The following is a 72089-nucleotide window of genomic DNA, read 5'->3' as shown; positions in this document are numbered from 1 at the left end:
TAATTTGCCCTCCCTCCATTTATTACCTTCCTGCAAGGTCCTAACTTATCCTTGTTCATAGCTATCTTAAAACTTAAGGAGTTGTGATCACCGTTTCCAAAATGCTGTCTCTTTGAAAGGTCAGTCACCTGACCAGGCTCATTAGCTAATACAAGGTCCAGTATGACCCCCTCCTCTGGTTGGGCTATCCACATACTGTTTCAAGAAACCGTCTTGGATGCACTTGACAAATTCTGCAAATCTAAGCCTCTTGCTCTAAGGGAGTCCCAGTTAATATTGGGGAAGTTAAAGTCACCCACTATGACAACTCTGTTTTTATTGCATCTTTCCATAATCTGCCTACATGTCTTGGTGACTGCTGGGGTGCCTTTAATATAATCCCATCAGAATGATTGCATCCATCAGTGGATGAGCCCAACAAGATGTCCTCCGAGTACAGAATTGATAATTTCCCTGATTAGTAAAGCAACTCCTCCACCTCTTTTACCTTCCTCTCAATCTTTTCTAAAACAATAAAATCCTGGAACTTTGGGCAGCCAGTCCTGTCCATCCCTCAATAAAGTCTCTGTAGTGGCCACAGCATCATCATCCCATGAACTTAGAGCCTGGATCAGTACATCTGCCTTACCTATAATACTCCTAGAATTGAAATAAACACACCAGCCCATGAGGACCAACATGTTCATTTGCCAGTCTCTGCCTGTCTTTCTTCTCTGACTGATTGGTCGACCAATCTACCCACCCCTCAATCCCTCCACTGGCTGACCCACTGTCTGGTTCCCAGCCCCTATCACTCCAGTTTTAACTCTCTGTAGCACTAGCGCAGCTCCCTGTACTAGGATGGACTGATTTGAAGAATTGTTCCCTGCATTCTAAGCTACTGTGTGGGGAGTTTGGACCTGTAGTTTACAGCCAGTTCATATTGACACGGTTTTTCACTCAAATTCCACGAGCTAGCATTTCATCACTTTGTTGCACGTTCCTATTTTGGAGTCTGGCCCTGAGATCCAAGTCAAACTATTGGCTTTAACATTCCCATTTTTGAAGTAAGAGGCTGGAAGGAAATAAAGCTTAGTCACATGGAATTTCAATGCTCAATGCTAAATAACGCTGCGTATCTGTTCATCTGGAGCTGGTGCTGAAAGATAACAGTTGCAGATTAAGTTATTAGAATATTGTCGCAGCAATCCATGCACTGTCATAGAATCCCTACAGTGTGTGGGAACAGGCCCTTTGACCCAACAAGTCCATACTGACCGTCTGAACATTCCCTGAACCTACTACTCTACATTTACTCCTAACCAGCACACCTAATCTACACATCCCTGAACACTAGCATGGCCAAACCACCTAGCCTGTACATCTTTGGACTATGGGAGGAAACTGGAGCACCTGGAGGAAACCCGCACAGATACGGGGAGAACGTGCAAACTCCACACAGGCAGTCACCCGAGGCTGGAATCAAATCTGGGTCCCTAGCGCTCTGAAGCAACAGTGCTAGTCACTGAGCTACCGTGCCACCCGCAAATGGAATGGGACTGCAGAATGGGACAAATACCTAATTGCTGATACCTTTCTAGAGACTTAGCTTTTAAGTTATAATTAATAGGAACAGCTGCACGTTAGTAAACACTTGTTGAATAACTTAACTAACTCCATAAGGAAACTGCTATCTTATTGAATTTCTCTCACTGTCTTTTTCTAAGTACACAGTACTCAAAACTCATTTAAAATGCTCTTGACATTTAAACTCTTTGTCAAGCGCTTAGCATGTGCTCTGAGTAACAACATGAACCAGCATTCTATTCCTAAGCATTACTGCAGCCTTGTATGGTCAGATATCTTAACCCACAACATTTCAGCCCCTTCATTTGAAGATTTCTTGGACTAGAACTGGCAGCATGACCAGACACTGGCACTGAGAATCTGCTGCTCTTAGAGCATGATGGATATTTGAAACATCCAAAAGTGGACTGAGGTGAAAGAAAAGGGAAAACCATTAAAATTTATTTTCCTTCCAATTTTCTATTCCCCTCTCTTTCCTATCCTGATTTGGACTACACCACATTTTCCTATACTTCATCCAGGTAATGGTTTCATTTTCAAACCAGAATAAAAGAATTCCAAACTACTGAAAACCAAAAGTTTTGAAATTGACAGTTCAGCCACCAACTTCAAAGCTATCAGTGTCATCAAGTGTAATAGCCATTATATTTTACTACCTACGCTTTGTGAACTCAGATTGTCCTACATATCCTGTTTAATTTTCTTTTCAGCTCACTTCTTATCCGCGTATATCTGTGTTGGGTTATCAATTCCAGGTTAGTTCTTCTGTGGAAAGGATGTTGTTACACTTGAGAGGGTGCAGAAAATATTTAAGCATGTTGCCAGAACTGGAGGGTTTGACTTATGGGGGGGTTGAATAAATTGTATTTCTTTTTTCCTGGAGCTTTGGAAGCTGAGGAATGACCTTACAGAGGTTTATAAAAACATAAGGGGGTATGGATAGGGTAAATAGCCAAGGTCTTTTTCCAAGGGTGGGAGATTCCAAAACTAGAGAGGGAATAGATTAGGCGAGAGAGGAAAGATTTATAAAAGGACTTGAGGGGTAAGTTTTCACACAAAGGGTGGTGTGTGTATGGAGTGAGCTGCCAGGGGAAGTATTGGAGGCTGGTACGGTTACAACATTTAAAAAGGCATCTAAGTGGGTAAATTGATAGGGAGGGTTTAGAAGGATATGGGCCAAATGCGACAAAATGTATTTAGGATATCTGGTCAGCATGGACGAGTTGGACAGGAGGGTCTGTTTCTATGCTGTACATCTCGGTCACTATGAATCAATGTTTTTACCATGGAACAGGTAAGGACTTTATCCCAGAACTATGAATCCACCAGTCGAGCACATTAAACAACTTCTCTCCTTGTACATCCTAAACTACTGTTTTATGACTCAGTGTCAAAGAGGAGTCAAGCTTAAATATTCTCTACTTGCCAGCTCAATGGTTAATCAGTCTAACTAAAGCTGAAGGTACCACCAGACTCTCTGTCTGGCCAGCTGCAGTCTGTCATTGGGAGGGCAATTGTCAGGCCAACAATTGATCCAAATCCTCATTGTAATTGTAGGGTTTTTTTCTGGCAGATAACAGGTGTTATGACACATTTAAAAGGACACAGTTATTTTGAGGAGCCACTTAAATATGAGATTTGTGCAGAATCTAAATGTAAGAGTTGAACTTCAAGAACATTGCAAAAATGTATATAATTACTCACAAATCACTAGGCAACACTTTGCCTTTGTTTAAAGGCACGTTCTTCCATGAATCTATCATTAAGTGTCTAATAGATTTTCTTTAAATAGGATTATTGCGTATTATGAAGTAGTCAATGGAATAAAACAAGCCAATTTGAAATGCCTTTTGTTTGTTGGGTGGATATGGGGGTGGGAAAAAATGTTGAACATATACACAGAATATATAAAAATTGCAATGCAACTCAGTTTCTCAGTCATGGGAGCAACTTGTCCTAATTTGCACTTGGCTTCCATTTCCCTTTGCCTTCATCTACTTATCCAATCTAACCTTGGGTAACGAGAGCATTTATCTTACTTTCTCATCTAATTTGGTTAATCTTCAGTCAATGGAAACAGTGAACCTCTATCTACCCTGTCACATCATTTCAACATCTCAAACACACTTGTTTTAAGTGGACAGCATTCAGAAGTCCTTTTGTATGCATTTGCAATTGATGCATATTTGTCAACATGCCAACTTACTAGAATTAAGTTCCCTTTTCAAATTAGATTCTGCACAACACAGTAATACACATTTCAATGCATGATTGTACATAGGAGGCATATGTCATGATTTTCAGGGAATGGATGGCTGTCAGGGCATACTTAAAGTATGGTACCAGCACTTTCAACACATTAATTAATGGTGGAGCCAATGATCTTGTGCCCACATACCTGTGAAAATCAGTGTTTGACCTGCACATACATAGCTAATGAGCTAAGTTATAAATGTTCGCTAGGCAAAACCTGGCACACTTTCCAGCAGAGTGGCAAAACGGTCACAGTTTTCTGCCTGTCCTGACTTAATCTAGTTTGTTACCTCCCAGAATTTCAAAGTCATTAATTTTCCTTTATATTCCATATGATGCATTGTTAAAGACATTTTATGAAGTCCATGTACAATGATTCCATCTCATTTCCCCAGCTACATCTGTTACATTTCCAACAAATCACAAAATGAGTGAAGCATAATGTGGATCGAGCTCTCCATATCAGACATTATAACCTAATTGACCAATGTTACATTTGAATTATGAATTAGCCTTAGTTAACATTTGACAAATTACACAATTCATACATGCAAAAAAAACATTGCTACTATTCACCTTGTGTTAACTTCCCCTAACATACCATAAGAACATAAGAAATAGAACATGTGTCACCTCAAATCTGATCTGGTATTCCATAAGACCATGGCAGATCTGCCCTAGACCTCAAATCCTGCTTCATGCCAGCTCCTCACAGCACTCAATGTCGATATATTTTTTAAAAAAAACAAAATCAATGACCTCTTTCCATGATATAGCCTCCACAGCTCACTGAGGTGGAGAATTCCAGGCATTCACCACCCCTTTGGGAGAAGAATCATCTTCTCATCTCAGTTTAATATGAATGTCCCTTTACTCTAACTTTGCCCCTAAACTGGGATTTTCCCACTAGTGGAACCACCTTTTCTACCCCTACCCATTCAAACTACCTCAAGATAAAGACAACCCAGAATTTTTCTAAGCTCCCATTATTAAAAAGGACTAATTTGTCCTGTCCTTCTTGATAAGTCAGCCCCTGCATCCCATAAATCAGCCTAGTTAATCACTTTTGATCTGTTTCTAATGCCAATATATCCTTCCTTAACAAAACTGTACCCAGTATTTCAGGTAAGATCTCACCAACACCCTATGCAGTTGTAACAAGATCTCCCCTTTTTACAAACTCCAACCTGCCTAGCAATAAATACAAAATTCAAATTACATTGTTAATTACTTGTGGCACCTACACAGCAACATTTTGTGCTTCATGCACAAGAACACCCAAATCCCTTTGCATCAGATTCCAGTCCATTAACTCTGGGCTTAAGTTTCTCAAACAGCCAATACTTGCTGCAGATATATTCACTGTGGATCATACCTGCTCCCACATACTACAGCTGGAACACATTACCTATCCAGCTCCTCTATTTTATATAATTAATTAAATTGTCCATTATATATTTTAAAGGCAAATTTCATAGCTGTTATAACACCTTCTACTTTAAACCACTTAGCCAACTAAGAGACATGGAAGAAATAATCACAACTATCTACTTGATTTCCTGTGATGTCACACTTCAGGTTTGATGGGTAGAAACAATTTAAAGGGGCAGTCAGCTCATTGTTTTTAAATTCCAACTGCTGCTGCCTTTCTCACACAGGTCTGCTCTTCCAATTTACTTCACAAGTGATGCTGACTTGCAGCACACCTCCCAGACAGGAGTAATAACTCAGTATTTCAGATTAGCTATCCTTATTGAACAATATTGTAAAGCCATCAGTCCTCTGAGATTGTTGGGAAACAGAAAGTACAAGCCTACAATCGTCAAGGTCAGATCATTCCCTGTGCTGAAACTACAGGAGTGAATCAGACTTTGCAGTTATAGAAAGAGAGTGAAATAATGAGCATTTGAGTTGAACTGTGGCTGCTAGTTTTGTTAACAATCTGATGGAAAGAAACAGGTAGGATCTGTTTTTTTAATAAGTGGCAAGAAACCTCAACTGAAATGTATGTACCTTGCAAATTAATGACATAACGTAAGGTAACAAAATGTTATCACCGAAATTAAATTATTGCACTCCTTAGGAAAACAGAAGCAAACAAAGCCCATAAATTGAAATTCAGACACCCAAGTGAATTGCAGCTCGAACCACAAAAAGTTAACTTGTATTTATAACAAGCAATTAGGCAGCAAATGATGAATTGGAATTTTTGGTCCCACTGGTGTCAAGCATGGAGGCGGAGTAAGTTAAAAAGAGTGCTGACAGCTGACATGTTGATTCTTTGGTTCCAGCTCATCCCTGACTACTTCCCCCAGGGCAGACTTGCCAATTGAGCTGATTAATGGCTTATCATGGGCTGAGTTGGTCGACAGATTGTGCTGGGGGAATATTCAGCTGCCTGGAGTCAGCCTTCAAGCAGCAGATCAAGGAAGCAATCCTCCTGTCTTGCTGGCTTCAACAACAACCAAAGACTCACTGCAGAAGTGTAACCATTGTAGGAACCAGTCAAAAATTACTCCCAGTTTCTATCAGGCCTGTTCTCCCCATTTAGTTCAGTCATAATCTCCACTGTTCATTCAAAGTCATTTTCCTCAGGCTTCTGAGAACCTCCAAACAAACTTCTAGCAGAAAGGTCCACTCCAGTGTTCCCTTATTTCAGCCGCATCAAGATGTATCTTCAATGTCCTTAAGTTTCAAATGGTTTTACACATGAGCCAGACAGTGAGCTCCCGCCTGCATTCTGTCTGGGGGCTTACAGAGAACACCTTTAGCCCCTGCTGTTCTTCTCTTTATTTTGTCTCTTTCCCCTCTCTGTCGGTCTCTTGGTCTGTGTCCAGAGCCTTTGGATCTGACTGCCTTACCAAAAGCAAAGCAGCTGTTCCTTTCTTTGTCCACCTGTGCAAGCTGGCACCTGGGTTGCAATTTGATTTCATCTGAAATACTGGACACCATGGCAACTAAATCGTTGACTTGTCCTCAAACATCACCATTATGAAATCACATGACTCTCACCATTACATGTCTCATTTTAAACCGAGGAGACAGTTGCAACGATTAGCTTGAGTCCTACTCGGAGGTCCTGTGAGGAGAGATTGTGGAGACTAAATTGACTGTGCTTGTATTTACATTTAAAAAGGTGGACAATGTTATTGAAATTATTAATTCCAAAAGGGATTAACAGAGTAGATGTTGGTAGCGTGTACTCACTGGGAGTCTAGAACAAGGAGTCATAGCCTCAAAATAAGTAGATTAGTCATTTAGGTCATAAAGTCATTAGAATAGAAAGCAGAAATATGCTATTAGGTCCATTGAGCTGAAAATGTGTTGCTGGAAAAGCACAGCAGGTCAGGCAGCATCCAAGGAGCAGGAGAATCGACATTTCGGGCATAAGCCCTTCTTCAGGAATGAGGAAAGTGTGTCCAGCAGGCTAAGATAAAAGGTGGGGAGGAGGGACTTGGGAGAGGGGCATTGGAAGGAGGTCAAGGTGAGGGTGATAGGCTGGAGTGGGGGTGGGGGGCGGAGAGGTCAGGAAGAAGATTGCAGGTTTGGAAGGCGGTGCTGAGTTCGAGGGATTTGACTGAGACAAGGTGGGGGGAGGGGAAATGAGGAAACTGGAGAAATCTGAGTTCATCCCTTGTGGTTGGAGGGTTCCTAGGCGGAAGATGAGGCGCTCTTCCTCCAACCGTCATGTTGCTATGGTCTGGCGATGGAGGAGTCCAAGGACCTGCATGTCCTTGGTGGAGTGGGAGGGGGAGTTGAAGTGTTGGCGGTTGGTTGGTCCAGGTGTCCCAGAGGTGTTCTCTGAAACGTTCCGCAAGTAGATGGCCTGTCTCCCCAATATAGAGGAGGCCACATCAGGTGCAGCGGATGCAATAAATGATGTGTGTGGAGGTGCAGGTGAATTTGGGGCGGATATGGAAAGATCCCTTGGGCCTTGGAGGGAAGTAAGGGGGGAGGGGTGGCCGCAAGTTTTGCATTTCTTGCGGTTGCAGGGGAAGGTGCCGGGAGTGGAGGTTGGGTTGGTGGGGGTTGTGGACCTGACGAGGGAGTCACTGAGGGAGTGGTCTTTTCAGAACGCTGATAGGGGAGGGGAGGGAAATATATCCCTGCTGGTGGGGTCCGTTTGGAGGTGGCGGAAATGATGGCGGATGATACGCTGTATATGGAGGTTGGTGGGGTGGTAGGTGAGGACCAGTGGGGTTCTGTCCTGGTGGAGGGGCAGGGCTCAAGGGTGGAGGAGCGGAAAGTGGAGGAGATGTGGTGGAGGGTATCGTCGATCACGTCTGGGGGGAAATTGCAGTCTTTGAAGAAGGAGGCCATCTGAGTTGAACGGTATCGGAACTGGTCCTTCTTGGAAGCAGATGCGGCGGAGACGAAGGAATTGGGAGTATGGGATGGCGTTTTTACAGGGGGCAGGCTGGGAGGAGGTGTAATCTAGGTAGCTGTGGGAGTCGGTCGGTTTATAGTAAATGTCTGTGTTAATTCGGTCGCCCGAGATAGAAATGGAAAGGTCTAGGAAGGGGAGGGAGGAGTCTGAGACGGTCCAGGTGAATTTGAGGTCGGGGTGGAAGGTGTTAGTAAAGTGGATGAACTGTTCAACCTCCTCGTGGGAGCACGAGGCAGTGCTGATACAGTCATCGATGTAGCGGAGGAAAAGGTGGGGGGTGGGGCCAGTGTAGCTGCGGAAGATGGACTGTTCCACATATCCTATGAAGAGGCAGGCATAGCTGGGGCCCATGCGGGTGCCCATGGCTACTCCTTTGGTTTGGAGGAAGTGGGAGGATTGGAAAGAGAAGTTGTTCAGGGTGAGGACCAGTTCAGTCAGTCGAAGGAGGGTGTCAGTGGAAGGGTACTGGTTGGTACGGCAGGAAAGGAAGAAGCGGACGGCTTTGAGTCCTTTATGATGGGGGATGGAGGTGTACAGGGACTGGATGTCCATTGTGAAGATAAGGTGTTGGGGACCAGGGAAGCGAAAATCATGGAGGAGGTGGAGGGCGTGGGTGGTGTCCCGAACGTAGGTGGCGAGTTCTTGGACTAAGGGGGACAGGACCATGTTGAGGTATGCAGAGATGAGTTCGGTCGGGCAGGAGCAGGCTGAGACAATGGGTCGGCCGGGGCAGTCAGGTTTGTGGATTTTGGGTAGGAGGTAGAAACGGGCGGTGCGGGGTTGTGGGACTATGAGGTTGGAGGCGGTGGATGGGAGATCCCCTGAGGTGATGAGGTTATAGATGGTCTGGGAGATGATGGTTAGGTCCATTGAGCCTGCTCCATCATTCAGTACCATCATGGCTGATCAGGTTGTGGTCTTAACTCTGTATTTCCGCTTGGTGGTCATAACATTCGACTCAATTATAGATCATCAATCTCTTTAGTTCAGCCCTGAATACATTCTTTCTGTCAAAGACAGTTCCAAAAATTAATCACCCTCTGTGAAACTGTGTATATGTCTTAGAACTGGTATAAGGAAAGACTTATTTCTGAAAAAGTTATGAATTTCTGGAATTTTCAATGCCAGAGATGCTCAGTCATTGAGTATACTTAAGATGAAAATTGATAAAGTTTTGTATATTAAGACAATTAAGGAATATGGAAATTATATGGGGTAGTGAAGATCAAACTTGATTATATTGAAAGGTTAAAATGTCTCCAACTTCCATTTCTTCTTCTCTTACATTCTGATCATTCTTACTTGATTCACCCACAGAGTTATCATAACAAGTTTTCAAGTTAGGCTGTTACATTGACGGATTTTTCTCTCACTCACCTGAATACATTATTTAATTGAATGAACTAAAGAAGTGCTACAGCCTTAGGATCTAAATAAAGTATTTTATGTCACAATCCTAACTTTGAGGCAATTGTTTTCAGCATAACACTTCAAAGGAGAACTGCCACATGTAACAGCTTCCTATTTTCTCTCACAGGGGAAACATTGCATTTGTTGCATGGTGATTTTATCCCTACAGGTAAAAAACACTGATCCAAATCAGAACCCAAATGGGTCAGTCTCAGAAGGTAGATTCTGTGCATCTGCCTTCACACCCATACACACACAAATATGGTATAAAAAGTATAATTGAAAATGAAATTAAAGGATCATTGAATCATACAAAAACAGAAGACATGCTTTGGCCCATTGAGTATGCACTGATAAATAGCTATTCTAAGGCTTATTTCACATCCACTGCACTTCCCCCTTATGAAAGAAAAATTGTACTCAAAATCTTGAAAAGATAATGAAATTTACAAACAAAAACAAAAACAGTTCTGAGAAAGTGTCACTCAACCTGAAACATTAACCCTGATTTCTTGCCACAGATGCTGCCAGACCTGCTGAGCTTTTCCAGCAATCTCTGTTAACCCAACTTGAAAATTTCTTCTCCTCTCTCCCACCCCAAAGAACGTTATAGCAGTTAAAGGAAATGTGGTATTGGAGTGGTATTGTCACTGGAATAATAATTCAAAACCCTAGGTTAATGCCCTGGGGAATTAGGTTCAAGCTCCACTATGGCACTAGATTTAAAATTGATTAAAATTCCTGGAATTGAAAGCAAGTTGCAGTAATGGTAGCCATGAAACTATGATTGGGCGTCATAAAAAATCTTTCTGGTTCACTAATGTCCTTTAGGGAAGAAAATCCACTGTCCTTACTCAGTCTGGTCTACATCATCAGACAATCCCTACAGTGTGGAAACAGACCATTTGGCCCATCAAGTTCATACTGACCCTCCAAAGAGTATCCCACCTACACCCACCCTGCGTTTCCCATGGCTAATCCAGTTAGTCTGTACATCCCTGGACACTATGACCAATCCACCTAAACTGCATGTCTTTCAACTATGGGAAGAAACCCAGCAAACACAGGGAAAACATGCAAACTCCACAAAGACAGTTGCCCAAGGCTGGGATCGAACCCCAAGTCCCTCGCACTGTGAGGCAGCATTGCTCGCCACTGGACCACCCATCAGTAAGGAAATCATTCATTCTGGGTGGTTTCGAACCAACAATCTTCCAGATAACAACTGAGCACGCTAACCTATTGTACCACAGAATCGGGAACCATGTGACTTTAGATCCACAGCAATACGATTGACTCTGAGCTACTCTCTGAAATGACTTAGCAGCCTGTCAATTCAAGAATAATTAGAAATGGGCAACAAATGTTGACAGAAATGTCCATGTCCCAGGAAAGAATAACAAAAAAAAGTTAAATCTCCATTGTAAGCATTTCCCTTATTTTGTATGAAAATTAATAATTTATTTTCCTTTTCTTTAGCACAGAGATCATTCATTTATAAGTACCTCCATCAACTGCCCTCAGTTTTGTGATGTAACTGTATTACAACCTTTTGATCTTCACTTTGTTATGCGATATTTTAACTTAACATTTGATTTTCCATTGTTAAATTAAAACCTGCAAACACACAGACTTCACAAATGATGAAGCAACACGAAGATATATATCAGAATCAAGAGTGTGCAATGCCTCGAGTATAAATGTTGATCAATCAAGTGATCTACAATGAATTATTTCATGGATAGATTCAGGAAACCCCCTCTTTAGTCTTCACATTGTGAAATGTCCCACATCATAACAAAAGGGTTTGGACCAGTATGATATTATGTTCAGCCATGCTGTTTTATAAGCATTTCATTCATTGCTGTCTGATCATCTCAGCAAAGGTGAAGTATTGCCAATTACATTATATATTGGCTTAATGCTCCAGGCTGGGAAACATCAAATTAGTTGGGGTTGCTGCTTTTGACTGTTGCCTCACGGATCCCAAAGGTGTGTGTACTGCATCTAGATGTATTTAGATTGAGAATATGTAAACTTGACAACATGAGTCACAATGAATCTGTGAACGTGAGCAAAGAGAAAATAATGTGCTTGTATAAAGTGTTAGTGGGAGCTGAGTAAATTGTGTGAATTGTATAGAATCATAGAAAGTCTGCAGCATAGAACCACTTGCCTAGTTATATCTGTTCAAGGGAAACTAGCTATGAGTATCCGAGCTGAATCTCACATTCCTGCATTTGTTCTCTTACCTTGTTCATTAAGCCACTTACGCTGCAAATCCTGGAACCTTTTAAAAGACTTGAGGGTTTCTGCCTCTGCTACCAAGGTTCTAGACACCTACTCCCCCTCTGAATGTAAACATTTCCCAGCAAGAGGGAACAACAAGTAACAATCAACAAGAGGGAATCTAATTATTGCCCCTTGACATTGAATAGTATTATGATTGCTGAATCAGTGTCCTGGGGGGGTTAACCATTAATTGGAGATTGAACTGGACTTGAAGACAAACACTGCAGCTACAAGGGCAGCGAGGAACCCTGCTCTCAATGACTCACCCTCAATTTCCCAAAGACATAATTTTCCTATGTTTTTACTTGTAGATAAAAATGGGAAGAGAAATGTTTTACGAACCGAGGGTTATTGAAGGTTTTAAAAGCAGGTAACCTGCCGTATGTGATGAACACTGTTCATACAGTAGCTGCTCATGCAGCGGTTGCTGTTTAGTTTTCAGATGAGCTGGTGTTAAGCAGCATGTACTGATAGAGATTCAGCAGCCAGTGGATTAGAGATTAATTACTAATGACAAAGGCCTTCTGCCTGCCATCATCTACATGATTAGTTCTCAGGTAGCTGAACAGCTTGGGTCGATGAACAAGACAGGGAGAAACCTTTCCTCCACCAGTCAGGCATTCTGATGCTCTCTGCCATGTTAAGCCTCAAGGAAACTAATTTATCTTTCCTTCAGCACTTGCTGTAGGCTATGATTTTGAATTAACATGTCAGAGCTCTTTTTACAAGGATGACCAGGCTACCCTGAGCCTCTTGCAAACCAGTGAAACCTGGAAAAGGAAGACTGAGATATAATGTTCCGATCAGAACGAAAACCATCTCAGCAGATCTTCGAAGTTTCCCTATATACATAACACCCATTTGTTTCGTGTGTTTGTGTGCGTGTGCACACACGCATGTGCGCATATGTCTAAGTAAGAGGTGGAAGCAAAGTCCTTGAATATATTTAAGTCACAGGTAGATATATTCTTGATATGCAAAGTGGTCATAGGTTACTGGAGACAGGTGTGAGGGGCTGAATGGCCTACTTATATGTTCGTATGAAGAGGAATCATAGCCTGCATGAACACATCATTGATCATTGAGTTTTGTTTGACATCGGAGCAGGCGGGTTATATTGATTGTTTTGTGGATATACCTCACCATTTGGGCATGATAGATTATGGGAGATATGTAGGTAGTCTGACATTGGTGGGACATAGGGAATGTGTTAAAGGATGAGGGCTGAAAGGGCGTTTCTATTCTATTCCTTATTTTTATACATTGGACATGGTCTGGATCCCAGTAGAAAGCCTTGCACCCAGCTCGCCGCTACACCTAACATGGTCACCTGCACCACCACTCTCCTTTTCCCTCCCAGCACTCCCCCCACCCTGTCACCCCTTCCAATTCCATCCTATCCCATTCCCCTTATCCCATCTTGCTTCAAGTCCTGGCAATATTCTTGTAAATTTCTGTATTCTGATCAATGCAATTATGTCCTTTCAATATAGGACTGACATAGTTGGAGTTGGAAACAAAATTCCAGCCATGGCTGAACAAATGTTTTATATAGCTTTAACATTAGATCCCTTATTTTGTATTTTATACCTCATCCAAAAAGGAAAATCATCACATATTCTTCCTTTACCATCTTATTCACCAGCCCTAACATCTGTGGTAGGAAAATTGTTGGCGTCTATAGTCAAGGATGGGATAACTGGTCCACTACTTTTCACCATTTATATAAATTATTTGGATGTGAACATAGAAGGTATAGTTAGTAAGTTTGCAGAGGTGTAGTGGAGAGCAAAGAGTTTACCTCAGACTACAACAAGATCATAATCAGATGGGCCAATTGGCTGAGGAATGGCAGATGGAGTTTAATTTAAGTAAATGTGAGGTGCTGCATTTTGGAAAACCAAATCAGAGCAGGACGTATACACTTAATTGTAAGGTCCTGGAGAGTGTTGCTGAACAAAGAGACCTTGGAGTGCATGTTCATAGTTTCCTGAAAGTAGAGTCACAGGTAGATAGGATAGTGAGGAAGGCGTTTGGTATGCTTTCCTTTGTTGGTCAGAGCATTGAGTAGAGGAGATGGGAGGCCATGTTGCAGCTGTACAGGGCATTGGTTAGGTCACTTTTGGAATATTGCATGCAATTCTGCTCTCCTTTGGATCAGAAGCATGTTGTGAAACTTCAAAGGGTTCAGAAAAGATTTACAAGGATGTTGCCCAGATTGGAGGATTTGAGTGACAGGGAGAAGTTGAATAGGTTAGGGCTGAGTATTAGGGGCTGAGGGGTGATCTTATAGAGGTTTATAAAGTCATGAGGGGCATGAAAAGGATAAACAGACAAGATCTTTTCCTGGGGTGGGGGAGTCCAGAACTAGAGGGATGTGAACATAGAAGGATATGGTGAAGGTTTAGGGTGAGAGACGAAAGATATAAAAGGGACCAAAGGGACAACTTTTCACACAGAGGGTGGTACGTGTATAGAATGGGTTTCCAGAGGAAATGGTGAAGCTGGTGCAATTATGGCATTTACCAGGCATCTGGATGGGTATATGAATAGGAAGGGTTCAGAGGAATATTGGCCGAGTGCTGGAAAATGGGGCTGAATTAGATTAGAATATCTGGTTGGCGTGGATGAGTTTGATTGAAGTGTCTATTTCAGTACTGTACATCTCTATGACTCTATAACCGGACATTTCAAAAAGTTTCAGTAAATCGGGGAAACTCAAGTGGCACGGTGGCTCAGTGGTTAGCACTGCTGCCTCACAGTGCCAGGGACCCGGGTTTGATTCCAGCTTTGGGCAACTGTCTGTGTGGAGTTTGCGCATTCTCCCCTTGACTGCGTGGGTTTCCTCCAGGTGATCTGGTTTCCTCCCATAGTTCAAAGATGTGCAAGTTAGGTGAATTGGCCATGCTAAATTGCCCACAGTGTTCAGGGATGTGTAGGTTTGGTGCATTCGTCAGGGGTAAATATAGGAGAGTAGGGGAATGGGTCTGGGTGGGTGTGGACTTGTTGTGCCAAAGAGCCTGTTTCCACACTGTAGGGATTCTATGAAGCATGGATTCATGACCGGCAGATCATGCCTGACAAGCTTTATTGAGGTTTTTGAAGAGGTGATTAAGGTAGTGGGCAGAGAGATTGATAAAGTCCCATATAAGAGAATGTAAACTAAGGTAGAAGCCCACAGAATTGAGGGTGAATTACTAACATGGCTGGGAAATTAGTTGAGTTGCAAGTGAAAGTAGGGATAATAGGTAGATACTCAAATTGGCAAGAAATTTAAAAATTATGTGTCTATACCAGGGCCTCAATTATTCACATTATTTATTAACAACTTGGATAATAGCACAGAAAGTCATATGTCCAAATTTGCTCTTGACACAACGTCAGGTGGCATTGACAATAGTATAGATGAAAGTTTAAAATTATCAAGAGATATTAATAGACTAGGTGAATAGGCAAAACTGCACAGGAAGATTTCAATGCAAGCAAGTGTGAGATTATCCATTTTGAACCGAGAAAGAATATTTTCTCTGTGGTGTAAATTTAAATTCATTGGATGTGCAAAGAGAAGTGGGGATTCAGCTGCATAGATCTTTAAAATGCCTTGCTAATAGGCTAATACAATACTGGCCTTTCTATTCAGAAGTCTGGACTATAAGGATGCAGAAGTTATGGTACAGTTACACAAAGCCTGGGTTAGTCCCCACTTGGAGTACTGTGAGCTGATGTGGCCACCATACCTCAGAAAGGATACACTGGCCTCGAAGGGTGTAAAACATAGGTTTACAAAAATGGTGCCTATTCTTCACTGATTATGAGAAAACACTATACACATTAAGCCTGTTTTCTCTCAAACTTAAAAGATTAAGCATTGATCTGATTGAAATCTTCAAGATGTTAACAGGAAAATAACAGGGTAGATAAAGATATATTATTCCCACTGATTGGAGATTCTAGAACTAGGAAACAGTCTAAAAGTGGGGCCAGGCTGTCTGGGAGAAATGTTAGGAAGCACTTGTACACACAAAGGGCAGTAGACGTTTGGAGCTGTCTTACACAAATTGCAGTGGATGCTTGATCAGTTGTTCATTTTAAACCTAAGACAGATAGACCTTTGTTAAGCAAAGATAATAAAGGGAATGGGCCTAAGGCAGGTATATGGACTTAGGCCACAGATCAGCCATGGTCTCACTGAATAGCGGAACAGGCTTGAGAGGCTTAATGGACTATTCCTGTTTCTATATTCCTGTCACTTTGAGAAATTGCAATCTGAGCTCTCTTTCTCTTTCTCTACCCCTCTTAATATCATTCCACTTATTATCTATACCTCTGTCAAACTTTGTTTATCTTCCTCAAATGAATTCCCCCACACTTCTTCAGATTGAAATCCATCTACTACTTTCCTGTCCACTCAACCAAACCATTGACATCATTCTGGAGTCAACAGCTATTCCCTTCACTATCAACTATGTGGTCAATTATGTGACGTATGCAAATTTACCAATTTCTCAATTATACTTCCAATGTTTTAGTCTAATTCATGAATATATATCATTAACAGTGAAGAAACTACTACTGAATCTTGTGGAACATCACTAGAAATCACTCCCTAGTTGCAAAATCATCCAAGGGCCATTTGCTGCAGGGTTCTTCCAGAATTTATCTTTCAGGTCCAAATTCCATTTAAATTTTTTGTCCAATACATTCTCTGGGGAGTAATATTGGCTCAAACAATTGAATAAAATGGACAATATCAAACTCATTTTTATACATAGAGTCATAGAGTAATATAGCATGGAAGCACACCCTTCAGTCCAACCTGTCCATGCTGACATTAATCCCAAACTAAACTAGCCCCATCTGCCTGGATTTGGCCCATATCCCTCCAAACATTTCTTATTCATGTATTTATCCAAATGTGTTTTAAATATTGTCATTATAGCCACAGCCACCACTTCCTCTGGAATTTCATTCCACACATGAACCACACTCTGCGTAAAAAAAAGTTGCCTCACATGTCTTTAAAATCCTTCTCCTCTCACTTTAAAAATATGCCCCCAGTCTTGAAATTAGGCCCTAGGTTATAGACCTCTGTCATTCACCTTATCTATACCGTCATGATTTTCTAAACTTCTATAAGGTCACCTCTCAACCTCCTATACTCCAGTGAAAAAGTCCCAGCCTATCCAGCCTCTCCTTGTAAATCAAACCCTCCGTTCCCACAACCTCCTGGAAAATCTCTTCTGAACCCTCTCCAGCTTTACAATATCCTTCTTACTTCAGGATAATCAGAACTGGACACAGTGCTCCAGAAGAGGCCTCACCAACGTCCTATACAATCTCAACATAACTTCCTAATCCTATAGTCAAAGAGCTGAGCAATGAAGGCAAACATGCTAATTTCATTCTTAACCACCTTATCTATATGTCATGCAAACTTCAAAGAATTATGTACCTGAAACTTTAGGTCTGTTCGACAACACTGTCCATGGCTCTATTTGTCTTTGTTTGTTTCTCTCCTGATTTTCATTTTGGGAAAAATGCATACTGAGTAGCTCATTGATATTGCCCAAGTTTACAGTAACGCACAAAATCAAAATTACCTACTGTTTATGAATAGGGTATTCAAAATTTCAAAGCTTTCAATTGCAAGCTCAAAGTAAAATCAGGGAAGATGCCATTTCACATTCTAGACATGCAAAGCAGCCTTTTCACATCAACAAAACGCAACTGGAACTCAGAACTCCAATAAGTAGTAATAACAAGCTTACTGAATAAAACTATTTGGTTGTAGCTCAGTTCCAGGTATGCTTCAAACATGACAATACAGTTTTAATGCTTAAGATTCATTGTGCATAGTGCCTTAATTTCTGCTCAGTTACAATTTTGTTGTTCTCCTAACATCTATTTATCAAGAAAACTGCAAGTAGGCTGCACTTCTGCAGTTTAAATCAAAGAGTCTGCATTCTGAAATTATCAAAGCAATCACACAGTGTGCCCTCTTGACATAAACAAATATCTGCAAAAGGCATTGTAGTCTTTCATGAGAAAGCAAAGTTACTCTTTAAAACATCTTTTTGGACGCATAAGCAGAATTTGCTTCTCAACAATAATTCAACTGTATTAAACAGCTGTGTATATGACTCAAAAGGAAACCAAGTAGGGCTACCTACTAGTTGTAATATTCTCACTTAAAGTGAAAGATCCTGTCTTGAATTTTCCATGTTCTCAGATTTTGCAAAGGGAGATTTTGTATGGTAGTTGTCTCTCTGAGACCGTTTTTCCCCAGAAATATTTTTGTTCTCTTCCTCTTTTTACAAAGCAACATGACAGTCTACCATCTTGTTGTGATTATTGATAAATTAAGCTTTTCTGGTGAAATTTCAAAGCTTTCAATTGCAAGCTAAAAGTAAAATCAGGGAAGATACCATTTCACATTCTGGACATGCAAAGCTGCTATATAGGTGGATGTGAATGGTTAAAATTCTTCTTGAGTCCTCTGCCCAAAGGTAGGTCCTTGGTGATAGTTTGCTGAACCATGATTAAGTAACATATGTTTTATACAGGGTAGAGTGAGGAAGCAAGCCCCAGGTCTAGGTGCAGCAAGATGACCTTTAAACCCACTACTGTTGCCTGTAATCTGATCCATGTAGCTACTGTTTAGCCAACTGAGCTAAACTACCATGCCCATGAATAGTTGTATGTGCCAACCAGAGGGATGACAATTGTTCCAGTGTTGCAAGCAGCACTCCAAATTAGCATATACGTAAGACTAGTGTTTAGTGAAAGTACATGTTGGATCTGGGATCCGTATTCCAAAATTAAAGGACATTTGCTGTTATAGAGTCATAGAGTCTTACAGTTCGGAGACAGGTTCTTCGGCCCAAACTGGTCTATGCCAAACAAAATGTCCACCACACTAATCCCATTTCCTTGCACTTGGCCCATATGCTTCCAAACCTCTCCTATCCATGTATTTGTTCAAATGCCTTTTAAATGTTGTTAATGTACCCGCTTCAACCACTTTTACAGAAACACAGGAACAAACCCCAATTAAAAGGGTCATAAAGATCAGTATGGTAGGGGAAGGCACAGATGGAGGGAGTAGATAATGGTGAAGAAAGGATATGCCTAACAATGACCCACAGCGGGATGAGGTCAAACGGCCTTGTGAGGCCAGAAATAAGCATTTTGTCACAGACAAGGCCGGATAACGCAAGAGATAAACAGGAGTAATGGGTGCCGGTCTTAGGGAAGTGGAAGATGTAAACAGGGGAGGAGCAATGAAATAAAAAAAAGAGACCAAATTATATAAATATCATGTATTAATTGAATTCAGTGTGTGTGTCCCTTGCCTTGTAGACAGTGGACATCACACCCTCTTGCAAGAGTAAAATAAAGGACACTACTGATTCAGATTTTGTCTCGGACTGAAATTATTGAAGTGTGTGAGCTTAGTTTCTCACATTTTCAGTATAGATTCCAGGATCTGCAGTAAATCACTCCAAGAGAATGACGATTGCATTTCTATTAACATTTTGTACTTTTGGGAAGCCTTTACAACTTTGCTAGAATCTTCAAGTAAAAGTAATGTTACAAAAAATATTGACAAAGTCACTGCACACAGCAACCGGAGCAATGTTTCACTTCCTGACCTATATTAAATTAGTTGGTTTCAGCTGAGATACTTAAGAAGTAATTTGTTTTATTCTGATTTGGAACTGCTTGTTGTTGATATAAAGGGTAGGAGTTTTGCCATAGACTTTGTCACCTCTACATCCAGGTCAACAGGAGTGGGCAAGGGTGGGAGAAGTTCACAAAGTGCATTAAATAGTTGCTGAGCGATGAGTTTCTTCAATGGGAATGCTTGTATATTTAATTAATTTGATGGGCACCACTTGAAGGTGGAGAGCTTAGTAGGATGTCCTCCAGAGCTGGAAAAGCAGAAGCTGAATAAGCATAAATTCCTCCAATTCACTATTGAAAAATGCTGAAATCACTGATTTAGGTCCCCACTGCAAACTCCAAACCCCAGCTACAGACTTCATCACTCTCCATTGCAGCAGTCTGAGATTAAGTCCATTATGAGGCCGTTTCTTAAAGTTTTCTCCAAAAATGCAATTCCAAATATTGACAACAGTCAACAGACAATTGCATTTTTTTTAAAAGGTTGTCTGATCAAACAGCCTGCAAATAATTCAATCTTGCAGTTCACCAAGTATCCTCAGAGTAGGCGATCAAACTCCTGGTGCATTTGATGTTTCTGAAATGAGAAATCAAAATGCTTCAGATTTCCTGCACTGTAGTATTTTGCTTTTATCAAAATGCAATTACTTGTTTTGAAGCAATTACCAATGCATCTGCAATATACAAATGAGGAGAGTACTTCAAGAATCTTACCAAGTAAAAGAGATTAAAGCAATACAGTGCTGAAGACAGGCTGAGAAGCTGTGTGTGTGTGTTTTTTCTCTCTCTCTATCTGGTGTGCCCAATTCTGCAAGATTGACCAACTCTGAGAGAAAACCAACATCTTTTAAAATGTTGAAATCTCCTCAATACAACTGTATTCAGGAGAACAGCTGAACCAAATGGCCACACTGTTATACCTGAAATAGATGGGTTGCCTTACGGGGGTAGTTTGGAAAGGTTGCATTTATTTTCACTGGAGATTAATAGATTGTGGGGTGACTTGTTTTGAAATTATTAAAATTCTGGATGATCTTGACAGGGTGGTTGTGGGAAGGAAGCTTCCTCTTGTGGGTCAATAAAGAAATAGGGGATGCTGTTTAAAATTAGATTTCGATCTTTTGGGATAGCAATGGGGAGAAATTATTTTCAGATAGTTGTGCAACTCTGAAACTCTCAAAAGGAAATATTGAGTATTTTTAAGAGAAAGGTGGATTGTTAGGCAAGGGAATCAAAGATTATTGGGTGTAGATGGGAATACGGACTTTGAAACACATTTAGATCAGCCATGATCATATTGAATACCAGAGCAGACCCAAGGGGCTGAATGGTCTACTTCTCAGCCTAATTGTACATGTTTACATGTGATGTTCAACTCATCCCAGTGAGGTCAGTTAAGGGTCAATTAACCAAACACTCCCTTATCTTAACCTACATGGACTATTAAATGTCTTGCAGGCATATCTTTAATTCTGTGCTTGTGCGAGAGTGGGGGCCCCAGTAAATGTGTATGACCCCATGAATAGTATGACATTACTATTTAACAAAGCTTCGGAAAAAAGTACTTCGAAGAATTTTACATTGTGTTTTGTTTTAATGATGGAAACCTGTCTGTGTAAATTCTTCACAGCTTCACAACAAAAGCCCATCCTCTCTAAACTTAAAAGCAAAATCCTATTACTGTCAAATGTGAAGTGAGAGAGTTAAAGTAGTAACTTCATCTCTCCTCCCCTGGTTGTAACACTGTTCACAATCTTATGTCACATTTGATCCTGAGATGAGCTCCAAACTAGCACTGAGACTGCCTATTTCCACCTCAGTAACATTGATTTCTTTCACCCAGTCTCAGCTCATCTGCTGTTAATATCCTCATCCATTTCCTCTCGACACAACTATTCCAATGCACGCTTGCCTGCACTCCTACATTCTACTCTCAGCGGACTTCAGGTCATCAAAACACTGCTGCCCATATTTGAAAGTGTAATGAATCCTATTCCTCTATCATATAACATTAGCTTCTTGTCAAGCTGTTTTTCAAATCCTCAGAGACAACTACAGCACAAAAACAGGATCATTAAGGCTATCATGCTTGTGTTGGTTAATAAATATTTGACTACATTAATCCCATTTTCCAGCCCTTAAGCCCGCAGCCCTGTGAGGCTACAGCAGAGCAAGTCAAGATGTTAAAACTGTTTAAATGTTCCAAGAGTTTCTCATTCAACTACTTTTTCAGGCACTGAGTTCCAGACTCTTTCTACTCTCTGGATGAAAATATTTGTCCTCAGCTCTCCTCGAGCCTTCTACATCTTACATTAAATCTATGATCCTGGTTATTAACTCCTCTACTAATGAAAAGAAGTGCCTTCCTATCCACCCCATCTTTGTCCACATCTCTATCAGGTCCCCTCTCAAACTGTGCTGCTCCAAGGAAAACAGCCCCAATTTATTTAATCTTCCTACATAGCTTAGAGCCTCCAGCCCAGGAGCATCCTGATAAATATCCTCTGCACCCTCTCTAATGTAATCACAACCTTCCGATAATGTGGTGACTAGAATTACATGCAGTACCCCTGTTGTATCCTGACCAGCATTTTATGCAGTTGTAGCATGACCTCCTTGATCTTTTAGTCAACACCTTGGCTAGTAAGGGCAAGTATTCTATATGTCTCTAACTACATTCCTATCTACCCTGCGATCTTCAAGGATTTGTGGATATGCTCACTATGGTACCTCTGACCTCTAGTACTATCCAGGATCCTACCATTCATGGCTGAATCCTTTGCCAAATGTATTATTCCCCACTTTTCTGTGTAAATTCCATTTGCCACTATTCTGTCCATGTGACCATGCAGTTTACAGCTCTTTTCCTCAATATATTTATTTAGTGTATTTACTACATTACCAATTTTCATGTCACCCACAGACTTCTTGATCATACCCAATACATTTAAATTCAAATCATTAATGTACACAGCAAACAACAAGGGCCCCAGCACTGAGCTCTGCAAAACCCTATGAGAAACAGACTTCCAGTCACAGAAACATTCCTCTATCATCACACCCTGCTTCCTGCCTCTCTGCCAATTTTGTACTCAAGATGCTCCCCTGCTTTGGATCTCATGGGCTTTTACTATCTTGACCTGAACAACATCCTTGCTTTTTGGTGTGCAAAATTGGAGGTGCCTCTCTGCAGCTTTGTAATTTTTCTTTAAAATATCTCACAACATTGATAGGACCCGTCCTACAGGGTGATCTACTGCTGAGACCAAGCAACTGGGAAGGGCCTGAAAGCCTATCTTGAGCCTGATCTATATTGAGAAACCACTTTAAGACAATTGATCTAATCCTGATGCCTTGGTGTGTCTAGTAGCCAATTGGAAAATTCCAGATGGCATCTGACAATAGACCTTAATTGCTCTTCATTATTTTACTGCCCCCATTGTGTGCAACCAGATAGCCCTGACATCTCTGATTCTGCCTCTGGCACGTTGGCATATGTGCCAACGTTGCTGAATACAGACCCACCCAGTAGCAACAGAGAAATGGAGGAGCAAATTGTGAGGCAGATTTTGGAAAGGTGCAGAAGTAACAGGGATGTTGTCATGGGTGACTTTAATTTCCCTAATATTGATTGGAACCTCCTTAGTTCAAATAGTTTGGATGGAGCAGTTTTAGTCAGGTGTGTCTAGGATGGGTTCCTGACTCAATATGTGGATAGGCAGAAGTGAGGACTGCAGATGCTGGAAACCAAAGTTTAGATCAGAGTGGTGCTGGAAAAGCACAGCAGGTCAGGCAGCATCATTCCTTCATCAGCTTCATTCCTGATGAAAGGCTTTTGCCCGAAATGTTGATTTTCCTGCTCCTCAGATGCTGCCTGATTTGCTGTGCTTTTCCAGCATGACTCTGATCTAAACTCAATATGTAGATAGGCCAATGAGAGGGGAGGCCACATTAGATTTGGTGCTTGGCAACGAACCATGCCAGATGTCAGATCTCTGGGAGAGCATTTCGGTGATAGTGATCACAACTCCCTGACCTTTACTATACTCATGGAGAGGGATAGGAGCAGACGGTGTGAGAAAGTATTTAATTGGGGGAGGGGGAATTGCAATGCTATTAGGCAGGAACTGGGGCACCTAAGTTGGGAACAGATGTTCTCAGGTAAGTGCACGACAGAAATGTAGAGGTTGTTTAAGAAACACTTGCAGATAGTGCTGGACGGGTTTGACCCACTGAGGCAAGGAAGGGATAGTAGGTTGAAAGAACTTGGATGACAAGGGAGGTGGAACATCTAGGCAAGAGGCAGAAAGAAGCTTATTTAAGGCTGAGGAGGCAGGGATCAAACAGGACTCTTCAGGGTTACAAGGTAGCCAGGAAGGAACTGAAGAATGGACTTGGAGAGCTAGAAGGGAGCATGAAGGGAGCATTTTTGCAGGTAGGATTAAGGAAAACCCTAAGGCATTCTACACTTATATGAGGAACAAAAAGATGGTCAGAGTGAGGATAGGGTCAATCAGGGATAGTGGAGGGAATTTGTGCATAGAGTCAGAGGAAGTAGGGGAAGTCCTTAATGAATACTTAGCTTCGGTATTCACTAGTGAGAGGGACCTTGTCGTTTGTGAGGATAGCATGAAGCAGGCTGATCTGCTCGAACAGGCCGATGTTAAGAAGGAGAATGTGCTGAAAGTTTTGAAATTCATGAGGATAGATATATCCCCTGGGCCAGATGGGACATACCCAAGGTTACTACAGGAAGCAAGGGAAGAAATTGTTGCGCCTGTGGCACTAATCTTTGCGTCCTCTCTATCCACTGGAGTAGTGCCAAATGATTGGAGGGTGGCTAATGTTATTCCCTTGTTCAAGAAAGGGAATAGGGCTAATCCTGGGAATAACAGATCAGTTTCACGTCTGTGGTGGGTAAATCATTGGAGAGGATTCTGAGAGACAGGATTTATTATTACTTGGAAAACCATAGTTTGATTAGTGATAATCAGCATGGTTTTGTGAGGGGCAGATCATGCCTCACAAACCTTACTGATTTCTTTGAGGATGTGACAAAACACATTGGTGAAGGAAGAGCAGTGGATGTGATGTATATGGTTATTAGCAAGGTGTTTGATAAGGTTCCCTATGATAGGCTCATTCAAAAAGTAAGGACGAATGGGATACAGGGAAATCTGGCTATCTGGATACAGAATTGGCTGGCCCATAGAAGACAGAGGGTGGTTGTAGATGGAAAGTATTCAACCTGGAGCTTGGTGACCAGTGGTTTTCTGCAGGGATTGGTTCTGAGACCTCTACTCTTTGTGATTTTTGTAAATGACTTGGATGGGGAAGTGGAAGGCTGGATTAGTAAGTTTGCTGATGACACGAAGGTTGATGGAGTGGTAGATATGTGGAGAGCTGTTGTAGGTTGCAACGGGACATTGACAGAATGCAGAACTCGGCTGTTAAGTGGTAGATGGAATTCAACATGAAAAAATGTGAAGTGATTCACTTTGGATGGTTAAATTTGAATGCAGAAAACAGGGTTAAAGGCAGGATTCTTGGCAGTATGGAGGAACAGAGGGATCTTGGGATCCATGTCCATAGATCACTCAAAGTTACCACCCAAGTTAGTAGGGTAGTCAAGAAGGCAAATGGTGTATTGGCTTTCATTAGCAGGGGGATTGAGTTTAAGAGCTGCAAGTTTATACTGCAGCTGTATAGAGTCCTGGTTAGACCACACTTGGAATATTGTGCTCAGTTCTGGTTAACTCATTATAGGAAAGATGTGGAAGCTTTAGAAAGGGTGCAGTGGAGATATACCAGGATGCTGCCTGGACTGAAGGGCATATCTTATGAAGAAAGGCTGAGGAAGCTAGGGCTTTTCTCATTGGAATGAAGAAGGAAGAGAGGTGATTTGAAAGAGGTGGACAAGATGATGAGAAGCATAGATAGAATGCATAGCCAGAGACTTTTTCACAGGGCTATCACAAAGGGATATAATTTTAAGTTGATTGGTGAAAGGTTTATGGGAAATGTCAGAGGTAGATTCTTTATACAGAGAATGCATGGGTGGAATGCACTGCCAGCAATGGTAGTAGAGTCAGATACATGAGGAATATTTAAGCAACTCTTGAATAGACACATGGAAGGTTAGTCTGATCTTAGAGTAGGATAAAAGGTCAGCACAACATCGAGGTCCAAAGGGCCTGTCCTATGCTATATTGCTCAATGTTATATGTTCTATGAATGCCCACTCCCACCCCTGTCTTCTCCCGCTCCCGTGTGGGATAAAATAATCCAGCTCCATTGCCCCTCAATAACATTCTTCACTATAATGGGACCATCAAATCCTTTCTCCCGTGATGACTGACTACAACTAGAAAATGTGTGCTCAAAGTATTTTGTCGCAGACAGAATTGCAATCGGCCGGGAGTCTCTTGTGGTCCTGCCAACCTTTGCTGATGTGGCTCACACTAGAAGAATGCCCAAGTGAGAGTTGTATCAGAGGGCAACTGGTGCCTGTGGAACTACAGCCCAGCATGAGGCATCATTTCAGGAGAGAAGGTGAGAGAACCTCAACAAAGAACAAAAGGTACTTCTTCCCCTTAGTTGTCAAATCTGGAAAATGTTCACTGTCACATCTGGTCTTTGATTTCTAACGCGAAATTGTATGAATCAGTCCTAGCTCTCTGTTTACTGCAGTTCAACAGAGGTGGATTGAAATGCTAAATGAATTGGAATTAATTTCCTGTACAATTACTTGTTTCACTGGATTCTTCAGGAAATATTACCTTGTCAAATAATCTTGCTATATTAGTTTTTGGGCCCGAAATTTATTGTACAACATATTTCTGATTATCTTTTAATTTTTTTTCTTTTCAATGTTCAAAATGGGATTACAGGTCTGAGCTTCACTCTATTTGCAATCTCTTTCAGAGACAGCTACAATGAAAAGTAGAAAAATGTCATCCGGCTGAGTAGGAGAGCTCATCTGAAGTCAGGACTGATTACATGGTATGACAAGAAATTAGGAAGAATTGACAGCACAGAGAAAGGAAATTAGACTACTGGTCCATGCGTGTCTTTATATTCCAAAAGAGCTTCCTCTTTACCCAACTCAATAGAATCCTGTCAGGACACCCTCTACTCTTTCTTTTTCCTTTATATATTTAGCTTCCTCTTAAATGCAATTAGAGTATACAGCTCAACCACTCCATGCAGCAGCAAAGTTTCAGTTTCTAACCATTCTCAAAGTAAAGATATTTATTCAGAATTCATTTTTTCATGGCTGTCATTCATTTGTGGTCCTTGGCTGTGGATTCCCTCACAAGTAGGATCATCTTCTTTACACCCATTCTATAAAATCCCTAATGATTTTATAAACTTTGATGTTGTCACTGCTCAACCTTCTCTTTTCTCAAGAAAAGAGCTCCAGATTGCTCAGTTTTATACTCAGAACCACACAGTTCTGTTTTTATCTAATACACAATTCGCATGAGTCAGGATTATCTCTTGCTGATACCAATAGTCCAAAAGTGGCACTCTTTTTCTTTGTCCTGATTAGCATGAAATTCACCAAAAAAAAGTTCAGTTAAATATTACAGAAGAAGTTTAAAGTATTTAGAGGCAGGAAATTAATGCATTGCAGGCACAGTAGCTCAGTGGTTAGCACCGCTTCCTCATGGCACCAGTGACCCGGGTTCAGTTCCAGTCTTGGGTGACAGTCTGTGCAGAGTTGCACACTCTCCCCATGTTTGTGTAGGTTTCCTCCCATTGTCCAGAAATGTGCAGGTTAGTTGGAATGGTCATGCTAAATTGCCCATAGGGTCTAGGGATATGTCAGCACGGTGGCTCAGTGGTTGGCACGCTGCCTCACAGTGCCAGGGACCCAGATTCGATTCCAGCCTCAGGTGACTGTCGTGTGGAGTTTGCACATTCCCCCTGTGTTTGTGTGGGTTTCCTCTGGGTGCTCTGGTTTCCTCCCACATTCCAAAGATATCCAGGTTAGGTGAATTGGTTGTGCTACATTGTCCATAGTGTTCAGGGATGTGTCGGTGAGGTGCATTAGTCAGGGGTAAATATAGGATAGGAGTATTGGATCTAGGTGGGTTACTCTTCGGAGGGTCAGTGTAGACTTGTTGGGCTGAGGGGCTGTTTTCACACTATAGGGATTCTATGATTCTAGATGGATTAGCCAAGGGAAATGTAGAGTGATAGGGTAGGGGTGGTGGGTCTGGGTGTGATGCTGTTCAGAGAGTTGGTTTGGACATGATGGGCCAATTAGCCTAGTTCCACACTGTAGGGATTCTGTGATTCTAACAGCTCATCAGCCTGTCACAAGAGCTTGAAGGACATCACTTTATATCAGGCATGACTAACCAGGACACTCACCCACTCTTATCATCTGCTATAGGCATATCAGAAGGATTATGAAGATTATTCATTACCATGAACACACTAACCATGGCCATCAAGGTTTGACTGGAATTTGAGCACAACGATTCAGGCTTAGAGAGAGTGACATTACCACTGACATTAGTAAATTACAGTAGTGATAACTGCAGAAGTAATTGCTTATGGTTTGCAAAGACCAGTATGTCTCTGTAAGTCTTTTCTGGGTATTTTGCTGATCATCAGTTCTGAGGACAATGCTATTTTTTGGTTGTAATATTATAAGATCCTCTTATAATGTCAAACTGTAGACTCAGAAGACAAGTAAGAAAACTACGCTAAATTGCAACGGGTCAGATGTGTCGATTACAAGCCTGAGAAAAAAAGCTTGATTAAGATGAGACTGAAGAAATTCTGAAAAAAGCCAGACCAGACTCAACACGTTGGATCTGTTTTTCTCTCTACGTGCTACCGGACCTGCTGAGTTTCGACAGTATTCTTTGTGTTTATGCCAAGGAAGAAACTTAGCAAGGTTTAATCTGTGTCTTATGATGCTGCCCCACTACCACCTGATGAAGAAGCAGTGCTTCGAAAGCTAGTGAGTCCAAATAAACCTGTTGGACGAAAGTCTTATAAAGCTGCAACATTACATTCTGACTCTTGTACTCAGTTCCAAGATCAATAAAGGCAACCATGCCCTACACCTCTTTCATCACCTTCTCTGTTCTTGTGTCCACATTCAGGGAGCTATGGACTTGAACCCTAAGATCCTTCTATATATCAATGCTGTTCAAGGTCCTGCCATTAACTGTATACTTTCCCTTCGCATTTGATTTCCCAAAGGGCAGCACCACATATTTACCCAGATTAAACTCCATCTGGCATTTCTCCTTCCATATCTGCAACTAATCCATATCCCACAGTATCCTTTGACAACCTTTTACACTATCCACCAATCTTTGTATCATCTGCAAACTTCCTAAATCACCCACTCACATTTTCATCCAGGTCATTTATACATATCACAAATTGCAGAGGTCCCAGTACAGAGCCCTGCAGAACACCACTAGTCACGGACCTCCAGCCAGAAAAACAACTTTCCACCATTACCCTCCACCTTTGATAAGCAAGCCAATTCTGAATCCATTTGGTCAAGTCATTATGGATCCTTTGCACCTTAATCTTCTGGATGAGCCTACCTTGTTGAAAACCTTACTCAAATCCATGTAGACAACATCTACTGCTCTACCCTCATCCATCAGCTTCTCGAAAAATTCAATCAAATTAGTAAGACATGACATGCCGTGCACAAAGCCCACTGACTGTCCCTAATTAGGCCATGTTTTGCTGATTGCATGTAAATCCTGTCCCTAAGAATCCTCTCCAAAAGCTTCCCAACCACTGATGTGAGACTCACCAGTCTATAGTTTCCTGGATTGTCTAGATTTTGCCTCTGGAGCAGCGGAATAACATTATCTACTCACCAGTCCTCAGAACTTCTCCAGTGGCTAATGAGAATAAAAAAATCTTGGCCAACACCCCATCAATCTCCTCTCTGGCCTCTCTCAGTAACCTGGGGTAGATACCATCAGGTCCTGGGAACTTATCCACCTTAATGCACTTCAAGAGACCCAACACCACTTCTTTCTTGATCCAAAATGCCCTAGGATATTAACATGCTCCACACTAATCTGAATGCCATGCAAAGCAGTCACAATAATTTTGCAGAATCCTTCATAGGAGAATTTAATGGTTTGAGTAAGATATTGGATTGTAAATTCAGATGACCTTCTACAAAACCTTGCTTTCATCTGATTATATCTCAGTGTAACAGTCAATGTACATATGGGCCAACCATATGTATACTAAGAAATATCTACACAAAATATCAAATACCAGATGGAGTGCAACCCGAGACATCATGCACCTAACACAAGACAGCATTATAAATTCAGCCTGTATGATCACATTTTAACACAATTTTAATTGCATTTAGTTATAATTTTGTCATTATTTGTTATAACTTCCCTCCAGGCAGATGAATTTCAGCCCAACTGCTCATTGTTGAACAGCTTTCTGTTATTTTAGTAATGCTTTCTACAACAGTACATCCTAAATCTGTTCAGTTATGATAATGATTCACTTAATTTCAATCTCTTGCATCATTTAACCCGCGAAGCATTAATAAACAAGAATATGTTCTGGGAAATCTGCTTATTCAAAGTGAGATGATTGAGCTCATTGAAATCTTTTCAGAGTTTTGTGCTTTCTTTTCCTGAACACATTGACTTTTGCTGGCAGTGAGTTTCCAAAAAGCTCTTTTGGATCTTGAATGATCATTCTTCACATTTGAGCATAGTAAGCACTGGTAACTATTCAGTGTTTGGGGCTATGGAAAATGGTTATGGTCCATCAAATTCTGTCATTGCTTGAAATCAACCTAGAATATTCCCAAACAGAAATCATTAGGTGTCAGGAGGGAGGGATAACCCTGCCTTCTTTGCTCCTTAGGAATTGGACTGGGTTATTCAGTCAATTAAATCTGCTCTTCTACTCAATTGGACCATGGCTGTCCATTATCAGCCATGTTTCATTTTCCTTGTCAAAATAATGTAAAGAAACTCTTTGTATCTGAGTCTTGCAAGATCTAATTTCTCTAGCTTCCATAACCTTTTGGCTCCTGGCTTCAGTGGACCCTTGTACACAAACCAGTTACTCAATCCTGCTCTGGAATAACCTAGTTTCAATTTAAAAATCTCATCCCCTTGTTCTTGATTTGCCCACTATAGGGAATAATTTCCGAGAATCTATCCTATTGAAACCTTCCAACCTTTGGTAAATCTTTTCGTTCCAGCTCCACGATGCAAATGCCAAACCTACATCTGAGTTCATGTTGTCTGTTACTGTCTGCAAATCAATGCCAGTAAGCACAATGATTACAGCCTTCGCTGTTACTGCAGTCTAGTTCTTTACTTATCTTTCAGTCCAGTTAACTCAAGCATAACAGTGTTCCAGGTTACAAACCTAGCTGCCTCAGACTCACAGCTGAGATATAGGCATTGCCGACACTGATGAGGGCTAGCTGGTCAGCCTTCAGTCATCCAGCTGGGTCTATAGTTCTTCTCTGAGGTCAGGGTCCTGCCTCTGTGATGGTTGGTCCAAGATTACACTATCGATGTCTTCAAAGCACTGATTTTTATATGTTTTCTCTTAAAGGTTCTGGAAAGTTTAGCTCTTGCCTAAAGTCACACTTGTGAATTTAAGATAACCTATCCAAGAGTTGTATAGACAGGACAGTCTGTTTCATTATCCTCCCGTTTGTGTTTAATTTTGTCATTTTGATCATCACGAAGGTCAAGCAGTCTTTGAACACCTGTTTTGTGATTTGACAGCAGTGCTTGGTTCTGCCTTGCATTTGTACATATACTGCGATTATCCAAACAAAATGGATGGGGAGTATTTTTTTTGGATAACTGAGCATTCGGATAACTGATTGCTCGGATAACGGATAACATTTTTACGGGACCTTGCAATCTTGTTCAGATAATCCGAAATTCAGACAATTGATGTTCGGATAACCAAGGTTGTTCCAGGTGTATATATAAAAAGCAAGAGAGTAGCCAGGGAAAGGGTTGGCCCACAAGGACAAAAGAGAAAATCTATGTGTGGAGCCAGAAGAGAAAGGTAAGGTTCTAAGAGAAGGTATTGATGGAGGATGATCTCAGGGGAGGGAATGTTGAGTTTCTAAGCCAAGTTGATATTAAAAGGAAAGAGGTGTTGTACATCTTAAGAGGTATTCAGGTAGATAAGTCCCTGAGTCCTGATGGGATCTATCCCAGAATATGGAGGGAGGCAAGAGAATAAATTGCTGGAGCATTGATAGGCATCCTTGTATCCTCCTTGACCAGAAGTGAGGTCCCAGAGGACTGGAGAATAGTTAATGTTGTCCCATTCTTTAATAAGAGTAATAGAGATAATCCTGGAATTACAGGCCTGTGAGTGTCACGTCAGTGGTAGGAAAATTACTTTGAAAAATAATCTGAAAAGATTCTCGGGGACAAGATCTGAATGCATTTCAAAGCAAATGGACTTATTAGTGATGAACAGCATAGTTTTGTGTGGGGGAGGTCGTGCCTTACTAACTTGATCGAGTTTTTTGAGGATGTGATGAAAATGGTTGATGAGGGAAAAGCAATAGATGTTGTCTACATGGACTTCAGTAAAGTCTTTGACAAGATCCCTCATGGCATACTGATACAAAAGGTGAAGCCATATAGTATCAGAAGGTAATGGTGGAAAGATGCTTTTCGGAATGGAGGGCTGTGACTAATGGTGTTTCACAAGGATCAGTGTTGGGATTTCTGCTGTTCATAAATGATTTGGAGGAAAATGTAGCTGGTCTAATTCGTAAGTTTGTGGGCAACACTAAGATTGGTGGAGTTGTGGACAGTGAGGATGATTGTCAGAGGATACTGTAGGATATATATCAGTTGGAGGCGTGGGCATAAAAATGACAGGTGGAGTTTAATCCCAAAAAATGTAAGGTGATGCATTTTGGAAGGTCAAGTTCAGGTGGAAATTATACAGTGAACGGCAGAACCCTTAGGAGAATTGATATGCAGAGGGATCAGGGAGTGCAGGTCCACAGATCACTGAAGGTGGCAGCACAGGTGGATAAGGTTGTAAAAAAGGCCTGTGGCATGCTTGCTTTCTTTGGAAGTGGCATTGAGTATAAGGAAAGACAAGTTATGCTGCAGCTTTATAGAACGTTAGCTAGGCCACACTTGGAATATTGCATACAGTCCTGGTCACAGATTCACCTGCACCTCCACCCACATCATCTACTGCATCCGCTGCAGCCGGTGTGGCCTCCTCTATATTGGGGAGACAGGCCGCCTACTTGCGGAGCGATTCAGAGAGCACCTCTGGGCCACCCGGACGAACCAACCCAACCACCCTGTAGCACAGCATTTCAACTCCCCCTCCCACTCCACCGAGGATATGCAGGTCATTGGACTCATCCACCGCCAAACCACAACAACGCGACGGTCGGAGGAGGAGCGTCTTATCTTCCGACTGGGAACCCTCCAACCACAGGGGATGAACTTGGACTTCACCAGTTTCTTCATCCCCCCTCCCCCCACCTTGTCTCAGCCGAATCCCTCCAGCCAGGCACCGCCTTCCTGACCTGCAGTCTTCTTCTTGACCTCTCCGCCTCCATCCTACTCCGACCTATCACCCTCACCTTGACCTCTTTCCACCTATCACATTTCCAACGCCCCTCCTCCAAGTCCCTCCTCCCTACCTTTTATCTTCTCCTGCTGAACACTCTCTGCTCATTCCTGAAGAAGGGCCTGTGCCCGAAACGTCGAATCTCCTGTTCCCTGGATGCTGCCTGACCTGCTGTACTGTTCCAGCAATAAAGTTTCAACTACAGTCCTGGTCACCACACTACCAGAAGGATGTGGATGCTTTGGAGAGAAAAGGTTTACCAAGATGCTGCCTAGTATGGGACAATTTAGCTATGAAGAAAGGTTGGATAGACTGGGTTTGTTTTCACTGGAATGCAGGAAGTTGAGGGGTGACCTGATAGAAGTCTATAAGATTGGGAATGGCATGGATAGAGTGGGAGGTATGAGATTTTACCATGGGTCAAGGGGTCAATTATAGGTTTGAGGTCTGAGGGACGAAGTTTAAAAGAGATGTGCAAAGCAAGTGTTTTACACAAAGGGTGGTGAGTGCCTGGACTGTGTTGCCACAGGCGGTGGTGGAGGCAAACATAATAGCAGCATTCAAGAAACACCTGGACAAATCCATGAATAGGAAGGGAATAGAGGGATGCAGATGGTGTAAGTGAAGACAGTTTTATTATGAAAGGGCAAAATGTGGCAGCACAGGCTTGGAGGAACGAAGGACCTGTTTCTGTACTGTATTGTTCTTTGTTTCTGCACATTAGGCTTTTGTTCCCGTGAAGTTGGCCACTTTCCCCATTATCCTTGTAGAGACTTAGCACAGCAGGTCAGGTGGCATCCGAGGAGCAGGGGAGTCGATATTTTGGGCATAAACCTTTCTTGAAACATCAACTCTCCTGCTCCTTGGATGCTGCATGACCTGCTGCATTTTTGCAGCACTGCAGTTTTCAACTCTGACTCTCCAGCATCTGCAGTCCTCATTTTTTCTCTTAGCTCTTGACCGTACTGTATGGTCATATGGCTACAGTAAAACAACTTCATGCTGCACAAAGTAGGGATCCAACTTGGTCATTTCCATTGTCTTAGGTTTGTTCAATACATTGATGTCAGTTGTTAAGCCTTTTAATCTTTTGCTTATAAATTCTGTGCCAGGTGTCTGCTCTCTCGCTAGAACTAGAAGAAGGAGCGATATTTCAAAAACTGCTGGACTATAACCTCCTGTCATGTGATTTTTGACCTTGTCCAACCCAGTCCAACAGGCACCTCCACATCACATGACTAGCTAAACAAAAAAGGCAATTGCTCAGTGAATCGTGAGAACCTGGAAGGATTATTGTTGTTATTTTGTGACAATATATTACATCAAAATCCATCTGTGTGGGTTTTCGTCTTCAATAAAAGTTTACTTCTGAAGAAGGTTCCACTGGACCCAAAATATTAACTCTGCTTTCTCTCCACAGATGCTGTCAGACTGGCTAAGTTTTTCCAACAATTTCAGTATTTGTCTCTGTTTTCCAGCATCCGCCATTGTTGTTTATTTTTAAAGTTTATCCCTTATTTATTTTCTTCTAACCTGAGTAAGTAACGAACATAGTTGCAGTCTGCCCTCCTGGTGACTCCTCAGCTAATATAGCAAAGTGCAAAGATGTCTCTACCTGGTGGCTCTTTCCAAATCACAGAGCTGCAGAAATAAAGGGAGCTTGAAATGAAAACTTTATTTCTCACTTTGCAGATCCTGCCACACCTGCTAAACATCTTCAAAACGTTTTTTTGCATTTTCGTCATTTCAGCTCTCTAGTATTTGCTTTAATTTTATAGGGGAGCTTCACATTATTGTACTGGAAATGACTTGTTGGTGTCTGGGACATGTTTCTGTGTATTCTGAGTTGCGAAGCACAACTGGATTCTGTAGCTAACATATAATTTTAAAAAAAGTGCAGGAGAAGGTTGGCAAGTCTGGCTGAATCGGTGGAGCTGGTCAAACTGGCTTAAGAAATGTTGCCTCTGTTTTCTCTCTCCACAGATATTGCCAGGCGTGCTGGGTTTGTCCCAATTTTATTTCCTGTAATTTCAGGTTTCCAGCATCCGCAGTATTTGGGCGCTATAGATGTTGATCATTTATCTCAGTATCACCGCAGCAATCATGGTGGTGGGCAAATGGTGAAAGGGACATTCTGGGTTGAGGGTAGATACATTACAAACTAACGACTGGTGGGTCCCTATTGAAGCCGAAGACAGAAATGAGTATCCTTACTTTTCTCTCTTTTTAATACAATTGCTGCAAAGTATGTTCATTCATTCCTGAATTGTCTAATAAAATGTGACTTTGGGTGGGATGGGGAGGGGTGTGGGGAGCAGTGTGCGTGCTATGACTGCTTGAACGGAAATACATTTCTCTTTTGGAACTGCAGTACAAAACAAGTTGAAGACTTGTGAATGCAACTTCCCGGCTAGTGCAAGGTGGGTGATGAAAGTTTTGAGTATTGGAGCAGTTTGTGATTTCGGGTGAAGTGGGTACAATACTGTGGGTGGGGGTCTGGCTGCAAAGGAGGCATCCAGATGAAGTGCTGCAGTAAACCCGCCTCTTTCCTGTTCGGTATAAAGGAAGCTCAGCATTCAGAGCTGGGGAAAGATCAAATCTCAGAGAAGGGAGATGTGTCGGCACTTTTACAGGAACCTGGTGCGGCATCATTGAGCGAATTGTTGATTTGCATTGGAGTGGCGTGCACTGCAAAGCTCTTGATGTGATCCGCCGGAGCTGGATGTCCCCAAGTTGCCGATCCTGCTGTTAAATGAGCGCCATGAGCCGCTATCTCTGGCTGCCTTTGCCTTATGTCACCAACTCCTTCCGAAAGAGCCAGGAGGAAGTCAATGCCAGCGGCTTTCTGTCGGCGCTGTACGATCTCTCCAACGGCTCCTCCTTGTTCAACTGGGGCAACCTGACCATCGAGGACTGGGGAATCTTCAGCAACCAGTCCAAGTATGAAGCCGAGTCCCAGAACCCGACCGTCAAAGCGCTGCTCATCGTCGCTTATTCTGTCATCATCGTCATCTCGCTCTTCGGGAATGTCCTGGTTTGCCAGGTGGTGGTCAAAAACAAGAGGATGCACTCTGCTACCAGCCTGTTCGTGGTCAATCTGGCTGTGGCCGATATCATGATCACACTCCTTAACACCCCCTTCACTTTGGTAAGACCTGCCTGATGTCATTGCACCAGACCTGGAGGCGCTAGGATTATTAGCAACAGACTGCTGGACATGCATATGGTCACAGAAATGTAAGGGTGCATACATAAGGATCAATGGTCAGCACAACATCGTGGGCTGAAGGGCCTGTTCTGTGCTGTACTGTTCTATGTTCTAAGACTAAAAAGTGCCTGGAACCCCCCTCTTATTGTGCTGAGGGGGGGGGGGGGGAAGGGGGGAGGTGTAGGAACCAGCTGAGATATAGGTCAGGCATAGGTCTTTCAAGCTGCCCCATGTTTAATTATAGTATTTTTTAACATGCCAATTAATCTTGATTTAAAATATAGAAAATTGGTGTTGAATTTTTTTTATCATGAAATAGAGCATCCCTTAAAAGTAGTCTTTACAAGTAACATTGCTCATAACTGATCCACCTTCTCAAGGGCAGCTAGGGATGGACAATACGTATTGCTCACTTAAAATGCCTTGGCAATGGGGTATTGGTTGTACAAAATACAATTCAGATTTGTTTTCATTGATAATGAGTCACTCTGTGCATTTGAAACATTTTTGCGAATTCTTGTGGACATTTTGTGAGATGTTAATGCCATAGCTCTGGTACCAACAATTATGAAATTTGAAGATAAATATTCTGAATCCGGAGACATTTAACAGTCTTGCTGTCTTGGGGGTTGTTCAGTGATGCTCAAGTTTGTAGGAGAAACTCAGCTCGAAGGGAGCTTGGCTTAGAGATAAAGCTACCGAACTGATTCTCAGAAACCAATTATCTTAGAATTGAATCTCCACCTGCACTATTGATTTCACCTTGTTGGGTGCAAGTATCTTTATCAGTGTACATCAGTGTAATTCAGACATATCTGATTTAAAGTCTACATCGAGAAGGTACCCAGGATTTTGGAAACAAAATATTCGCAAATGTTTTTGGTATGTAATGGTTTTATAATGTTATGCTCTTAATGGACATTATGGTACTGCCTCAGTTTCATTTCATCCATACCGAGAACTCCAATCAGGTTTCTATGAGTTAATCTCATCTGTGTTATACCTTCTGTAAAGCGTGGCAGTAAAAAGTGACTTTATTATCCATGAGAATATGCACATTAAAATCTGAGAATTTGGGTTACCAGTGACTCAGGGATTTAGCCCTGACAGGCATGCATCTTCCTGCAGACGAGAATTTGATGATTTTAAGGATTGCATCACTGCTGACAACTCTCCAGTCTCTTTGATATTCCTCAGCATTCTCAAATAGGCATGTCTTGCATCTGACAGCCTTTAACATTGCGTAACTTTAGACTGAAGAAAGCTTCCATTTTCAATTAAATTAACTAATGGCTCTGGCATTGACAATAAGCTCAAAAGTGTATTTCAAAACCACGTCCCCATTGGTCATAGAAAAGATAGACATAGACATAGAACAGTACAGGCCCTTTGGCCCTCGATGTTGCACCGATCCAAGCCCACCTAACCTACACTAGCCCACTATCCTCCATATGCCTATCCAATGCCTGTTTAAATGCCCATAAATAGGGAGAGTCCACCACTGCTACTGGCAGGGCATTCCATGAACTCACGACTCGCTGAGTAAAGAATCCAACCCTAAAATCTATCCTATACCTACCACCCCTTAATTTAAAGCTATGCCCCCTCGTAATAGCTGACTCCATACGTGGAAAAAGATTCTCATGGTCAACCCTATCTAAACCCCTAATCATCTTGTACACCTCTATCAAGTCACCCCTAAACCTTCTTTTCTCCAATGAAAACAGCCCCAAGTGCCTCAGCCTTTCCTCATACGATCTTCCTACCATACCAGGCAACATCCTGGTAAACCTCCTCTGCACCCGTTCCAGTGCCTCCACATCCTTCCTATAGTATGGCGACCAAAACTGCACACAATACTCCAGATGTGGCCGCACCAGAGTCTTATACAACTGCAACATGACCTCAGGGCTCCGGAACTCAATTCTTCTACCAATAAAAGCCAGTACGCCATATGCCTTCTTCACCGCACTATTTACCTGGGTGGCAACTTTCAGAGATCTGTGTACATGGACACCAAGATCCCGCTGCTCATCCATACTACCAAGTATCCGACCATTAGCCCAGCACCCCATCTTTTTGTTACTGTTACCAAAGTGAATCACCTCACACTTACCTACATTGAACTCCATTTGCCATCTTTCTGCCCAGCTCTGCAGCTTATCTATATCCCGCTGTAACCTGACACATCCTTCCTCACTGTCAACAACTCCACCGACTTTCGTATCATCCGCAAACTTGCTCACCCAACCTTCTAGCCCCTCCTCCAGGTCATTTATAAAAATGACAAACAGCAATGGTCCCAAAACAGATCCTTGCGGAACACCGCTAGTAACTGCACTCCAAGATGAACCTTTACCATCAGCTACTACCCTCTGTCTTCTTCCAGCCAGCCAATTCCTAATCCAAACCTCCAACTCACCCTCAATGCCATACCTCCATATTTTATGCAGTAGCCTACCATGGGGAACCTTATCAAACGCCTTACTAAAATCCATGTACACCACATCTACCACTTTACCCTCGTCTACCTCCTCAGTCATCGCAATATGGATGGGACTAGTTTTGGCTGTTTAATTGGATGCAGATCTCTAACTTTTTTTTCATTCCTGGGATGCAGATCTCTAATTTTTTTTTCATTCCTGGGACATGGGCATCGCTGGCTAGGCAGCATTTATTGTCCATCCTTAGTTGCCCTTGAGAAGGTGGATCAGTCATGAGCAATGTTACTTGTAAGGACTATTTTTTAAGAGATGCTCCGTTTCATGATAAAAAAAAGATTTAACAGCAATTTTGTCAACTATGCATGAGATTGAGAATGTTACTTGTTGACTTCAGATGGGTAACTTTGGTTTCTGTTTAAAATTGTGTAAAGTGTGTCTACCTGATTTTTTATTTTCATTATTTCAATCGACTGATTTGATATGTCTGCCCACACAGAAGTATGAATGTTGTGGTACACATCCAGTATTGTTTTGGATTAATTAGCCTGCTGTACATTACTTAATGTTGATTGTTGTAACCCTTTCCTTGTCCTGAGGTCTACAATCTATTGGTCCTGTAAGGAAGTGTTTCCTTCATTTTTCCCACTGGGTGTGACTCCACTTCAAAGCGTAAACTGTTGTGACTCATTGTTGAGCTGTGGGAGAGAGCGAAGGGTGCTAACTAGAGCAAAGGGGAACCAGCTATTACAACCTGGCTGTTTGCACCACCAGCGTGTGACTCCACTTGTGTTCCTGACCCCTAAACTGGGAAGCCCTGGCATAGGTTTACAGATCTATTAACTCTGCTTAGCTTTCCTTTTCTCTTGAAAAAAAAAACGAAGACTTCTTCAATAGCATCGATAATAACTGTACAATTGAGTATGGTTGTGAGTCATACAGATCACAAAGATCTGAGTTTTAATCCTTGGCTCTTACTGCTATTTGTATTGCGGATATTTGCCATTATGTTCTGAGCACAGATAAAGGGATATCAGGCTGGATTCATGCACATCTCCATCTCTGTAAAGATAACACTGAACTTCCAGTCGGCTACCACTTTAACACACCACCCTGCTCCTATGTTAACATTTCTGTCGCAGGCCAGCAGCAGTGGTCCAGTGAAGCTCAACCAAGATGGAGGAACAAAACCTGACCTTATGTCTCAGTACTGTACAGCCCTCAGGGCTCAACATTAAGTTTAACAAATTTAGAGTGCCCTCTCTATGTTCCCCCCACTCCTATTCCCCTCCTTACCACCCTCACCACCCACCATACCCCTGGTCCTATATCTTGTCAGTGCAGCCAACCAATCAATTCACATTTCCCATTCTCACTTATTCAGCATTTATTGCGTCTCCAGGTTACAGTCACTAATCCCATTGCCTGCTTCCTATATTTTCTTTCTCATTCTCTGAGCCCTGCCTCTATTGATTCATCTGACTCTTTCCTTCCTCCCTAACCACACCACCTGTCATCAGCATAAATGCCGCCATTTCTTAGCTGATTTCAGATCTGACGAGAGTTACTGGGCTTGAAACATCAACTTTGTTTTTCTGTCCATAGATCTGTCAAATCTGCTGAGTTTCTTCAGCATTTTGTTATTTATTTCCATGGATTACTCAGCACCTCCTTTACAAGTGCAGGTGGATATTGAATGAAGACAAAATATAGCTCAGATTTGTTTGAATGCACTGCTGACATTCATATATTAAACTAAGTATAGTACCAGTAGCTTTCTGATTTCAGTAGATTGGAACCATCCCACTTGTCAGTGTCTTCAAGTGAAAGGCAGGTGAACTTGTGTTTAAGATAACTTGTTCAATTGTTCAACTGCGTTATATTTTATTTCTTCTTGGTAATGATAGGTAACTTACCTGTAAAAGATTGAATAGAGATTGAGTATGATAATTGCTCTTTCTCTTGCAGGTTCGATTCGTAAATAGCAACTGGGTGTTCGGGAAGTTGATGTGTCACATCAGTCGGTTTGCGCAATACTGTTCTGTGCATGTGTCAGTACTGACCCTCACTGCTATTGCTTTAGACCGACATCAGGTACGGAATAAATACCAAAGGGCAAGATTAATGCACTGCATATTTCTATTATTGAATAGACATCCAGGGAACCTGCTTATGATGGTAAAGGATTCAAAGGGGATATGAGTTTATAAATTGGGAAATTTAAAGTACTGAAAGTTCCTTTTCTAATAACAGCATCTTATCTTTGATTCAAAGTAGGCATCATGATTACTTACCTCCTATCCTGACTATTTTCTCTTCCTTGTTGAAGGTTTCAGATTTGTAGTGTGTATACACCGTTTTCTCTTCCTGTCATCTTGGTGTAATTCTGCCTCATTCTCCCTCTTACCCAGTATGATCATTTTTCTGAAAACCGCTTTTTGCAGTGAATTCTGCCACGTGATTTGACTAGAGGGTCGTGACAGTCAATGACAATCTTTTCTTAACAATGAGTACTGTTACGACTCATTTGGGAAAGTGCATTGATTCTCAAGCCTCATGATCCTGGTGTTAAGGCAGAAGGTAATGATTTAATCAAAGTATGCTAAGTCCCCACATTACCTATCTGAAGGAATCAGGTTAACAGAAAACAGGGAGCAGGTTCCCGTACTTGATACAATCTATTGATTATATTAACAAGTTCAAGCTGCAGGTAAACAAAACTATGAATATATTAGATTAGATTACTTACAGTATGGAAACAGGCCCTTCAGCTCAACAAGTCCACACCGACCTGCTGAAGCGCAACCCACCCATACCCCTACATTTACCCCTTACCTAACACTACGGGAAATTTAACATGGCCAATTCACCTGAACCTGCACATCTTTGGACTGTGGGAGGAAACCGGAGCACCTGGAGGAAACCCACGCAGACACAGGGAGAACGTGCAAACTCCACACAGTCAGTCGCCTGAGGCGGGAATTGAACCCGGATCTCTGGCACTGTGCCGCCCACAACTACTGTGACCTCTAACCCACTTTTAAACCCCTGCACACACAAACAAATAGATACATAAAAAAGACTTTAATGGGAGGGGAAACTAGGGAAATGCATTTCAACAGCATGACTCTTCAGGGTAAAATTAGATGTTATTTTTGTTTCGGAAGATTTTGTGATCTTTGATCTCTTTTCTCCAGATTTTTCTCACTTTTCAGGATTCACAGAGTGATTGGAACATTGATAATAAAGAGTCTTAGTCACTGGTGAAAGGCAACATTTGCTGCAGCCGGTGGGAGAATATAACTAGTTTGCTTCAGGCACTTTTATTGCAGGGGTACAGAACCTGCTCTCCCAACATGCAGAGGCTTCTCATCCTCAATATAAACATTCAAGGTGTTTATCTGACCAGAACCAATCACAGAGCTGTTGTAAAGCTTCACATTTGCACAAGCCAATCAGTAATCTGTTGCTGGCTGAAGCTTACACTGCAATCACACATTCCTCCTCTTTAAATGCAATACGATTTTATTTCCTCTGCTACCATGCTCAAACAAAGCAGCACTGCAAACAAAGTTCACAGTAAGTTCTAGGAACTTGTTTTCAAAAGGGTATAAATTCCTCTACAGTCCTTGATTTTAAAACACCCTTTTCCCATTTTCCTTTGCTATCAAAAAAAAACATAAAACAACACCATCTTTATAGCACAATCCCAACTGGCATGAATCACCAGGCAGGTTCAAAACTAACATTGATTATCTCATATAAATATAGAAAATGCTGGAAATGCTTGAAAGGTCAGGCAGCATCACTGAAGAAAAGGAATTACCATTTCAAGTCTGTGATGTTTCTTCAGAAGTTTTACTAGCTATCTTGCCGCAGGCAAAGGATGAAACATTTGGATCAATTTGTTCTGCCTTTAGTATTTTCCACGAGTGGAAAGATTTCTTCGATGTAACTAAAAACAAATAATTCTGTGCTAATCTGGTGTAGTTCTGTTCAGAAAATAATTATATTAGATGAATCCCTTCATGGTAAAATTGACTTCAGTTACTTGATAAAATTGAAGACCAAAACTCAAACCATTGCTTGTACAACATAGATTACATTGTAACCTGTTGAACTTATTGTGTCTGTGTCCTCTGCAAACCTGGATCTCTGTTGACAGCAACAATTATTTTACTTTATTTCAAAAGTCAGAAGTGGGGGAAATACTTCTCTTTCACAGGTACAATGCTAGAAGTGTGCAATTCCTTCTAAACGAGAACAGTAATTCAAATGTTATGGTTATTGACTTAAAGCAAACTTGTAGCAGTGTAAGAGCGAAGGAAGTCTTTGACTGAAACCCACTAAAACTGTGGTTGCCAAAAGTAATCTTTATATATTGGAAAGAATTCATAATAAATTCTTGATGTTTAGAAAAATGCAACCACTGGATCGTAATTCTGTAATGTAAAAAATGTATGAAAGGCAATATTGTTAGAAATGCATAAATCAGAGTGCAGTATATGGACTGGAACTTACAAGGAGGAAGGTATTTTGATTTATGCCCTTTAAGCAGCACTAAGACCCATTATGCAGGACATCACCAAGTTTAATGAAAGCAATGGACAAAAATTTAAGATAATTACAATTTAAGAGAAGCCATACTTGGTTTTTAAATCCTATAGATTGTTCCTAACCTCCAACAATGATATACAAGGAGCTACAATGTTTTGGGATCATGAAATAGACATTTGGGGTAGGATACAGTATATGTCTTGACCACAGCATGGTGATAGAGAAAGAAAATAAAGTGATGTATTTGAAATGTGGGAGGAACCAGATGGTAGAGTTCAAATGAGCAATGTCAAAATAATGAGGAGAGAAAACAGTAGTGGAGCAAGTCTGTTTTGTTCTGTTTGTTCTGAAGTAAATAATGGTGTTTGGAAGCAACACAGATGTGGAAATAATATTCATATTTTGCATTGACATGGACTTCATAGAAAGCTGAGAGATGTGGAAACATTTGACAGTCTTTATCAATAATTCAAATGCAATGAGGGAATTGTATAACTCTGAACACAATTCATGTCATATTATCTTTTACATTATCCAATTATGTTTATGGCCGTGCTTTTAGCTTAGTACAGTGCAGCATTCTTTTCCTCTTTTTAGTTTATCTTTTCATGAGCTTTTGCTTTCATCAAGGTCAAAGATCAGAAAGGTGGGTAGGTGAAATACTTCTGCACATTTGGCCAATAAATGGTTCCTGTGAGTGTATCCCTTTCTTAAGGCATTTTATTGACATAACTGTGACATCTTCATTCTCTGCATAAGCTCTTCTTGTAGCTTTTCTGAATGGGAGGCAAATAGTTTTAGGATAAAGGACAGCAGATTTAAACCAGAGACAAGGAGAAACTACATCCGTCAAAGTGTGGTGAATTTGGTTGCAGTGTAGATGCTGGGACATTGGGTAATTTTAAGGAGGTGTTAGACAGATGCTTAATTAGTCATGGGTTGAAAGGTTATGGAGAACAGGCAGGAGTGTAGAGTTGAGGCCAGGATGAGATCAGCCATGATCATACTAAATACTTCTGCTACTTGTTCTTATGAATGTAAATGGCTGAGAGTTGACAGCTTAACATAGCTTAGATCGCAAATCATATTTTCTCAGAACTGAGCTGTGATTAACCAAGATCGAGAAGGGAGACTTGGAGTCAGTAACCTAGATTTAATTCACCTTATCAACATGCTAGTGAGTAAGCATGGGGTGGCTTAAAACAATGTGATTCACTTTCTCAGGGGAGATGTCAGTGAGGTTTTCAACTCCATTTTCAACTTAAGGGCGGCACGGTGGTACAGTGGTTAGCACTGCTTCCTCACAGCGCCAGAGACCCGGGTTCAATTCCCGCCTCAGTCTGTGTGGAGTTTGCACATTCTCCCCGTGTTTGCGTGGGTTTCCTCCGGGTGCTCCGGTTTCCTCCCACAATCCAAAAATGTGCAGGTTAGGTGAATTGGCCATGCTAAGTTGACTGTAGTGTTAGGTGAAGGGGTAACTGTAGGGGAATGGGTCTGGGTGGGTTGCTCTTTAGAGGGTCGGTGTGGACTTGTTGGACCGAAGGGCCTGTTTCCACACTGTAAGTAATCTAATCTAATTGTAATCTAATTCGTGTTGCTTTCCCATTTGTGGTTAGTGTGGTAATGAGTGTGCTTCATGATGACCAGTCAATCATGGCCTGTCAGAGATGGACCACGAACAGACTTGATGATGTGGGAGATTGGTGGTTTGATCCTATCGAGCATCATTTTAACAATTCAGAGATTTGTCCTTTGCTGGCTGATCCAGCATTTGTTATCCATCCCTTGAGAAGATAGTGGTGAGCTGCTGTAGTCTATTTGGTGTCGTTCGATCCACAATGCTGCTTGAAGGGGGTTCTCAGAAATTTGACACAGCAATTTAAGGAACAGAGGCATATTTTAACTCGGGATGGTGAGTGGTTTGGAGGGGAACTTGCAGAAGGTGGGGTTCCCGAGTAGCTGTTGTCCTTGTTCTTCTAGATAGAAGTGGTCATGGGTTAGGAAGGTGCTGAAAACTACCTTGTTGATTTTCTGCAGTGCATCCAGTAGATGGTATGCTCTGTTGATACTGAGCGTTGTGTTGATGATAGTGGGAATGAATGCTTGTGTCTGAGCTGCCAATAAAACAGAATGCTTTGTCCTTGATGGTGTCAGGCGTTTGAATGTTGTTGAAGCTGCACTCATCCAAGCAAGTGAAGAGTATTCCATCAGACCCTTGACTTGTGCCTTGTAAATGGTGGATAGGCTTTGGTGAATCAGGAGTTGAGTTACTCCTTCCACCATTCCCAGCCTCTGACCTTCTCTTGTAACCTATATTGAAATGGTGAGTTCAGTTCAGTTTCTGGTCAATAGTAAGCCCCCAAGATGCTGATAGTAGGGTTTCAGTATTGATAACACCATTGCATGTCAAAGGGCAGTGATTAATTTCTATCTTTTTGGATATGGTCATTGCTTGGTATTTGTGTGGCATGACCATTATTTGACACTTGTTGCCCAAGCCTGATGTTGCCCAGCTGGACATGGGACTGTTTCAGTATCTGAGGAACTGTGAATGGTGCTAAATATTGTGGAATCATCAGCGAACAACCTCCACCTCTGACCTTATAATGGATTGAATGTCATTGAAGCAGCTGATGTTTGGACCTCAGACATTAGCCTGAGGAACTCTTACACTGTTGTACTGGAGCTGAGAGACTGACCTCCAATCACAACTATCTTCCTGTTTTACCAGGTTTGACTCCAAATAGTGGAAAGATTTTCCTTTGATTCCCATTGATTCCAGTTTTGCCAGGGTTGCTTGATGCCACACTTTGAGGAGAAAGTGAGGTCTGCAGATGCTGGAGATCAGAGATGGAAATGTGTTGCTGGAAAAGCGCAGCAGGTCAGGCAGCATCTAGGGAACAGGAGAATCGACGTTTCGGGCATTAGCCCTTCTTCAGGATGCCACACTTTGTCAAATGTGACCTTGATGTTAAGGACAGTTATCCTCACTTTATCTCTGGAATTTAGCTCGTGGTCCATCATTGGTTCAATGTTGACTGAGGTTATGTGGATGAAGGGTCGAGGAGATTGGTTGACATGAAGTGTGTGGGGATGATTCACAGAAAAAACAATGGAGTGCTGGCCAAGGCAGGCATCTGATGAGCTACAGCCTTCATGTACCTGCTCAGTTTTACCTGTTGGATTTTGTAATTCTTTTGGCAGTGGAATGGGAGATGAGAATTGGCATGTATATAGGTTGATTTGCTAGTGAGGGGAAAATTGCCTCTTAGCTCTCCACCTGAGCGGTTTACCATCCCAGCAAACTGGCAGCTCCGAGATGGCATTGGGAAAAATGGAGTTTTATTGTAAGTTTTTTTTTGACCTACAAACACTGCTTTCTCTTTGCCTGCTGTATAGGAGGTTGTAAACTTGCACCTACTACCAGCTGTTCAGAGATTCTCCAAACATAAATTGCCTTTCAAAATAAAATCCTTACATTTTATCGAGGCTGAACTTATCCCCATTTTGTAAGCTGTTTTGCAGTTTTTCTGCATCAACTCTGTGATTAAAATTGTTTTACACAGAAGCAGAGCCTGATTGCATCTTCGCTGATGCCCGCCCACATACATTTCCAGTAGAAGCTAATTAGTATTTGTCCATTCTGATACTCAGCCACAATAAAAACTGGATTGGTGAAATCCTCAGGATGGATCGCTGTGCTGATGGAGGGTCACTGCTTGGATGGTTATTTCTATTCTGTCTCCACAGATGTTGCTTGATACAGAAACCTTTTGGGCCTGCTGCAGCACTCAATACTATTATAACTGATCCTCTGTCTGAACGCTATATTATCAGTTTCTCTCCAAATTCCATAATGCCTTTAATACCTAAAAATATTATCAATCTCTTCCTCGAATGTACTCATCAGTCTCCATAGCCTTTTGTGGCATCAATTTCCACTGGTTGACCACCCTGAATGTAAAAATGTTTCTTCGTTTCAGTCCTAATCCTGGCACTGTGTGACTGCAGTCTCGACTCTGTAACCAGGGGAAACATACTCTTGCATCTACTCTCTGTAGTCCTCTTCATGTTTTATACATTTCAATCATATGCCATCTCATCCTTCTAAAGTCTCGTGACCTGCTAAATATTTCCAGTATTTTCTTTTCTTATGGAATGCAGTGATAAGGTAAATTGTCTTCTGTCCTTAGCGAGAGTAAGTGCCATCATCTTCTTTCTGCTGCTTCACACTCAAAGGCCCATGACTCACTAGCTCAGCCACTGCACATGCCTCTCGCATATCATCATGATCTCCAATTCTCCCTATTCCTTTTTCTAGCTGTAGTTGTTATATTTCCCTAGCACCCATGATATGTGTGTGCAGGTATGAGACACAATAAAAGACAACAGGTGTACAAATCTTTACTTATATTCCACCACCAGGAAGAAAGGAAACACCTGAGTAGCCAGTGACAAGCAGTGTCCTTCTCATCAAAGGGCAATGCTGCGTGATCAAAAAAGTGAAGGGGAGGGCAAGGATTACATCAAGATAGAGTTGGAGGGGGAAATAAAGCACTTCACTCACTGCGGCACTCACCTCTCCCTGAATAGCTCAAGCGTGTTGGTGGACACCACGTGCTCCTTCTCCATAGACACCCAGACACGGACATAGCTGCGGAAGAGGGGCAGGCAATCGGCCATAACAACCCCCTCCACGGCCTGCTGCCTGGACCTGTTTTGGGCCAGTTTGGCCAGGCCCAGGAGCAGACACACGAGGAGGTCCTCTGACCTACCCTACCAATTCTCTCTATTGCATGTAGCCTGCCCACTCATTGGTTCCCTCCCACTTCATCCTGATAGGATCAGCCAGGATCCTATTGAGTGGCAGAGCAGGCTGGTCTTTCTGTCCAAATAAAAGCAAAACACTGCAGAAACTGGAAATCTGTAATAAAATAAAGTTTGTTCTGTTATAACATGTGTTTTATCCATGCGGATTCACTGTAACGCGATTGATGGATTGGGAATGATGTTTCTACAGTGTGACCTTTTAAAACATGTGTTGGCTGTAATGCAATTATAGTGCCAACATTTTAAGCACTATTTCTAAAGCACGATTTTTCTATAATGCAGGGTTGCACAAGAATAGTTGTAGAGGAACTGACTGTAACACTTTTTCCCCTCTCTTCACTCACTGGTTTCTACTCACCACCTCTTGTCCTCATGTATCCCTACCAGCTGCTGTTCCATCCACCATCTTCATATTCAGTCTCGCTATTGGTCACACTGCAGGAAATTATTGCCCCCTGACCTCCCATCCTGGAATCTGATGAGCCCCCTTGACTGAGTGTGACAGTGCAAATGGATTGACTGTAGGGTGGTGTAGTGGACAACGAAGAAGGTTACCTTAGAGTGCGACGGGACCATGACCAGATGGGTCAATGGGCCAAGAATGGCAGCTGGAGTTTAGTTTAGAGACTGTGAGGTGCTACATTTTGATAGGGCAAATCAGGGCAGGACTTATACACTTATACTCAGGATAAAAGCAATTCGCACCAGGCTTTAAGCATTATCAGAAGATGGCTCTATTTATTGTAACACATTTTGTCAGAGATAAAAAGAAGATTCCAAATCACTCCAATGCAGCTTAAATTATACCCCTCTAACACAGCAAAATATCAACATTTACAATTAAGGCAGACAAAAATTAGATAGTTTGATACAAATATTATTGCGGAATAAAAGAATAGAGAGGGACAATAAAATTGTGAGGATTGAAAGTCCATATTTCAATGGTAAGGTCCAGGGTGGGGGTGGTGGTGTTGTTGAACAAAGAGACCTTGGAGTGCAGGTTCATTGGTCCTTGAAAATAGAGTCACATGTAGATAGGATAGTGAAGAAGGCGTTTGGTATGATTGCCTTTATTGGTCAGTGCATTTGAGTATGGGAATTGGGAGGTCATGTTGCAGCTGTACAGGTATGAGACCTCTTTTGGAATTCTGCATTCAATTCAGATCTCCCTGTTATAAGGAAGGATGTTGTTATAAACCTGAAAGATTTACAAGGATGTTGCCAGGGTTGGAGGACTTGAGCAATAGGGAGAGGCTGAATAGACCGAGGCTATTTTCCCTGGAGCATTGGTTGATGAGAGATGACCTGATAGAGTTTTACAAAATCATGAGAGACATAATTAGAATGAATAACCATGGTCTTTTCCACAGTATAGGGAAATCCAAAACTGGCCAGTTTGGTTGAAGGTGAAAGGGGAAAGATTTAAATGGGACCGAAGGGGCGTATTTTCATGCAGAGGGTGGTGCATGTATGGAATGAGCTTCCAGAGGAAGTAGTGAAGGCTGAAACAATTACTGCTTTTGGATGGGCATATGAACAGGAAGGGTTTAGAAGGATATAGGCCAAATGCTGGCAAATGAGACTAGATTAATTCAGGATATCAGGTCAGCATAGACGAGTTGAACTGAAGAGCCTACATAGATGATGTACGTCTATGAACTCTATGACTTCAATAAGGACTGGTCCCCTTTAACTTTCTCTTATGGCTGAAGCACATGCACCGTGTTTGCCATATAAACTGCCGGCACGTGCCCCATACTGTGACATTTACATAGCACATTTCTGTGCACAACATGCCAACTCCATTGATTATTCAGTGCCTCCTACTGTGACAAGCTGCCACCTCTACCTATAGGTTAAAAGGCAATGAAAGACACACAGGCCGGCAGCCTCCAGCAGTAAGTGCAAAGTGAATGAATGCTAAGAAGAGGAACTAAAAATCCATAAGATGCATTATGTGCCCATGCCCGAGATTCGGGTGTCTTCCTGCAGTCCAAAGCAATGTGACAGTTACAGGCAAGTTAGAGGTGATTTGTTGCAATTTAACTGGGAAGAGTACATCAATAATCATGCCCCACTGTTTCACAAACTGTCACTAAAGGTATAAAACACAATTTAGACTACAAAGATGACCAAATTGCCTGACTGATTGCCCTCAGGATAAAAGCAATTCGCACCAGGCTTTAAACATTAACAGGAGATGGCTCTATTTATTGTAACACATTTTGTCAGAGATAAAAAGAAGATTCCAAATCACTCCAATGCATTTAAAATTATACCCCTCTAACACAGCAAAATATCAACATTTACAATTAAGGCAGACAAAAGTCAGGTAGTTTGATACAAATATTATTGCGGAATAAAAGAATAGACAGGGACAATAAAATTCTGAGGAATGAAAGTCCATATTTCAAGGGTTAAATTGTTTCAGGATCAATGACAAGAGTGTTATGTGCAAAAGTGAAGGTTGTTTTTCATTTCAATATTTGATTAGAGGAAATTCAGAAATTCTTTTCTCAATGTCGAAGTTCCATTTTTCTTATCATTTCACCGTGTTTACCCTCATTACTCACAATTGACCTCTAAACTCAAGCAAGTGGGCGGCACGGTGGCACAGTGGTTCAATTCCCGCCTCAGGCGACTGACTGTGTGGAGTTTGCACATTCTCCCCGTGTCTGCGTGGGTTTCCTCCGGGTGCTCTGGTTTCCTCCCACAGTCCAAAGATGTGCAGGTCAGGTGAATTGGCCATGCTAAATTGCCCATAGTGTTAGGTAAGGGGTAAAGGTAGGGGTATGGGTGGGTTACGCTTCGGCGGGGCGGTGTGGACTTGTTGGGCCGAAGGGCCTGTTTCCACACTGTAAGTAATCTAATCTAAAAAAAGTGGATATTCCACCCATGGATCTGATGAAAGGTTTTGATTTGATCAAAGGGCTGAATTTTCTGGAATAGATCAGAACTCCGACTTTGTGAATATATCAGGCTCGTCAGCTCATGCCCTGGAACAACCATCTGATCGACAGCCTCCTGATTTCTTGTTTTATTCATTCACAGGATGAGTGCTGCTAGTTAGGCCAGTATTTATTGTCCATCCTTAATTGCCCACAGGACTGTAGGTTTTGAGTCACATGTAGGCCAGACCAGGTGTTTACAGCAGTCTTCTTCCCCAGAGGACATGACTGAACCAGACAACAGATTCATCGTCAGCATGAGACACTTAATTCCAGACTGTAATTGAATTCAAATTCCAAAATGATGGGATTTGAACCCAGGTCCCCAGAGCATGACCTAGGTCTCTAGATTAACACAAAAGTACAACTCAACCATTGTCTCCCCATTGGCCACCTCCATGCTTGCCACACTATTAAGAATGGCAGATAGGGTCGGGATGTGGGAAACATAGGAAATAGGAGCAGGTGGTGGCCAGTTGACCCTTCAAGCCTGCTCCACCATTCAACGTGATCAGAACTGATCACCCAGCTCAGTACTCTGTTCCTGCTATACCATACCCTTTGATCTCTTTAGTCTGAAGAACTGTATCTATTTCCTTTTTGGAAATATCTAGTGCTTTGGCTTCAACTGCATTTAGTGACGGAAAATTCCACAGGCTCCCCACTCTCTGCATGAGCAAATTTTTCCTTATCATAGTATTGCAATCAGAAGGGCACTCAGCACATGTTGACCGAGAGAGGTAGGCACTGCTGCAGTACAGTGGCAGTCTCAAAATGGTTAACATGGAGATTCCCTCAGACACCTTATGTAAATTTGAAAGTGAAGCATCCCGAACTGGTTTGGGGCTATCAGTTTGGAAAGGGTGCCTTCTCCGCAGGATTGCCTTGGACCTTTGGCTGTGGCTTTTCATTATGGCAGCTCCATCATTTGGAGCTTAGATCCTCTGAATCTAATGACCCACTGAAAGACAACTACCTTTGAGGAGCTTCCAACCTCCACAGTCTGTCAATCTCTTCAGGAAAAAGGTGACTCTAAATTGTCTGTCTGCCTGTTTGAAACAAGCTATTCAACAAAGAGCAAGGAACAGTACAACACAGGAACCAGCCCTGCAGCCAAGCAAGTCTGCACTGACACATTACACCTTTCCCAGCTAAAAACATTTTGCCTCTGTGTGGGTCTGTATCTCTGTATTCCCTTACTTTCATGCATCATTGTTATTGTATCTGCTTCCACCACCTCCGCTAGCAGTGCATTCCAGGCACTTACCACCCTCTGTGTCAAAAACCCTGCCTCTCAGATCTCCTTTTAAACTTCGCCTCTTCTACCTGAAATCTATGTCCCGTAGTACAGTACAACCTCAATTCTCTGAACGTCAATTATCCAAATTGCGGATTATTCGACCAAGGTCTCAAGGTCCCGTAAAAATGGCAATAGGCAACTCAGCACTCAGTTACCAGTTAAACTGCATTGTGCATTGCCGGATAACCGAGAAATGTTTGGATAACTGGCACTTATAAATTACCATGTGTTTACGATCAGATCGATTATCCGAACGATCAGTTATCCGAACAGGTTCGACTGTAATCGACATTTCTATCCCTAGGAAAAAAACTCTGAATAACCATTCTATCCAACCCTCTCATAATTTTATAAACTTTTTTCAGGTCATCCTCAGTTTCTGACATTCAAGTGATTTCAAGCCAAGTTTGTCCAATGTCTCCTCATAGTTAATATCCTCTAAACCAGGCAAACTCCTGGTGAATTGTTTCTCCAAAGCCTCCATATCTTTCTGGTTTAACTTTGCTGCCACCTTGGGTAATTCCCAGGGAGTTAGGATGGCACCAGCAAACTATCTTAATGGGATTTTCTCTTCCTACTTTTCTGACCACCTGCCCTCCCAACATCACTGTACCCCTCCCTCCAATTCCAAATGCATGGGACGAGGAGGAAATCAGCTCAATACACTTTTTTTTCTGTCTGTAACTGCTACCAGACCTGCTGGTTTACTGTGTTTTTTTTTTGCACATACCATCACTGATCAGGCTCAGTATAAATATTATTTTAAGTGGGGACTGAATAGCTTTGTACAGCTTAGCGAGATCATTGGCTCTAAGCAGCACCCTTTTATGTTTGAAACAATTGTGATCTTTATTGAAGTGCTTGACCACATTCCATGACGTGGTCTATCAGTAAATCCGAACAAATCCAGCAGCATCTACAAATTGGAAAAGAGAACAAACACATATCATGAAAAGTACAATTTTTAATTTCTTCTGCTTCTGCAATAAAAAAAGTCTGACTGGATCTCTTCATTGTTGCTATGGACAATTACAATTATTTTCTCCTCCAAAGTTTTATTTCCTCTGTAAAAACTATCGAATTAACTTCTTACATTTTGCTTTCTTGCAGTGATTTCATGATTACTTCCTACTCCACAAGTATTTGGGAGTCTTTTATAACTGGATCCCGAGCCTGCCATCCCTCATTGTTTCTATATTCATGCATGTGAATCTTGACTAATGCCTATTGTCTATGAGGTTCTATCTGGCCAAGTTGTCTGATGCTTTGATTACTTACAGTGTATAAACAGGCCCTTCGGCCCAACAAGTCCACACCAACCCTCCGAAGAGCAACCCACCCAGACCTATTCCCCTCCATTTACCCCTTCACCTAACATAACCGGCAATTTAGCATGGCCAATTCACCTAACCTGCACATCTTTGGACTGTGGAAGGAAACCGGATCAGCCGGAGGAAACCCACGCAGACACAGGGAGAATATGCAAACTCCACACAGACAATTGGCTGAGGCGGGAATTGAACCCGGGTCTCTGGCACTGTTAGGCAGCAGTGCTAGCCACTGTGCCACTGTACCGCCCATAAATGCTGTTCATTTCCCAGACAAAAGAAGGATATCAGTTGGGTAAAGGATCCCACTGGTAGTTGACACCTTTGGAACTGTGACCCAGAATGATGTCTTTAACAATACCAGAAGTCACATGACACCAGGTTGCCGTCCATCAGATTTATTTGAAATCACGAGCTTTCAGAGTGTTACTCTTTCACCTGATGAAGGAGCAGCGGTCCAAATGCTTGTGATTTCAAATAAACCTGTTGGATTATAACCTGGTGTCGTATGACTTCTGACCTTGTCCACCCCAGTCTAACACCAGCACCTCCACATCATCCTTAACAATAAGAGAGAAGATTGTAGGCAGAGAAAGTACTTTCACTCAAACTGGAAGCTGTGCACACAGGTGATAAGTTGCATATGTCCTCGTAGGTTATTTGGGATAAATGTTGGAATGTTCTGACTCCCCCCTGTATTGTTTTGCACAGGTTATTATGCACCCATTGAAACCCAGGATGTCGACAGTTAAAGGAGTCATCTGTATCATTGTCATTTGGATCATGGCAACCTGCTTCTCCCTTCCACATGCGATCTACCAGAAGCTGTTCAGAGTCGAATACAGGTGAGCCAGAGAGTGAAACCAGCCAGGAAATATTTACTGCTTTTAGTTTATTACATTTCACGTAGACACACATAACTCTGGGTCAAGTTTTTTTTAATATGATGAAGTGAAACTGTCGGACTTTGCAATCATTAGCCTGTGAAGCTGATTATAACTTTCAGCACTGAAACATGCGTAGAATCTACTACCAGCAATTGCCTTCTCCTCCACTGGGTGTGTTGTTAAAGAGACTGGAGACTACAGATTTAGAAATCACTGAATTGACAAGAACATCCCATTTTAGTTGTAATATTACAATGCAAGCCTTAAAAAGCCACATCTCTAATACATTTCTGCTGAGTTTTTAATTATGTATGACATTATAATTGGTACTGAATAATTTTCCTAGACCTAGAAAATTAATCTTTTATTTATGTAATGACAAAGTTTTCCATCATGATAAACCTTGCATAACCCTTTAATGTAATTATTTTTTCTAAATTTGTTAATGATGCGTCAAATTCTAATCTGTATAATACAATCTGTTTATTTTACTCTGCGTAAAATGTATTTAACTATGAAGCTAATTAGAATATCTCACTTTCTCATTTGCTGTCTGTGAGAATTCTTCATTGTGTTTGACTACTCAACTTTAGAGATATCATTGTTCCTCAACACCTGGTATTCACCTTGACTTTGTGCCAGAATTAAACTGGTGTTGAGAAACCAGAATGCTACATCACAAAGATCATTTTGTGGTCAATTCACTGTCCACAAAATCTGGGCCATGATCAACCTTGTTTTCATTTTTGTTTATTTTCAAACAATGAATAGTGATAACCAGACCAAGGAAGTTGGTCTAAGTGACATAAATGAATGAGCACTATACCACTTAGATAAGCTTTGTTTTGTGTAGGGATTTAAATTTCAATATCTGCTGAATTTAGCTCCTTATTTTCCTGAGCCACCTGTAAATATTTGATTTGATTTATTGTAGTCACATGTACATAAATACAGTGTAGAGCTTTGTTTTGCGAGCAGTACAGGCAAATCATAGTAAACAAGGACATACAGATCACAGGGTGCTTAGACAGAGCAAGGCATACAAGGTTATGGCTGCAGAGGAGGTGCACAAAGCAAGATCAACATTGTTTGAAGTTAGAGAGGTCCATTTCTGTTGCTCTACTTGAGGAGATAGGAAACTATGCAGACAAGAGGCCAAAGCTTTGATTGCCAGGGTTGTATCTTACATTTGTTTGAATAAGATTTAGTTGCAAGAGTTTTTTACATGGGCTTCACCCATGAGGCCCATTGAGTTCTCTCTTCGCATCTTCCAAACACGCCACATTAGTTATCTACACCGCCCCTGTCGTGTCTGTCATGTCCGCTTCCAGCCCCAGCTTGTCACGTGTAATTCCCAAACAACTCACCACACAGCAGAAATCCCAGAATTCATCAGCACCCCCTTCCACCATCTTCAAAGGCCCATTGTGCACCTGGACAAGCACGGTGAGAATGACACTGCGCTTCAAGGCTCCTAATACTCTTTCTCCAATACAGCAGAATTGACTCAAGTTTAGAGCGACAGCCTTCAGGCAGGAGGGCCTGGTAGAGGACGTCAAGCACAGACTTGGATATCAGTCAGGTAGCTTGGGCACAGTTAATCACTTGTGGTGGTCAAGGATAGGTGCTCTCAACCTATGAGCTGAGGAATTATACATTGAGTCATAGAGCATGGAATCAGACCCTTCGGTCCAACGCTGACCATGTTCCCAAACTTAAGTACAAAACAACTGCAGTTATCCAAACATCAACTATCCAAATTTCGGATTAGCTGAACAACATCTCAAAGTCTCATAAAAATTTTATTAAATTTAAATAAAAGCACAGCGAGAGCTGCTATTGTTCCTGCTATTGCCATCACCACTGGAACCCTGTTCCTGCTATTACTGTCACCTCGGGAACCCTGTTGCTGCTATTACTGTCACCTCGGGAACACTGTCCCTGCCACTGCAGCCACCACGGGAACACTGTCCCTGCTACTGCAGCCACCACGGGAACACTGTCCCTGCCACTGCAGCCACCACGGGAACACTGTCCCTGCCACTGCAGCCACCACGGGAACACTGTCCCTGCTACTGCAGCCACCATGGGAACACTGTCCCTGCTACTGCAGCCACCATGGGAACACTGTCCCTGCTATTGCCATCACCACGGGAACACTGTCCCTGCCACTGCAGCCACCATGGGAACACTGTCCCTGCTATTGCCATCACCACGGGAACACTGTCCCTGCTATTGCCATCACCACAGGAACACTATCCCTGCTACAGCAGCCACCACAGGAACACTGTCCCTGCTATTGCCATCACCACGGGAACCCTGTTCCTGCTTTTACTGTCACCTCGGGAACACTGTCCCTGCTATTACCGCCACTACGGGAACCCTGAGTGTTATCTGATCTAAATGCTCTCCGCCTATCTCGTTCTGATAATCGAGGTTGTTCTGCAATCCCACCTGTCTGTGTTTGGCCCATATCCCTCTCAACCTTTCCTATTCATGTACTTATCCAAATGTCTTTCAAATGTTGTAACTGGACCTGCATCCACCTCTTCCTCTGGTAGTTCATCTCACACACTAACTGCTGTCTATAAGAAAAAGTTGTCCCTCGTTTCTTTTCTCCTCTCACCATAAAAATATGCATTCTAGTTTTGAACTCCCCCACCTCAGGGAAAAGAGCCTTGCTCTTCACGTTATCTATGCCCCTCAGGATATTATAAACTTTTATAACGGGCTGCTGATCTTTAATCTTGACTCTCTCTGCCCCACTGTGAGCTCTTTTTTCCAAGGTTAAGAGAAAAGATTGAGTGGGATGAACCCAGCTGCAACAGCTATTGGTGCTGAACGCTATCTGCTGAGTGAGTGAGTAGGCAGTGCAGAGGCCATTTAGGATTAGAAGGGATGGGGTTTGCAGAGGTTGACAACGAGTGAAATAAGATACTCTCTGTAATCGTGAGAAGGATAGATCACCAGCCTGAGGGGGATGTGAGTGAAGTAGCAGAGAGAGTGAGTATGAAGAGAAGATGTTGGCACTTAACCCAGGCCGTGCAGTGAAGATCACTGAAACCTTACTTCATATCTCCAGATGGCTGAGACTGCTGGTACCCTCGGACCGGGCTGGCTTTGCATTTTCTGTCAGTCCTGGAGCAAGAGGACATCCCTTTCTCTGCACCACCTCATCCAGCAGGGTCCTCTGCTCCCTGTCTGCAAAGTGGCACACCGGCTTCCCCATATCTGCCACACTGAGGGCACATATTATGTGGTGTTCCACAGGGGTCAGTGCAGGGCCACTGTTGTTTGTGTTATACATAAATGATCTGGAAGAGGGCACTTTTGGTATGATCAGCAAGTTTGCAGATGACACGAAGATTGGTGGTGTAGCAGAAAGCATAGGAGACTGTCAAAGAGTATAGGAGAATATAGATAGACTGGAGTGTTGGGCGGAGAAGTGGCAGATGGAGTTCAATCCAGGCAAATGTGAGGTGATGCATTTTGGGAAGTCTAATTCTAGAGCGAATTATACAGTAAATGGAAGAGCATTGGGAAAAGTTGATGAGCAGAGAGATCTGGGAGTGCAGGTCCATTGTACCCTGAAGGTTGCTCCACAGAGTGGTCAAGAAAGCATATAGTATGCTTGCCTTCATAGGATGGGGTATTGAGTATAAGAGCTGGCAGGTCATGTTAAATTTGTACAAGACATTGGTTTGGTCACATTTAGAATACGGTGTGCAATTCTGGTCGCCACATTACCAAAAGGATGTGGATGCTTTGGAGAGGGTGCAGAGAAGGTTTACGAGGATGTTGCCTGGTATGGAAGGTGCTAGCTATGAAGAGAGGCTGATTAGGTTAGGTTTGTTTTCACTAGAAAAAAGGAGATTGAGGGGTACCTGATTGAGGTCTACAAAATCATGAAGGGTATAGACAGGGTAGATAGAGATAAGCTTTTTCCTAGGGTGAAGGATTCAATAATGAGAGGTCACGCTTTCAAGGTGAAAAGTTTAAGGGGAATACATGCGGCAAGTACTTTACACAGAGGGTGGTAGATGCCTGGAAAGCGTTGCCAGCAGAGGTAGTCGAGGCAAGCACGGTAGATTCATTTGAGGTGCGTCTGGACAGATGCATGAGTAGATGGGGAGCAGAGGGATACAGATGCTTAGGAATTAGGTGACAGGTTTAGACAGTGGATTTGGATCGGCTCAGGCTTGGAGGGCCAAAGGTCCTGTTCCTGGGCTGTAAATTTTCTTTGTTCTTTGGGGTATAGTGAGTAACACAATTCAGCTGGCATCTAACAACAGGGGGTCCATGAGGGCATGGTAAGTAGATAAAAAGACAAGTTTGTTATAATAATATGAGAAAACATAGTAGGCCTCATGGAGAGAAACACTAGTTAACTCGATAGAATTGACAGTTAACCAAAAACAGACATAAGAATCTTCTTAATATTTTAAGTAAAGATCCAAGACAGCAGTAAGTCCCTTATTCATCCAACAAAGATGTATTTTAGTAATCCTTCAGGTCACAGTGCCAGATTTAAGAGGATCCTGGGCATTTTGTAATTCAGAAAGTATACCACAGCAGGTGAAAGGTCACAAGAATTGACATGAGCACACTGTTCGAGAGGAAAGGTTTCAACAGTAGGAAGAGCTCCCACGTCTTCAAATGGTGGTGGTGGAGGAATGATTAATGGAAATAAGGTTAAGAAGGCAGCAAAAGAGGATGCCCCATCCGTCGAGTTGTCCAGGCACAATGGAAGGAGTTGACCAGGACAGTCACACTACCTCCACCATCCATTAATTACCTATCATGTTGGTCATGTTAAATGAAGGCACAAATTTGATGGTATTAGAAAGCATGATATAGAGCTAACTTATACCACTACTTAACATATCTTTGCAGTGTAAGTAAGTGGGTGAATGTAACAACTTTAAATGCATAAGGAATATCTGGAATCATGAGGGTATATTTTTCCCCTCATATGGTGGCTCAGTGGTTAGCACTGCTGCCTCACAGCACCAGGGGCCCAGGTTCGATTCCATTCTCCACTGTGTGGAGTTTGCACATTTTCCCTGTGTCTGTGTGGGTTTTCTTTGGGTACTCCGGTTTCCTCCCACAATCCAAAAATGTGCAGGTTAGGTGTATTGGCCATGCTAAATTGCCCATAGTGTTCAGGATGTGTAGGCTAGGTACATTAGTCAGGAATACATGTAGGGGAATGGGTCTCAGTGGGTTACTCTTTGGAGGGTCAGGGACTTGTTGGGCCGAATGGCCTGTTTCCACACTATAGGGATTCTATGAAACACATCATTGTGTACATTTCCTGAATTAAGGGTCAGCCATAGTTGCCTAAAGAAAGAATGCTTGCCTGCACTTGAAAGCTGATCACTATGTTATAGATGCAGGCATCCATCCGAAAGCATATGGAGAGTATGCCAATTCCTTTCTCCATGTATTTTCTGTTCAGTCAAACAAAATTGCCACAGAAGTAAGACCAGATGCAATTGAAGTATAATTTTTATAAGCTCATATATACGCAGAAAGAGCATGCTAAGCTTCAGTGCATTACCAATCTTTGGGAGTCACAGAGGAGAAAATTGAGAGCTGTAGGAAATAGGAAGAGAGTGTCAAGAACAAGTTGTTAAGATTTGGGACAACATCCAGCACAGTGGGTTGTTGATATTTCTCAGATGATCCAAGTTTATCATCATAATAAATTAAAGCAAAAAAAATGTTGCAATTCACAGGGTAGATTTGGCAATATCTATGAAGTGAGAAGCAGAGGCCAGATACTGCCAGATCTACTGAATACTTTTTCAGCATTTTCTGATTTTATTTCAGATGTGTGAAATGCTACCTTCTGGTAGAAAGAACATAGAGGAACAAAACACAATAAATGGTACTGTGCTAAAAGTTGTGCTGGAGCAGGTACAGCGATCAGTTATAACAGCATACAGAATCCTTTATTGCCGAAGAGGGGACAGGAGCAATGGGGTACTGCTGAATTTGTATAAACTGCTAGTCAGACATCAGCTGGAGTATCATGTACAGTACAGGGTGCTGCACTTGTGAACAAATTGGACAGCGTGCAGAAAAGGTTTACAAGAATGGTTCCAGAAATCAGTTAAAGAAGAGAGAATTTGATGTTCTTTCCTTTGTTGGTGAGGCCCATGTCCAAATCCCATTTGCTTCTGAGGTGTGCAATAACATCTCTGCTGAACAGACTAATTAGAAAATATCTAGGGCCCCTGCTTGTCAAAATTAAGTCAATTGCTGCGTTATTGTCAAGGGCAGTCACTCTTAGCTCAATGCTTGAACCCAACTCTAGCGTCCATGTTTGGACCAAAGCTGAGTGGAATGTAAACTGAGTATCAGTGAGCATTGCTTTGTAAGTGTGGCCTGATAGCACTGTCTGTGAAAACTTCTGTAACTTTGACATTTGAGAGACGACCAATGGGTCAGTAAATGGCCAGATTGGCTTTGATCTGCTTTTTGTGCATAGAACAAACCTGGATAATGTTCCACATTGCCAGATGGATGCCAATGTAATAGCCATATTGGTAACATTCCTGGAAAGCAAACACGTGCAGACAAATGATTTGGAGAACAGAGAACAGAGCTGGTGTTGGCTAAATAACCTCTTTATTGTTATTGCGATCTAGGCTCACACATAAACAAAACTAACTGATGATGGCATCTAGTTCCCCAGAACTTGAACATCAGCAAATAATTCATACCTTCTGATAACAGAGGAGAGGACAGAATTGAAAACATATTAAAGCTCTTGATGAACCATACTGAAAATATTTTATATAGCGCCTTTCACAACTTTTAGGCACCTCAAAGCACTGCACAGCCATTTTTTTTCCCTTTTGAGGTATTTCAATATTGCAGAAAACATGCGGGCAAGTTAAACACTGGCACAATATCACAAACAATGATGAAATTAATTACCTGATTATCTATTTTAGATGTCAGCTGAGGGGTAAATGTTTGGCAAAAGTTTGGGAAAACTGCAGTGCTGTTCTTCAAATTGTATCACGATGACAGCCTCTACCTAATATTCCACCCAAAAAAAAGTATGGCCCCATCAGTTGAGGATATGTCCTCAAGTCTCTGCACTGGGTGCTGGACCTACACTCTTTGAGCAAGAGGTGAGAGTGTTGTCACTGTGCCGAGGCTGACACATGGCACTAGTTGGCACTAATTGAACAATGGAAAAAGTGAGGACTGCAGATGCTGGAGATCAGAGTCAAAGCGTGTGGCATTGGAAAAGCACAGGCAGTCAGGCAGCATCCGAGGCACAGGCGACTCGACGTTTGGAACATAAGCTCTTCATCAGGAATGCCTGATGAAGAGCTTATGCTCAAAACGTCGCCTCTCCTGCTCCTTACACGCTACCTGATCGGCTGTGCTTATCCAACGACACACATTTTGACATTAATTGAATAATATTGAGTAGAGTAATCAGTGAGTTGCTAATTAATCAAAACTTAGAACTAAAGCTAAAAGCATAGTTGACAGCCCAGGCTCTCATTTCCATTCAGTAGCATCCTCGTGTGATCATATGATGAGAGATTCGAAGTCACATTAATGTGAGCATTCATTGTGGACAGAAATTTATTTGCGATCATTGGATTCAATCACTGTAGATTACATGATATCGCCCACGTTGTGCTACTGCCTACTTCGTTATCATGAAGGAAATCACTCATCTTTTTTATGTTCCAGGAAAGAAAAAGTGCGAAGTTTATGTCTCCACAATTTCCCGCAGCCAGCTGATCTGTACTGGAAGTACATGGACTTGTCGACTTTCATTCTCCTGTATGTTTTGCCGCTTCTGATTATAACTGTAGCCTACACAACTGTGGCAAAGAAGCTCTGGCTGCGGAATGCTATTGGAGACATCACTGTAGAGCAGTATTTTGCTCACAGACGCAAGAAGATAATGACCCTGAAGATGCTGATGCTCGTGGTGGTAGTATTTGCCGTCTGTTGGTTTCCCCTGAACTGTTATGTTGTACTCATCTCCAGCAAGGCCATCAACACCAACAATGCCATATATTTTGCTTTCCATTGGTTCGCCATGAGCAGTACTTGCTACAATCCCTTCATCTATTGCTGGCTTAATGCAAATTTTCGAGGTGAACTTAAATCCTTGCTGGACATGTGCAAAAGGCAAAGGGTCACCCACTCACAACCCCTTCCTTGTGTATCTCCTCCCTACAGGCAGGCATGGATTGAAGACAGAAGCCAAAAGAGAAACAATCAAGCTCAAAACTTGAGGTTTAACACCAACTCAGCAAGGACCGATATTTCCATTGTCGAACCTATTGTGACTGTAAACTAATCTGGAAAGGCAGGGCATTTTAAAAGCTAATGTCAATAATTAGAGTATGTGGAGGGTCTTCCAACCTTTAAAACATCATTCTTCCAATATAAGCATCTCTGGCCAAGCTGGCATTTAGTAGCCATCACTTGTTTTCCCTGAGTAAGTGTTGATGGCCAGAACTGTAATGGTTAGATACAACCACATGGTAATATCAGAGATCTGATCCGTTACAAAGCAGGTACCTACCATCACTGAATGACTGTAATCAGTGTGATTTTATAACAATCCAACTTCACACACACTTTTTACTGATACCAGCATCATCTTCGACTATTCCCATGTTTTTACAAGGATCTGAATTCACATTCCTAAATTGGAACTCATTACTTATCCAAGTCTCTAGATTATCAAACCAACAATTTAATCAGTACACCATTGTACTCCTTTTTATTGAGATCTGTACAAGTAAGATTGATAGGCATTTAAGAATGATCCAGTCTCCCAGGAGATTTTGAGAAATGGTTGAAAAGTTTTAAAGAATTCTTAAATTATTGTATGTAGTTTGGAAAATATTGGTGTAATCTGGTGAAAATCTATGCTTTATTAGCTGACTGGTGCGTTTTGCTGAAACTGTACATTGAATGTTGTCAGTTTATTTATTGTTGCATTGAGTTACTGCAGTTCTCACCAAGCAGTCTTATGAACAACATATATTTAGATGGTTCAAAATTATTCTTAAAGCTTTGAATCATGTTCTGTTGTGTCCGTGTTACTTGGTCAAAACAAATATATATACGTGAGTATTATGGACTCAGATCAGATTGCATGGTTAAGTGCACAAATCAATCAAATTTTTTTTTACTAACTGCCTCTGTGGCCACATGTAAAATCAGGCATCAAAGATGCTTATTAACAACTTGTTTCCCAGTATTGGTTTAATCCGAGAATAATTTGCATTAATATCTGGATCTTGGATTTAAATCTTGTAATTTATAGCATTAAGGGAGACAAGTATTCCTTGTTTAGTTTATAGTAATTTGGAGGAGCCGGTGTTGGACTGGGGTGGACAAAGTTAAAAATCACACATTATCGGGTTATAGTCGAACAGGTTGTTTTGGAAACACTAGCTCTCGGAGTACTGCTCCTCTGAAAGCTCATGCTTCTAAATAAACCTATTGGGCTATAACCTGGTGTTGTGTGATTTTTAACTCTGTCTTGTTTACAAATGGTCATCATTTAGTTTAGTATGAGGAGGAAGGAAGGATCAAAATTTTACTTTTCATTGATATTTTCACCTTTATCTTAGAAATGTTTTCAAAACATATGTTTTAAAAAACAGCATTGTTGATATTTCAAAAATGATTATTGCAATTATTTATCTTGAGCATAAAAGACCATTCAACTCATCCTCCCATAAGGAACCTATAGACTGCCTTTCCAAACTAGTGGTGCTTGCAAATTTGACCAACTTGGGCGGCACGGTGGCACAGTGGTTAGCACTGCTACCTCACAGCGCCAGAGACCCGGGTTCAATTCCTGCCTCAGGCGACTGACTGTGTGCAGTTTGCACATTCTCCCCGTGTCTGCGTGGGTTTCCTCCAGGTGCTCTGGTTTCCTCCCACAGTCCAATAATGTGCAGGTTAGGTGAATTGGCCATGCTAAATTGCCCGTAGTATTAGGTGTAGGGGAGTGGGTCTGGGTGGGTTATGCGTCGGCGTGGACTTGTTGGGCCGAAGGGTCTGTTTCCACACTGTAAGTAATCTAATCTAAAAACTTACATTGTGATTTTGAACTGTGCCATATATGTAAATCTGAATCAGTGAAGATCAGAACAAAAATCCATGGTTTAGTACATTAAAAATGAAGGTACCCATGATCCCACGCATAGTTCTTCATGTAGGTCTTTGTGGAAAGGAATACTGGAAGTCCAGGCACAACATGTCCTCTAGTTTTTATGACTTCCCCAGAGAACCTGTACCTTCTGTGAAAGTTAGTTGTGAAAGTTCACAAGCCAGAATAAAATGTTAAGAGGTAAATCTGAGTTGGGATTCCAGCAAGGACTTTTATCTATCTCAAATGTGAATAACCAATCAGTGTTTTAGACCGAAAGGTAAAACCAATCTTAGTTTTATTCTTCATAACAAATTAGTGCTCAAAATAGTGCACTGAGAAAGGTTTGACTCATTGTTGTTTGAGCTTTCCGGTGTGGTTAAGCATGGCACTGAACCTGCACTTTTGTTGTTTGACTTTTCTGTAATGTAACCTATATTATAATAAATATGTGAGACATTACTTATTTTGAATCTTTAATCTCCTTTAGACACTTGCACCTTGAAATAAATTATGAAAGCTCAGAGAAACTGTTTACTGAGTGTTATCCTGCAGAACAGAGTCCGCAGCTTAATCAACAGGACAATAGAGCATTTATTGACCAAGAAACAGAGACAGAGAGAGGAAATGTACAGGGCCCTGTACAGCTGCAGAAGAACCTCTTTGCTTCTATACTCAATCCCTCTTGTTATGAAGGCTGGCATGCTATTAGCCTTCTTCACTACCTGCTGTACCTGCATGCTTACCTTCATTGACTGGTGTACAAGAACACCCAGATCCCTCTGTACTGCCCCTTTACCTAAATTGATACCATTTAGGTAGCAATCTGCCTTCCTGTTCTTGCCACCAAAGTGAATAACCATACATTTATCCACATTAAACTGCATCTGCCATGCATCTGACCACTCACCTCACTTGTCCAGGTCACCCTGTAATCTTCTAACATGCTCATCACATTTCACCCTGCCACCCAGCTTCATATCATCAGCAAATTTGCTAATGTTATTGCTAATACCATCTTCTATATCATTAACATATATTGTAAAAAGCTGCGGTCCTAGTACTGATCCCTGAACGGAAATGGAGCCGTTTATCACTATTCTTTGTTTCCTATCAGCCAACCAACTTTCAATCCAAGTTAGTACTTTGCCCCCAATACCATGCTCACTAACCTCCTATGTGGGACTTTATCAAAAGCTTTCTGAAAGTCCAGGTACACCACATTTACTGGATCTCCCTCGTCCATCTTCAGAGTTACATCCTCAAAAAATTCCAGAAGATTAGTCAAGCATGATTTTCCCCTTCATAAATTCATGTTGACTCTGACCAATCCTGTTACTACTGTCCAGATGTGTCGTAATTTCATCCTTTATAATAGACTCCAGCATCTTTCCCACCACTGAGGTCAGACTAACTGGTCTATAATTTCCTGCTTTCTCTCTCCCACCTTTCTTAAAAAGTGGTATAACATTAGCCACCCTCCAATCCGCAGGAACTGATCACAAATCTATCGAACTCTGGAAAATAATCACCAACGCATCCACGATTTCTCAAGCCACCTCCTTCAGTACCCTGGGATGTAGACCATCAGGCCCCCTGGGACTTATCAACCTTCAGACCTAACAGTCTCTCCAACACCAATTCCTGGCAAATATAAATTCCCTTAAGTTCAGGTCCTTCAGCCACTGTTACCTCAGGGAGATTGTTGTGTCTTCCCCAATGAACACAGATCTGAAATACCAATTCAATTCTTCTGCCATTTCTTTGTTCCCCGTAATATATTCCCCTGTTTCTGTCTTCAAGGGCCCAATTTTAGTCTTCACCATTTTTTTGCTTTTCACATATCTAAAAAAGCTTTTACTATCCTCCTTTATATTATTGGCCAGTTTACCTTCGTACCTCATTTTTTCTCTGCATATTTCCTTCTTAGTAATCCTCTGTTGTTCTTTAAAAGCTTCCCAGTCCTCCATTTTCCCACTTACCTTTGCTATGTTATACTTTTTCTCTTTTAACTTTATATGTTTCTTAACTTCCCTCGTCAGCCATGGCCACCCATGCCTCCTCCTGGGATCTTTCTTCCTTTTTGGAATGAACTGATCCTGCAACTTCTGCATTATACACAGAAATATCCGCCATTGTTTCTCCACTGTCATCCCTGCTAAGGTATTGCACCATTGAACTTTGGCCAGCTCCTCCCTCATAACTCCATAATTCCCTTTATTCAACAGAAATATTGTCACTTCCGATTGTACCCTCTCCCTCTCAAATTGCAGATTGAAGCTTATTGTATTATGGTCACTACTTCCCAATGGCTCCTTCACTTCGAGGTCCCTGACCAATTCTGGTTTGTTGCACAATACCAGATCCAGAATTGCCTTCTCCCTGGTCGGCTCCAGCACCAGTTGCTCTAAGAATCCATCTCTGAGGCACTCCACAAAGTCTCTTTCTTGAAGCCCAATACCATCCTGATTCTCCCAGTCTAACTGCATGTTGAAATCCCCCATAACAACTGTAGTAACATCTTTGCGACAGGCCAATTTCAGCTCCTGATTCAACTTACATCTGACATCCAGATTACTGTTTGGGGGCCTGTAGATGACTCTGAAGAAGGTCTTTTTACCCTTAATATTTCTCAGCTCTATCCACACTGACTCTACATCCCCTGATTCTCGGTCCCCCCACGCAAGGGACTGAATATCATCCCTTACCAACATGGCCACCCCACCCCCTCTGCCCGTCAGTCTGTCCTTACGATAGCACGTGTAGCCTTGAATATTCATTTCCCAGGCCCTGTCCACTTGAAGCCACGTCTCAGTTATCCCCACAATATCGTATCTGCCAATTTTCAAAAGAGCCTCAAGCTCATCCATCTTATTTCTAATGCTTTGTGCATTCATGTATAGTATTTTTAACTTGTTACTGCCCTCACCCTTCCCAACAACTTCTATTTCACTCAACCTTACAGCATGATCCCTTTCTGAGTTTTCTGCCTCATTGATACAGTTGTCTTTCTTGACTTCTCTTGTTCTAACTTTCCCTTCAATTTCCTTCTTAAACATCCAGTTTGTCCCCTCCCCTCCCCCCCCGCTACTTAGTTTAAACGTAGCTGTGTTGCAGTGGCAAACCTGCCTGCCAGAATGCTGGTCCCTAACCTATTAAGGTGCAAACTGTCTCTCTTGTAGAATTTATGCTTACCACAACACATACCCCAGTGATCCAAGAATTTAAATCCTTGCTTCCTGCACCAGTTCCCCAGCCAGTTCAAGTCCATTATCTCCCTGTTTCTGGCCTCACCAGCCCGAGGAACTGGAAGCAAACCGGAGATAACCACCTTGGACGTCCTGCTTTTCAGCCTTCTTCCTAGTTCTCCGAAGTCCCACTGTAGTATGTTCCTCCTCCTCTTCCCGACATCATTTGTGCCGACATGTACCACCACCTTTGGCTCTTCACCTTCGTCCTTGAGGATTTCCTGCACTCTGTCTGTGATGTCTTTAATCCTGGCACCATGAAGGCAACACACCATCCTTAAGTGCCGCCTGCTGCCACAAAAACCCCGGTCAGTTCCTCTCACTATGGAGTTCCCTATTACCACGGCTCTGTGCGATGTCCGGCTCTTCCGCTCTGCCTCTGCGCCAACTTTTGATTGACAGACTTGGCCGCCTCGCGGACTGGCAGTGTCATCTGTCTCTACTGTTTCCAAAAGATTCAACTTGTTCCTGACAGGTACTTCTCCCGGGGTCTCTTGCACCTGTCTCCTCTCTGCCTTCCTCATTGTCTGCTCTCTTCTACTCTCTTCTGGTATGATTGGTGTAATAACCTCGCAGAAGGTCTTGTCCAGAAAAATTTCGTTCTCTCGGATGAGCCTAAGGTCCTCGAGTTCTTTCATCAGTGCTGCAATATGCTCTGTCAGTAGCTGAAAGTGCACACACTTACCACACTTATACGAGCCAGACCCACCAGAGTCGTTGACCTCCCACATCCAGCACGTAGCACACTGAACTAGCTTGGCAGTCATGTCTTCACCCTCTTCAACTGTGGCGTAATCACTTCACTCAACTTCCTTGTCAAAGACTCCTGAGCAAAAGCCTCACTCTTCAATCCACAGGATTGAAGCTCTATATAATTATGACAAGATTTCCTTCATCTTTTATTCCAATTTGTGTTGTAATAAAGACCAACTCATCATTTACCTTCCTAATTGCTTAAACCTCGAGACTTACTTGCTGTGATCATGTACAAGGATACAAAATAGTTCTATGCCCACATTTATTCATCATTCAACCTTCAAAAGTAATTTTGCTTTTCTAGTTTTCCCACCTGCTTGGTAATTTCATAATTCCTTGAATCTGAAAAGAATATTATATTCCTTCTGCCAGCTTCTTGCGCAATCACTTAGCCGGACTACAAAAATAAAGTACTACTGTCTCTGAAATAGAGCACTCTGCAGCTCAGGATGCTGTGGTAAAGGGAACTGGTTCAGGTTAAGAGTAAAGGTATTAATGGGATGGATTGTCATGGTGTTTCAATGACAGCTGGGACTTAATGTCAGGATTCTCACCCTCATTACTGGTGATCCTAATTTTCACATGTGAGGGATAAAGGTGTGAATTGTGAGCCCGCACCCTATTCTCCCAAACTGGTCTGATCTATTGCATGCATATGATCTGGAAGTGCCGATGTTGGATTGAGGTGTACAAAGTTAAAATCACATAACACCAGGTTATATCCAACAGATTTATGTGGAAGCACTAGCTTTCGGAGCGCTGCTCCTTCATCAGGTGGTTGTGGAGTATAAGATCGTAAGACACAGAATTTATAGCAAAATTTTACAGTGTGTTATAACTGAAATTATATATTGAAAAAGATCTGGATTGGCTTGTGAGGCATCTCATCTTTTAGAGTGAGCATGTTGGTTTCAGTTCTTTCATAAGCAAATCGCAGAACATTTAAGCGTTACATTCTCAAGTGAACTTTAATAATTGGTGTCATGTCAACCCAGATAATGCATTTAAGGTGTGTGCTGCCCTGTGTGAGACTGTCTGTGCCACAATGTTCAGACTCATTTTAATCTAAAAGACGGATTTACAGAATCTTACATGAATTCATGCAGTTTTTGAGCAAAGTAAAATCTAATTCTGCATGTACAAACTTATATAAGTACATGTGCATGTGGGTGTGTGTGTTGGGGGGTGGGCAGGGCTTATGAGTGTCTGTGAGAGAGTGTGTGTACATTTGTAAGTGTGAGGGTAAAGAGGTATATGTCTGTGAGAGGGTGCTTGTGTGAATTGGGAGTGTATGTGTGAACGTATGAGAGAGGGTCTGCGTGAGTGTATGTATCTGTAGGAGTGTGTATGTCTGTCTATGTGCGTGTGTAGGCGTGTCTATGTGTGTGTGTATAGTGCAATGCAGTCACCTGCAGTGTGACATGAACCCAAGGTCCAGCTTGAGGCCATCCCCATGGGTACCGAACTTGGCTATCAGCCTCTGCTTGGCCAATTTTCATTGTTGCCTGTCCCAAAGTCCGCCTTGGAGGATGGTCACCCAAAGGTCTGAGGTCGAACATCATGGTCCGCTGAAGTGTTCTCCAACTGGGATGAAACACTCCTGTCTGTTGATTGTTGTGTGGTGTCTGTTGCCATATTCATCCGTTGCCATATTCTCTGCTTGGTCTTGCCAACGTACCATGCCTCAGGGCATTCTTGCCTGCAGTGTATGAGATAGGCAATGTTGGCTGAGTCGCAGGAGTATCTACCATGTAAATTTTGGGAGGTGCCCCCAAGCATAATGGTGGTATCCGTGTCTTGCAGCGTCCACCGTGACAAGGTTGTGTGGTGTTGTCCTGAGAGCCAGGCAGTTTGCTATGAACAATGATCTGTTTGAGGTTTGGTGGTTGTTTAAACCTGAAGGACACCATTTTGACTGGGACATCCACCCTAGGACAAGACAAATAGAGATATGGATGAGAATTCCTAGAAGCATGGAATTCCAACCAGAACTCTATCAACAAACACATTGACTTGAACCCGATTTACCACCCCCTGAGAAATAGAACAGGAAATTACATCACCAACCAAAGAAACCCAAACATATAAGCAGGAATCATCAGCAATGCTTCATCTGGAGGTCACTAAAGATGTTAAGTAGTATAGTGATGAAATGTCTGAAAATGAACCTTCCAGCTCAGCGAGTAAACCTACATCCAGAACCTCAACCTGAGCTACAAATGTTCTCAAAACTTGCTAATATCATAGCATATCACTTACAAGTATAAAAGTCTCTAACACATCTTAGCTGGGACCACTTTAAGCTTGACATGCTGATAGAAGTGTGCTTCTCTTGGTGACTAAATAGCTTAATACTGCCTCAAATGTTTCTGTGTCTGTAAATGTAATGTTTGTGTATAACAGTGAGCTGTAATCGATATTTTATCGGATTCTGCATAACCACATTAACCACATTTTATTTTTATGCTGAAGTAATATCAGCATTGTCAAATCAGATAGAAATGCCCTACTAAAGGCAAAACACTGTTAGTTCACACTACTGTAACTACATTTATAGAGAAAGTATATGCATTGGCTTTAGCTCTGAAGAAGACAAGGGAGTGCCCTACAGATCAAAGCAGGCAAATGCTTCTGGCTATTCTGCGATAATCTTTATCTAAACAGAAATTGATTCTTCTAATTACTCTTGCAGTTGTTCATTCCTGTTGACCTGTAAGAAACAGCTTCAATTCATGCCGACAGCATTGATATGAAGTTCCATTCTTGCTGTAGATTTAAAGGAACTGAATTAGTGCCAGTACAATGACAGCTCTAAGCTCTGCTTATTGTTTCCATCTCAAACTTCTTTCAACTTTCTAAACTATGGTGTTGGCTTGATATTATCTATGTCTTACGGGGAAATTGAGCTGCAGGTGCAGGTGGGAAGAAATGGGATTTGAGGTTTTATTGTTTCATGGCAGAGGTTTGTTAACCATGACCCTGCAAAGTTGATGTCTTCACAAATTCTTGCTGAAGGGCACAAACCATACATAAATGCTTCTATAATTACATGTGGGTTTTCAGGATACATGTTTCTTCTCCCTTTTGATATTCTTTCATTGTGGGGAGTTAACAAGACATCAAGTACATGACTCATTTCTACCTATCATATGTACAATGGAATCTTTCAATTTGATTTCAGCCTATGACTCATCATTTACACAAACACATCTCAGATTTGATGAATTGTTA

The 72089-nt window shown here is 41.9% G+C and overlaps 1 protein-coding gene across 1 annotated transcript; it reads left to right on the top strand.

Moving 5' to 3' along the window:
- Positions 1-35631: 35631 nt before the first annotated feature.
- LOC122557388 (G protein-coupled receptor 83-like) lies at positions 35632-65310 on the top strand. Its single transcript, XM_043705047.2, has 4 exons — positions 35632-36350; positions 40820-40945; positions 54526-54659; positions 62424-65310. Exons 1-4 carry the CDS (start codon positions 35955-35957, stop codon positions 63040-63042), a joined length of 1275 nt encoding a protein of 424 aa, XP_043560982.1. The 5' UTR covers positions 35632-35954; the 3' UTR covers positions 63043-65310.
- The last annotated feature ends 6779 nt before the right edge of the window (positions 65311-72089 follow it).

Source organism: Chiloscyllium plagiosum, unplaced genomic scaffold (assembly GCF_037043375.1).
Source record: "Chiloscyllium plagiosum isolate Xiang-an unplaced genomic scaffold, Cpla_swu_hap1 HiC_scaffold_11, whole genome shotgun sequence".
Lineage (NCBI taxonomy): Eukaryota > Metazoa > Chordata > Chondrichthyes > Orectolobiformes > Hemiscylliidae > Chiloscyllium > Chiloscyllium plagiosum.
This window is presented reverse-complemented; position numbering and strand designations above follow the sequence as displayed.

Coding starts and splice junctions, on each gene's coding strand:
- LOC122557388 (XM_043705047.2), top strand. CDS start 35,955: ATGAGCGCCATGAGCCGCTATCTCTGGCTGCCTTTGCCTTATGTCACC. Junction 40,946..54,525: donor TTGCTTTAGACCGACATCAG/GTACGGAATAAA, acceptor TGTTTTGCACAG/GTTATTATGCACCCATTGAA. Junction 54,660..62,423: donor CTGTTCAGAGTCGAATACAG/GTGAGCCAGAGA, acceptor TTTATGTTCCAG/GAAAGAAAAAGTGCGAAGTT.